Here is a 72,089-nt window from a genome sequence, read left to right on the forward strand (position 1 = left end):
CCATGAAGGAAAAGAAGTGTTCTCTCATCTCTGGTTTTCTTTCAAGATTGTGTCTTAGGGAAGTGAAGCGTTTATATACTTGCTCCCTGTTGTTAGGCAAACATTGTCTTTGTAGCCTGAAGGAAAGAGGTGCAACCCAGCTTTTAGATTCATCTTTCTCTATGCTCTTTTCCATAACTTCCATGAAGAGCCTATCCTCAACAGACATTGCTACCCGATTGTCCTCCTTTGTTCTTCTGAACACTGTGCAGCCTAAGTCGTCTTGGTCACTGTTACAGGTATTGCTGTCACAGAGAGAACTTAGGAAAGGAAGAGGTACAGGGTTGCTGTGTAGTAGCTCCTTTATGAGGATGTGATTTTGACCGGAAAAAGGAAGGACGACCATTCACCAGGGTACTAGTGAGCAAGGTATTGACAGATGTCAATTTGTGTGCTCCGCCCAGGCAAACATCACCTATAATAACCCACCCAAGATCTAGTTTTTGGGTATATGGGACGTTGTGAGGACCATTGATCTGCTTTCTTGCTTTGTGGGCTTGCAAGATATCTCGCCCTAGAAGCAAGGTTATCTAAGCCTGATCATTTAGTTCTGGTATGAGATGTGCCATGTGATTTAGGTGAGTCTTGTGAACTGCTGCATCTGGTGTTGATCTCAGATCTGTTGTCTGGGATCTGATTGCACTCTATTATGGTCTGGGGGGGGAGACATGCCTTACCATCCATGGATTCTATTTGTAGGCCGTCAGCCCTTCTCCCCGCCATCTCCACTGTACCTGCACAGGTCCTAAGGGAGTAAGGACTGCTGGGGCCCTTAATAATTAGAATGTCAAGAAACACAGATCTAGCTAGTAACTTATTACTCTGATCATCCAACATGGCATAGAGCTTGACTGCTTTGTCTCTGCGTCCTTTTGGGTAAACTCTTACTAGACAGAAGTGATTGCTATTGCGTCTGTACTAGAGTACTTGGCCTCCCGCCATGCTCATTGTCACTATGGGGAGGTTCTTGGAGCTGGCCCTGGGTGTGATTTGTGTTGCCACACTCTGTATACTTAACACTGACCTTACAGTCCTTGGCAAAGTGTGTTGATGAAGAGCAGCACTTGTAACAAATGTTGTTCTTTTTGAGGAAGGCCTTGCGGTCCCGCATGGTCTTTGCGCTGAAGGTTCTGCATTTCAGAAGAGGATGTGGCATCTTATGCAGAGGGCAGAACTTAGCAGGGTCACTGTCTTGATCCTCTGGCTAAGACTCTGCAGATCTGTGAGAAGATATGTTAGTTTTGTGCACTGCTACTGGAGCCCTGTGTAGCTTAGGGCCAGAAAGAAGTGACACAAGACCCTGTAAAAATGAAGCTGGGATCTTTTGTTCCTGCTTGTATGTCTACAAAGTCCACAAAGTCTCTAAAGGGTGGAAAAGGTACATTGTGTTTTCGTTTGTAGTTACAGCCATAAGTGATCCATCTCATAAAGAAGTTTTTGTGCTAAGGAGTTATTACCTTTAGTTGAGTCAAGAAAAGAAAGGCCAGGTAAGTCTCGTTCTGCTTTAGCAACTTGTAACTCCATACACAGGTCATTGAATTCTCTGAGTCTCTGGTAACTCCTGCTAGGTATTTTTGGGAAGTCCTCTATCCTTTTAAATCTATGCCTCTGGTGAGCCATAACATCTATCCAGCCTGTTCCAGATGTTTGTAAGGCCTATTTCAGGGTGGTTTATATTAATGTGTCCACAGGGGCTTCAGTAAGTACCCCTGAATACTAAAGCAGTGCTACTGTCATTGTTTATTATGACTGACTTTTATATAATGATAACCAGAGCCGGTACAAGGTGGGGCGGAAGGGGTGGATGCCCTGGGCGGTACAATTTTCTGGAGGAGGGGGGGCGCACTCGCAGTTGTCACTGTACACTTTAGCCAGCACCGCTGCCTTTTCCCAGAAAAACTGTCTGTAAGCGTGCCGAGTGTGCTCCTGCACAAGGCACAATAAAACCTAGCTTCACCTCCCTTCTTTGTCAGGTACAAGGCAGGGGAAGAAGGGGTGGATGCCCTGGGCGGTACAATTTTCTGGAGGAGGGGGGTGCACTCGCAGGTGTCACTGTACACTTTAGCCAGCACCGCTGCCTTTTCCCAGAAAAACTGTCTGTAAGCGTGCCAAGTGCGCTCCTGCACCCAGCACAATAAAACCTAGCTTCACCTCCCTTCCTTGTCAGCGCACTGTGCTTCACTGTTGTTATCTCCCCCTACAAAGAAGCCTCGTTAGTCCCGTCCCAGCGGCGTGATGTCACTCATGGCCAGAGGTGGGTAGGAGGACTCAGAGAAGTGCAGGGAGCTGTGTCGGCGCTGCAACCTAGATGAGCCTGGCTCTAGCTGGAAGTTGGAACTTGGAAGTGAAACCAAAGCAGTGTGTGACAGTGACACTGTGCTACAGTCAGTGCTTCTGTATTAAAGTAAGCAAAATAGCAGATACTTCTGACTGCATCTGCAGGCTGCAGCAGATTAATAAATGGCTGGATTGGGGGAGGGAAGGAGGCTGAGCAGAAGTTAATGATAAATGCTATTTAATTTGTGTAATATGCAGCATGGACAGGGATTGACAAGGTGTTCGCACACGGACACTGGTATCCATGAGAGGTCCTTGCAATGTCCACTTCCACCGCTGACTTTTTTTTGTTATAACTTTATTTTTGGTGACTCACTGCTCTCCTAATGTAATTGTGTACTGTCTGTGTCGTGTACTGTCTGTGTTGTGTACTGTCTGTGTTGTGTACTGGCTGTGATCTGGCTAGGGCCCATGGGGCATCCCACTACTCCTGCTGCGTGTGGAGTGATCGCTGTTGGAGAGAGGGACTGGGACACTCTGCAGCGACCGCCAAGGCAACACGGGAGAACAGGTGCAAACTTAATTTACATATACAGTATGGTAAAGTGACAATGCTTTTATGGACCTTAAATCAGCCCTCAAATTTTCCACTCGCTTACTCACATTTTGCGAGTGGAAAATGAGGGCTGGCGAGTGTGGGCTGCCTGGGAGCGGGGGGGGGGGGGCGAGCACCAGCAGGCAGGCTTGAATGGGAGTTCTTCTCCCAGCGAACGCACCAGAGGAAGAGAGAAGAGAGAGCCAGCCGGATCATCAGCAATCCTCTTCCTCTCCTCTCTTGCCCTGCACAGGGAGGCTGCATTGATGGACACAGGCTACATTGTTAGACAAAGGTCTCATTGGTGGACACAGGTTGCATTAGTGGACACAGGCTGCATTGTTAGACAAAGGTCTCATTGGTGGACACAGGCACACAGGCTGCATTGGTGGACACAGGCTACATTGTTAGACAAAGGTCTCATTGGTGGACACAGGCTGCATTGGTGGACACAGGCTGCATTGGTGGACACAGGCCGCATTGATGGACACAGGTCGCATTGGTGGACACAGGCCACATTGGTGGACACAGGCTGCATTGGTGGACACAGGCCACATTGGTGGACACAGGCCGCATTGGTGGATACAGGCTGCATTGTTGGACACAGGTAGGCTGCATTGATAGACACAGGTAGGCTGCATTGACGGACACAAGTATGCTGCATTTATGGACAAGGGTAGGCTGCATTGATGGACACAGGTAAACTACATTAATGGACACAGGTAGGCTGCATTTTTGGGCAGAGGTGAAGCAGTATTGATGGACACAGGACACAGGACAAAACTGAAAACTTTAGTATGTTCACATGGGCATTGACAGAAAAAACAGTTAACAGGCCTTTCTACAAGCACATTTGTTGCATTATTATTTCAAAGTGCCTCCGATAAAAATACATATAATTAAAATGTGTGAGTGAACTCTGTTTCTATCGCATTAAATCTAATTGAATTTGTATTGTTTTAAGTATATTCTTGTTTTGAAACGACAAGCGAAGTTTGCCATCTTCACCCTGGGCACCAAATGGCCTTGTCCCAGCAGTGATGATAACACATGAGAAAGATGAATGACAGATGGTGATAAAACACAGGCGGTGATCCTAATGTGGTATTGAAGATGTGCACCTCACACCAAAACCCTTAAGCCATGGGTCACACTCCCCTTAGGGGTTCTCACTCACTAGAAAGCAGAACACATCAAGCCTTTATATGTTTAAAACGACTGTCATCCACGTCATGGAAGGTGTCAGAGACATACAAGATCTTCCATAGGTACTCGGATAAAAAAAGAAGCTCCAGATAGCGTAATTCCGTTTTTTATCTTTTATTAATCCCAAATGACAGGCTCCATAAAATAAGAAAGTAAGATGGTTCTTATGTCATCAACACAAAAAAGTGTTAGGATAGGCTTGAGGCTCTCAACCATAAGGAAGACAACATCCACCGCTTACTTCCAGTTGTCTCTTCCTGGCTGTGGAATGCAAACGTCACTTCTGATCGCTGTAAGGTCACGCCTTGACACATTTCTTCATCACGACTTCCTCTAAGAGCGTGGCCTTATGGCGCCGCATCCTGTTTTTTATATCAGCAAACTGCATTGTGAAATTAACCATCCAAGTACCTAACCACCCCCATCTAAAGAGGTGCACACAGGCGGTCATCACTACTTAACTCGGAGGCAAATACACAGTCTGCACAAAGTCGTCACATAACTTATATACCTGAACACAGCGTGGGACATATCTATACTTAGGCTGATATATTACTCAGTTAAAAAATATACATACACAGGGGGCGTGGCGACCGGACTCCAAGGTGGACGCTTAACCTAGGAGCTCCGCTCATCCATCGGAGATAATCCACAGCAATCAGAGCCCACCGGCGCCATCCACGGCTTCAGGCACAGCCACACTATTGGCAAAACACCGCTAACCCAAAAAAGGATGCCAAGGCCCTGTAAAAACCCCCAACAGCCGCAGAAAATGACAAGCTATTATGCCTCTCGTGGGCCACAACAAAATGGCATTGGTGCCCGGGATCACAGGCCAGAACAAAGACCCGGACAGAGCAGCGGCAATAACTGGCTCTCATCGATCCCCACTCACTCGGATAACCCACCCAGTGAATCCTCTTCGGGCCCATCAAGCCCCACAATGAGGAGCCCAGCCAAATCGAAGCCATGGAAGGACTCTCCAGTCAGACAACAGGCCGATCCGGACATGGAGGTAAGCGGGCCTCACAGCAATGCCACAGGCCAGAGCGATCAGGGACGAGACCCTAATAAGGATTTTCCCACAGCAGACAGACCAGTGTCAGATACCTTAATGAAAGACATGCTGCTGTCCCTGCAATCCTCATTACAGGCAGATATGGTCAGAGGGATTAATGAGTGTCAGAGGGAAGTTCAAGCACTAGGCCACAGAGTGAATCAATTGGAGCACAAGATGGAGGAATATACCCCATCCTACAATGTCATGGTAGAAGCACACACAGCACAGGGGGAGGACATTTCATGGATAAAAGATAAGCTGGCTGACCTCGAGGACAGGTCCAGGAGGAACAACCTCAAGCTGAGGGGTATACCAGAAAATGTCCCCCCTTCACAGCTCCTGCAATATGCCCAGACCCTATTTTCCACATTAATACCTGAAGCAACTGCACAGGATCTCCTCATGGACAGGATACACAGGGTCCCCAAACCATCCTTCCTCCCTGCTGACACTCCCAGAGATGTATTACAGAGAGTGCATTATTACCACATAAAAGATCGTATACTACAAGCCTCACGTAAACCAGAAAACATTCCCCAGCAGTATACCAACATAAGATTGCTCCCTGACCTGTCTAGGCACACCTTACAATGTCGCAGAAACCTGATGACAATTACCAAGGCTCTGAGGAATCATAATATCCTCCATAAATGGAAGTGCCCTGCAACTCTCTCTATCACGCATGATGGAGCTACTATCTCAGTATCCACTTTAGAAGAAGGGCTCAATGCGCTATGGAATTGGGGCATACTTCCTGACCAGTCCGCCCAACACTTACCTCCAACAGGGCAGACTCTCCTACAAAACGAATGGCAAATTGTATCCCACAAACGCTCGAATAAGAAAAACGCCGGTGGAAGCTCATAAATGCAGTCCATAGTTACAAAAGTTTATCTCTAGGGACGAGTTTCAAGTGTGACTCTCTCCAAACCCCTATAACACCAGTAGCAGTTACACCTGCACTGGGATCAATTCTTGGATCCATTTATTATGCAACCCCTGTTGACTTTGACTTTTTCTTCTTCTTTTTTGTTCCTTTTACCCTTTTTTTTTTTTATATACACAGTTCCATTCGCAGCAGACTTAACTCATCCACGGAAACAGAAAAACCGAAGATGTCCTTCTCAAATGGCATACCTGCAGCATTTAACAAGCCATCTGAGCGCAGTGAGTACCTACAACACTTCACCTCACAAAATACCACACACTCCTTACAATGACGATTACCTGTCTATCACTTAATGCCTAAACCATCCGGCAAAAAGATTCTCCTTGTGGAAGGAAGCTAGCAAACAAAAAGCAGATATTCTATGCGTACAAGAAACGCACTTTCAATTACACAACACTCCACATTGTACGCATAAGGACTACCCGCACATTTATATGGCCAACACACCAAACAGCAAAAAAGGAGGTATCCTACTAGCCTTCAAAAGCTCTCTCTCAATCCAACCCAAAGATATCTTTCTTGACGTAGGAGGCAGATACATCATCTTCACAGGAGACATTAACTCTAAACCATATACAGTAGTCATGCTGTATGCCCCGAATTCGCACAAAATTTGATTCATTAAGAAGGTTCTATGCAAAGCAAATTCAATGAAATACGGCAATTTACTGATATGTGGCGATTTCAACGTGACATCGGACCCAATTCTGGACACTTCGTCAGGTCAATCCAAAGGTACTCTATCCCTTCAGGCACTTCTCCACAAGGAGGAGCTATTCAACACATGAAGGTACCTACATGCCACTGAAAGAGATTACACCTTTTTCTCCAACAGACACTCTTCATACTTCCGGATAGACATGTTCCTAATGGATAAATGGCTCTTGCAAAATGTGGAATCAACCAGAATTCAAGATATTACGTGGTCAGACCACGCTGCCATATCCATATCTATCGCGGAGAGGGGAGTCTCCTCCTCACCCCCCATCTGGCACTGTAACATCCGAATAATACAAGAACCAAACTATCACAAAATAATCTCCCAGCATCTAAAACACTTCTTCTTAGATAATAGCGGATCAGTGTGTGTGATCCATATACTTTATGGAATACACACAAGGCCTTCATGAGAGGTATCCTAATCCAATTAGGAGCAAGAAAAAAGAAAAGACGGGCTCAGAAGCTTAACACTATTCTCGCCGACATACACCTTACTGAAACCCAAAACAAGAAAACACCATCAACACCACTAATTAATAAACTAAACTCTCTCTAGAGAAATACTAACTCAACAATACAACAAACACCTTAGATGCCTACGACTAAATTATTATGTTAATGCCAATAGAGCAGGCAAATACTTAGCAAATGGATTAAAAGCGGTTCGCACAAAAAACAGAATAGCATACCTTCAACACCCCACACTACCACACAAAATTACAAACCCACAAGATATAGCAAACCATTTTGCAAAATACTATAGCTTATTATATAACCTGCATAACAATACCAGTACACCTCAACCGTCCATAGACAATATAAACTCATTTTTAAAGAGCATAAACCTCCCCTCCCTCTCTGAACAACAACTAGAGGCACTGAATGCCCCAATTGAGGTCCGAGAAATAGAAATGACCATAAACTCACTTCCTAATGGGAAATCTCCCGGACCCGATGGATTCTCTAATGAATACTTTAAAACGTTCACAAATATCCTCTCACCACACATGACAACAGTATTCAGCAAAGCTGCTGAGACTGCAACTCTTCCACAAGAAATGCTGAGAGCACATATAGTAACATTGCCAAAACAAGGCAAACAACCCACCACACCGGCTAACTTTCGGCCCATCTCCCTACTCAATTCTGATACCAAAATATACGCAAAATTATTGCCCAAAAGATTAACGAATATTATACCCACTCTTATACAGTGTGACCAGATGGGCTTTGTGAGGGGGATACAAACCTCTGATGCAACAAGGAGAATTGTTAACGTAATACATTATGCTGAGAAAACACGAACGCCTTCTCTGCTTTTGTCGATTGACGCAGAGAAGGCATTCGACAGGGTCCACTGGACCTATATGGAAATGACTCTAACCAAGTTTGGATTTAAAGGCACCATATTACAAGCTATTATGGCCCTGTACTCATGTCCATCAGCGCAAGTGTACTCTGCAGGTATCCTATCCACACCCTTCAATATCACCAACCGAACAAGACAGGGGTGCCCCTTATCCCCAACCATCTTCAATCTGATGATTGAACCTCTGGCTGAGTTGATAAGAGCACACCCCCTGATCACGGGCTTCCAGTTTGGCTCTAACACCCATACCATCAACCTATTCGCGGATGATCTTATTCTGCTCCTGACCAACCCCATCACTTCCCTAAAGCAAGCCCACAAAATCCTCACTTCCTTTGGGGAGGTATCCTATTATAAGGTTAACTTTACTAAATCATTAATATTGGATATAGGTGTTCCATCCAACACGCGTGATATCCTGCAAACACAACTACCATACATGTGGAGCAAAGGAGGTATCACATATCTAGGGATTACACTTACGAACAAAATCTCCACAATTATCAAAGCTAATATGATTTCACTGGTAGCCAAACTGGAGGCCCAAATCAGGGATATGGCAAAAACTGAAATATCATGGCTGGGCAGAATAACAGCTTACAAAATTATGATATTACAGCAAATATTATATATATTCCGCACTCTACCATTAAACATTCCTCACCATTACATCCAAAACATTGCTAATCTAGTCTGGAGATATATATGGAATGGGAAAAAAGCCAGATGTTCGCGAAACAACCTTACATCCCATAAGAAGGTGGGAGGGGCAAGACTAGTGGACATATATGATAACTTCTGGGCAGTACGCTTAGACCAAACCAAACACTGGTTTCAAACAAATGACGTACCATTATGGGTGGACATCGAAACAGCAATAGCGCCGATGAAAGATTTAACCTTACTACTTATGACTGACAGGTGGATACTATGGGACACGAAAAAATTGTCTTCTTCAATGCAGATATCATTAAAAGCGTGGAGATTCATACTGGGACAAACATATAGTGACACTCAGGACATAAATTACAAAATTCCCTTAACATTCCTAGAGACAAAGATTCAAATGCTGACAGTCAGAGACCTGACAAGCAAGGGCATAATACATATATCAGACCTTTATAACGGAACACAACCCAAATCTGTGGAACAAATCATGACACAATACCACCTTCCAAGTGATAAGCGGTTTACATGCTTGAGAATTACACACTTCATCAAATCTCAACCAAAACCAACTATATCCCTTCCAAGCAAATTATGGCAATTTTACTCAACAGCTAAACAACACACAAAAGACATATCTTTCTTTTATAACATCACAAGAGGTAAACTCACGCTTACAAAAACTATAGCAATGAAAAAATGGGAGGAGGAAATGGGTACCATCTTCTCAGTAGAACAATGGCAACAATCATTCAGGGCAATACATAAAGCCTCTCACTGTGTCAAACACTGGGAATTAGCAATTAAAATGGCAAACAGATGGCATTACACTCCATATAGAATAGCAAAATACTTCCCTGGAGCATCGCCATATTGCTGGAGGGCCTGTGGACAAATAGGAAACTTATTACACATGCTTTGGTATTGTCCCACAGGTAAAGGCATATGGAACCAAGTATTCCGAATGACATCTGCTATAACAGGAATGCTCACGCCCCCGGACCCCGCTCTGGCGATTCTCCATCTAAACATAGAGAAATTCCACACAGAACTTAGACCAGTTATAACACACATACTACTAGAGACACGTTTACTGATCCTACGAAACTTGAAATCCACAACAGCCATCAACGTGTGAGACATCACTAAAGCTGTACACAGAAATTACACTTTTGAACATCTCATAGCGATAAACTCTTTACAATGTGCAACATTTGACAAGTATTGGTCAAATATATGGTCTAAATGTTAATGATAATGTTAATTGTAACGATCTCACAGAGAATATTTGCTGCCCTTGAGGATAAAGTTGAGCTAAAATATTGCTTTGCAGAGTTGAATTTATTTGCTTATACTGATTTTTGCTGAAAACAAAAGCAATTTCCATACTTTCCAAGATGTACGTTAGTTGAATGTGTATATCATTATGACCTTTTCTGTTATGTACTATGTTTCTTTATGAAATAATCAATAAAAATCATTGAAACAAAAAAAAATATATTTCTCTTATGGTAAAATTCATAAATAAACATATGGTTTTGTTTCCAGTGCATTTAGTACTATTTAGTACTAGCAACAGTACTATCACCCCATACATGAAATACACATAATTCCAAAATTCATAAATGCTGCAGCACCGCAGAGACCTGAAACCCCTGCTAGACACCCTGCGCACTAAGGGAATACCTTATAGGTGGAAGTTCCCTTTCTGTCTGTCTGCACCACACAGGGCCGTACCGCATTGCTAAAGGTTCCCGAAGACCTGACACAATTCTGCAACACCCTAGGCATCCCGCTGACTGAGGTTCCAAACTGGTACGCAGAATTCCGCCGTACAGTTACCAGGAAGGAACCACAACCGGAGGAGCCCATGGATGCACAGGACACCCGATACCGTAGATGCCGGTCATCTTCAGGAAGCAGGAACCACGCAGGTACCCACAGATGATGCCAGCCCAACAGACTCGCCTAGACCAAGGAGAGCTTGACGGGACCGTTAACATCGCCTCTCGAATCCCCAGGTGATCTGTTGCACTCAGCCCTGTTTGGCATAGTTAAGTACTTAAGTTACATGTTAATCATACTCTTTTGACTCCCGAACTACCCTGTTGAGTTTGAATCCCTGCCCCCATAAGGCTCCTGCAACCGAAACTTGCCAATGTAATTACTGCAGAATGCCTAGCCTGTACATAATGCCACATGACCAGGATGTACAGTGCACTTGTTTGCTTGGCTTACACCCTCTCAGTGCCTGAGGGTCTCAAGACACAGCATGCCGCCTTCATCAACTTCACTCCATCACCTGCCTCGAAGCATTATACCCAACGCACTGAGAGACTAAGTTCCTTATGGTGCCGCCCGACAACAGGTCTCCCAAAGGAGATAGACACTTGCATCCACCTGCCTTCTTCCAAGCTGACCAAAAGCGAATACATACTCCAGTGGACTTTTGGGTAAATAATGCTAGTTGGTTATGCAGGGTGGGGGCATGGTGATGTGGACGCTGGGGTTTATTTCAACACTTTCAGAAACAAACAGCCCCACGTTGCCTATTGGGAACCATGGGGCAGTTTACCATACAGGGCTCCCCCACCCGCACCCCCACTGGTATGTTTCACTGCTATGCGTGGGAGGCCACAACCGAAACCTCAGTGTCCCCTCACTTCATGCTCCCATTGACTAGGGGTCAAGGATACAACCCGTTCATAATGGACGGATATCGTCATAACCAGTAATTTGATTCTCGCAATAGAGGGAACCACTTCAGAGCTTCCCGCTACCTCCTCCCCTTAGGGGGATTTCTATTATACCTATCTTAATGTTCCCATATTAAAAGACATAATTAGGCACCTGTGGGGATAGAGGAGAATGGAGAGGTGTCCTCCTTGATACACTGGTGTAAATATGAGATCTGAGGTCTTTTTGACCCCAGATCTCATATTTAAGAGGTCCTGTCATGCTTTTTTCTATTACAAGGGATGTTTACATTCCTTGTAATAGGAATAAAAGTGACACCATTTTTTTTAAACAGTGTAAAAATAAAAAGTAAAATAAATAAGAAAAAAAAAAATTATAAACGCGCCCCTCCCGCCGAGTTGGTGTGCAGAAGTGAACGCATACGTGAGTAGCACCCGCATATGAAAACGGTGTTCAAACCACAGATGTGAGGTATTTTCACGATCAGTAGAGTGAGAGCAATAATTCTAGCCCTAGACCTCCTTTGTAACTCAAAACATTCAACCTGTATCATTTTTTAAACATCACCTATGATGATTTTTAAGGGTAAAAGTTTGTCGCCATTCCACGAGCGGGTGCAATTTTGAGGCGTGACATGTTGGGTATCAATTTACTCAGCGTAACATTATCTTTCACAATATAAGAAAAAATTGGGCTAACTGTACTGTTGTCTTATTTTTTAATTCAAAGAAGTGTATTTTTTCCCAAAAGAATGCACTTGTAAGACCACTGTGCAAATATGGTGTGACAGAAAGTATTGCAACGACCACCATTTTATTCTGTAGGGTGTTAGAAAAAAATGTATAATGTTTGGGGATCTAAGTAATTTTCTAGCAAAAGTTAAACTTAAAAGTAAAACTTGGTTTCTAATTTGTCTTTAACCCTTTATATATTAACATCTAAGAAGTTTGTTTGGTCCTTACTCCACTGACTGGTTAATTTTATGTTATTCCTATTGCTGTTCAAAAATTCAAGATAGTCAATCAAAGATGATTTTATATATATATATATATATATATATATATATATATATATATATATATATATTGTATATATTGTGGTATTGGGGGTTATTTAGCTTCAGTGTAGAGCTTACCAGTGAGCTGAGTCTAAGCCAGATATGCAGTTTAAGGGCTTTTTTGGCCCATGTTTATTGAAGTAAAAGAAAAACAGTCCATCCAGGATTCCCACGCAGGTGTTTCTTCCACAAAGCAATAAGGAAATAAATGGAAAATACTGAGCCACCTGGCTCTCTGGTCAGCACTGCTGTTCAGGCATGGACCTCGGTCCTCTTGACCCTGTAACTGTGTCCCTGTTTGGTACCCACACTGTATCTGTGGTGACACTCTCTCTTACAGCTTCCTGGCTTATGTTATTGCCACACGGCTGCTTCAGGCCTGTAGCCTAGGCCTTAGGTCTGCTCCTTAGAACAAAAGGGTTTCCTTGAATTAAGCTCTCTCCTAGCTTACTCCTGATCAGCGCCCTGCTGCTCTGTCACAAAGTACATCTGCCTCCTGCAGACATGCATGCTCTGGCTGCACCCATGCAGTCTCTGACTCCTGCAGAGGAATGGAAGTCCACCTGACTCCCATGCACAGACTTCCTGTCTGTCAGGTGGGGCCCTGAGTCATAGCTAGGTCACAACTAAATAGCCCAGCACACAGCTGTGCAATCAGCGTGCCTTTTTCTCCAAAATCTGTTGTAAACCAGCAATATTCCAGGTAGCACAGGGTGCCAATGCCACTATATATATATATATATATATATATATATATATATATATATATATATATACATACAGTATCTAACAAAAATGAGTACACCCCTCACATACCTTCATTTCATCCATTTTCACACACTGTGTTTAACATAATTAAGAAGCATTGGAATTTATTGAGGGAAAGTTACCCCACTATAAAAGAATTTTGGAATCCACCATTATCCTCATATAGAAAAGGGAGGACTTTGAGGGATTGATTGGTAAGATCTGATCAATTTTCTCCTCTTATTCCCAGGATAACTTTTCTGGAGCCAAAAATCCTGGGATCATTTCCATGTCTATCACGTATCCAATGTAATTCTATGATACAGGGAAAAAGTATATCACACCCACATAAAGGCTTTGATATTCTTATCAAGGGCCACTATACCTGCCAATCATCATATGCGATTTATGCCATAAAATGTCCATGTGGATTATTATATATTGGAGAAACAACCCAAAAGGTTAAAGATCATATAGCCAGACATAAATATTCAATTAGAGATAAATTAATACAGTTACCACTAACTAGACATTTTATAGAGAAGGGGCATACAATTTCCCAGTTAAAATTCATGGTGCTGGAAGGCATTAATAAAAACAGTAGAGGAGGTGATCGTGAACTAATTTTAAGAAAAGGTGAGACTCATTGGATACATTTTCTTAATACTATCACTCCAAAAGTTTTGAATACCGATTTGGATCTTTATCTATTTGTATGATTTATAATACATTATTTCTAAAAGTATTTTATGGTATCCTTCTGAATATTTGGATTATGATGTTTTTTCTTTTCAAATATTTTTGTTGGTAATTAACAAGCAACTGTTCCATACATTTCAGTACAAGGTATCATGTAAACATTAAACAGTGCATATCACAGTCAAACATTATAACACTGGTATAATGGAGAATAGGGAATTATACAAAAGATAGATACTCAGTCAGATAACATGTTGGTATACTTTAGTTGAAATTGCGAACAGTAGAAGGGAACAGGGTCCCTTAATTAGATATGTTGGGGTGCCGGCGGTCCCCCAAGGGAGCGGACAAGAGAGCCGCTGGGACCATCTTATAAGACAGAGCTGTGTTTGTGCTTGGATACTTGAAAACGATTTTATAGTGTCACCATTGACTAGGTCACATATGCGAGTCAGACCCGCCTGTACCCAGGCCTGAAATGAGGCTGGTTCTGTGTAGGCTGGATAGAATTGAGGGTGGCCTAGAAAAGACAGAAGCGGCGAGTGCGGGGAGATCAATTTGAAGGGGGTCTTCAATCTATCCCTTAGTTTAAGTGTGTGTTGCATTAATGGATTGGTTATAAGGCCTCGTGTTGCTGGGGGGAGCCATAGCAAATTGGTTATAGTAATCGGGTGAAGGTCAATAGCCTCAAGGCAGACCCAGAGTGGTATTTCAGATTTAGAGTGGTAAAGAGTGGACTGGGCCAGCCGGGCCGCGTGATAATAATGTAAAAAATTGGGTATACCAAGGCCTCCGCTGAGCTTATTATGGAGTAGAACCGGTCTCGCAACTCTGGGTCTTATAGGGCCCCAAATTTATTTAAAGACTTTGTTTTGTATGATCCTATGGTAGTAAGGGGGGACTGTGATAGGGAGTACTCTGTATAAATACAACAGTTTTGGTAACAAGGACATTTTCACAGCAGCAATACGTCCGAGCCAGGAGACACATAGGGGTAGCCAGGTGTTAAGGAGAGAAGTTAGTTGGGTTAGCATTGGGGAGATAGTTGGATTGGAACAGGTTTATTGGATCACTTGTCAATTTAATCCCTAGGTAGGGAATAGATGTGGAGGACCAGTGAAAAGGGAAATTTTGGCGCAGCTTTTCGAGATCAGCATGTGGTAGTGACACATTGAGAGCTTTTGATTTAGTTTGGTTGACTTCTAACCACGAGACCTGAACAAACTTATCTAAGATGCACATTAGGTTTGCGAGGGTGGTATGGGGTGACATAATAAACAGGAGGGCATCATCAGCAAAGAGACACAGTTTGTGTGAGGTTGAAGCAACCTCTAAACCTCGGATGTCAGGGTTAGTTCTTATCAGGGTTCCATCACGAGCGCAAATAATAAGGGGGATAAGGGGCAGCCCTGTCGGGTTCCTCGTGAAATAGGGAAGGGTTCAGAACGAAATCCTGAATAGTGCACGTATGCCTGTGGGTGGTTGTACAATGCATTGATCCAGCCAAGAAAATGTGGGCCGAAGCCCCAACGTTGGAGGATATAAAATAAGTAGGGCCAAGAGACTGTGTCAAAAGCTTTCCGTATGTCTAGGGAGAGGAGGTGCATCGGAATTTTACGAGAACGGGCTAGGTGTTGTAGGAGGATCACACGCCAGATGTTATCGCTCGCTTGTCATTTAGGTATAAAACCTACTTGGTCTTTATGTATCAATCCCCCTATAATAGGATTGAGGCGTAGGGCTAAAATTTTGGCCAGGATCTTGATGTCCACGTTTAAGAGTGAAATTGGTCTATAGTTGGACCATAATGTGACATCCGTGTTTGGTTTCGGGATCATTAATATGAGCGCCGTCAATGTGTCTCTACCAAAGGAGTGCTGTCTAAGTATAGCGTTAAAAGAATTAGTGAGGAGGGGGGCTAGTTCAGTTGCAAATTTTTTGTAGTAGAGACTAGGGAGTCCGTCTGGGCCCGGACGCTTATGGGGTTTGAGCGACTTGATAGCCGATAAGACTTCCTCTGTTGTGATTGTGCTCTCCATTAGCTCACGACTGGTATCTGATAGTGTAGGGATAGGCAAATTACGGAAAAGCTTTTCTGCCTGACCCAACGGGAATGTTGTTTTAGACTCATAAAGATTTGCCAACTGTTTACCGAATTCCAAGAGAACTTTGGTCAGATTACTAGTAATCGTGTCTTTAGCCAATCTGAGTCTGATGGGAGCATGAACACGATCTGGTCTGCGAAGGCATAAAGCCAGGTACGTGTCTGGTTTGTTTGCTTTGGTATAGATCATGTGATTGGATCTGCGGATAGTCTTATCAGCCGCCTCAGCCAGAAGGCCAGAAGTAAGTCTAACTCAAGTTTAGTCTTTTCTAAAGTTGTTTTATGCGCTTCAGTTGGACTGGATTGGAATTGTAGGAAGTTATTGTGATATTCTGACTCAAGTTGGTGTAATCTGAGAATTTTATCTCTACTGAGATGTGACGCAGCTGAGATACATGTGCCTCGTATGACTGGTTTATGAGCCTCCCAGAGCAATACAGGGGAGATGTCAGGGGTGGCGTTATGTGTTAGGTAGTCTTTGAGGGCTACCTGGATATCTAGACAGTATGATTGGTTGGTTAGAAGAGAATCATTCATACACCATGACCTGTTTGTAGCCTGTGGTATTAAGGATGACACTGAGGTGATAACAGCACAGTGGTCTGTCCATGTGATTGGCTGGATATGCGAGTGAAGGAGGAGTGGGGCGGATGCTATAGAAATAAACATGTGGTCAATTCTTGAGAAGGATTTATGGGGGTGTGAGTAGAATGTGTAGTTTTTCTTTGTGGGGTTGGATTCCCTCCATGTATCTAAGAGAGAGGCCTTTTGTATTTGTTTACGGAATTGCGTTGAGGGGGTATGGTGCTCAGGGGCATAGGGTGATTTATTTGTGTGTGGTTGTAATACAGAATTAGAATCACCACACAGAAACAAAGTTACCTTACAGTGTGTTCTCATAACCTGTAACAAATGTGAGAAAAAGGGGTTTGGGTTAGTATTGGGAGCATAATAAGAAACAAAAGTTGTTGTTTCATCTTGCAACAGACCTACAAGAATTAAATAACGACCTTCTGGGTCTTTTATTTCAGACAAAGGGGTGAATGGCATGGTGCGATGGAAGGCCAGCAAGACCCCTCTATGTTTCGTGTCTGCTGAGGCGGTGAAAACTTGTGGATATTTAGAACTACAAAAGCTAGGGGTTTGGCGTTTAGAGAAGTGGGTTTCCTGGAGAGCCACTACGCTGGCTTTTAAAGATGCAAACGTTTGAAAGGCTTTCATCCGCTTGTGTGGGGAGTTAAGTCCCTTAACATTTAAAGTAAGTATATTAAGCGGGGCCATGGATGGGTGCATGGAGAGCTAATATCAGGGGGCACAGGGCCCATGCGAGCCGACCGACAATAGGGGAGAGAAAAAGTAGAAGTAGAGAGTAGGAGAAGGGAGAGAGAGAGGAGAAGAGAATGGAGTACATGAGGTGTAGGCCACGCCACTGAGATTTCCTCCTAATGGGGAGGCAATAGATCAGTAATGCCCGACCAGAAAGTGCACCAACCCTGCAACCAGAAAACCAGTCAGAGAGTGGGTGCACCATAGAGGGGGAGAGCAATGACTGCTCCCCGCCGCGAACGGGGATATTAGAATCAGTTTAGGATCGAGACCTTCAATACTGCAGATAACATTAGGGTATCAACCAAAGAAGGAGGGTAAAAACATACGGAATATTGCATGTAAATAACTGAAAGGTACATATACAAATGTTTCTCTGGTGTCATTCCCATACTATAAAAATTTGTAAATGTGGGGGGGTTAAAAGGGAACAGGGGAAGGGGGAGGGGGGGAGGGAGGGAAGGGAGAAAGGGAAGGTAGACATGGGGAAAAAGGATAGGGGGAGGGGAAAAGGACAAGGGGAGGGGCAAAGGGAGGGAGAGGGGCGAGGAGGAAGGGAGGAGGGGAGTAGGGGAAATTAGGAGAGAGGGATATAGAAAATAATCTAGTAAATTGCATCCGATATGAGCATTATACTAGGCTAAGTATAGAGGGAATGTGATTACTATATTACTATAGTGCCAGAGTGGGAATGGCAGAGTAATGAGGTTAATCTGGCTTACTAAGTGTGGGCCAGATTAAGCGTACTTAAGCGCATACAGCTTACGAGTACATTATTAAGGTAAGTAGCAAAACAGTATTAAAGTAAAACAATAAAACAATAAAACAACTGAACCTGAGCAGGCCCTAGGGGGCCTGGGGGCCCTGTAGAAAAGACATTCAGGACATAGAGTTAACACACAATCTGACAATTGTCATCCAGCAGGTCCCGGTCGCAGATAAGTCCTCTGGTTGCGATGCGAGGTCAGTCACTGCGGATGCAACCGAGAACCTGAATGCTGGAAAAAAAAGGGGAGATAAGAAAAGAAAAACATCTTCCTTATTGTCAGCGAAGGGCTTGAGATTTCGGGCTAGGGTGGTAGTTTCCAGATGATCGTGCTGGAGTTCCTTTCCGCATAGACGATGGATCAGGATTATTCCTCTTTGGGGTCGTGGTGTATGGCTGGGAGGCAGATCTAGCTGGCGTGCGTGGAAGCAATGTTTCCGACTGGCATCTCTGGGGCGACAGGTGAAGAGACTCCAGCAGACGTTGCAGCGAGTCCGGGGTGGTGCAGGTATGTTGCTGTCCTTGGAAAGAAAACTGCAGGGCAAATGGGAACCGCCATGTGTACTTAAGCTGATGTTGTTGCAATATCTGCAGCTGCGGTTTCATAGCACGACGTTTAGCAATGGTGAGGGGTGCTAAATCGGAGAACAGTTGGTAATCATGGCTCTGGAAGGGAGTTCTTGTTACGTGCTGCTGTTAGTAGTTGTTCCTTCATGTGGAAAAAATGCAGCTTGACAATGATGTCCCATGGCGGCCCATCAGTCTGGCGACGGGTGAGCGCCCTGTGGATTCTGTCAAACTCAAGGCGCTCAATAGGTATAGAGGGTGCCAGCTCCTGAAATAACGCCGTGGTAAACGATTGTAAATCATCTATCGTCTCCGGTATACCTCGGAGGCGCAAGTTGGACCTGCGAGAACGATTTTCAGCATCTTCAAGACGTGATAAAAGCATAGAGTTTTCTTCACGGAGGGCAACTTGTTCCTGGGCTTGTTCTTGTAAGGTTAGCTCCATATCGTCGACCCTAGTTTCTAGATCTGCTGTGCGCTGGCCTATCTCACGAATTTCTCGTGTCAGGCTATTGGTGATCTGGTCTGATGTTGTCTTTAGGGCCTTGTGGAGCATTGATTCCATTAGCCTTATAAAAGCAGATTGTGACATACCTGCCTGTGGAATAGAAGGGAAACCTCCTGGATTAGATTGCATGTCAGTCTCTTCCTCGCTGTCTAGCATGTCTGAGCGTACAGGAGAGGACACCGTTTGTTCAGCTAGGGCTCGAGCCTTCGCCGCCATCTTGGAGAAAGCGCGGGCCAGCGCTTCTTTATTGGGTTTTGGCTTCGTCTTGCCACGATGACCCGTTAACACCATACTGGAGGAGGCACTGGTGTGTAGAGAAGTGATCCCTGGAGAACGGGAGCTGAAATGCTGGTTCAGTGGAGCGTAATAGTCCCAAGTATGCGGCGGGGAGTGCGGAGCTTCACAGAGAGGCATCTGCCATGTAAAGCCGCACACATGCACCCCGTTGGATTATGATGTTTTTTACATATGTATATATATTTTTTCTACAGAAGGTTCCTGAGTGAATAGTGAGATGAGTCTCTACATGGTTAACCATTTGTATATCAGTGGTGTGGAATGATTATTGAATAAAGGAATATAATTGTACTAATGAGCAATTAACCATAGATTGATTCCAAATGTGATTTTTTTTTTTGGAAAAATGTTAAATCGCAATGTCTGTGATCAAAATGTTCTGATCTGAGGAAGGGCGTGAGCATGTGAGTCTGAAACGGAAATCTTTTTGAACAATTTCTGAGATGTAACTTTACAAATCTTTGAACGGATAAACAAAGTTTTTAAGTGCAGCAATCCTTTGGACTTTTTTGCTTATATACTGTATATGGTCAGTGGGAAGACTGGATTGTTCTGCACTAATTGTGGACTGGGTGCAACTTTCCTTAACCACATTTGAAGATATATATATATTCAATGTAAACCATTGTTCATTTCAGTGTTGAGCACATTACATCATTTATAAATTTTGGAATTATGTTTATTTCAAGTAGAGGGGTGATAGTACTGTTGTAACGGCCCTAAATGCAGTAGAAACAAAACCATATGATCATTTATGAATTTTACTATAAGAGAGATATGCTGTGTATGTATATTTTTTAACTGAGTAATATATCAACTTAAGTATAGATATGTCCTATGCTATGTTCAGGTATAGAAGTTATGTGACGACTTTGTGCAGACTGTGTATTTGCCTCCAAGTTAAGTAGTGATGACCGCCTGTTTGCACCTCCTTAGATGGGGACGGTTTGGTACTTGGATGGTTAATTTCACACTGCAGTTTGCTAATATAAAAACCAGGATGCAGCACCGTAAGGCCACACCCTCAGAGGAAGTCATGATGATGAAATGCATCAAGGCATGACTTTACAGCGACCGGAAGTGATGCTTGCGTTCCATGGCCAGGAAGAGACAACCGGAAGTAAGCGGTGGACGCTGTCTTCCTTAAGTTTGAGAGCTTCGAGCCTATCCTGTGCTGTGAATAATGCTTTTTTGTGTTGATGACATAAGAACCATCTTACTGTTGGATTTTACGGAGCCTGTCATTTGAGATTAATAAAGGATAAACAAAGTAATTACACTATTTGGAGCTTCTTTTTTTATCCGAGTACCTATGGGATCCTGTACAGCTCTGACACCCTCCATGACGTGGATGATAGTCGTTTTAAACATTTCAAGGCTTGATGTGCTCTGCTTTCTAGTGAGTGAGAACCCCTAAGGGGAGTGTAACGTACGGCTTGAGGATTTTGGTGTGATGTGCACATCTTCAATACCACATTAGGATCACCACCTGTGTCTCTCTGGACTTTTATCACCATCTGGCATTCATCTTTCTCATGTGTTATCATCATATGAAAGCCAGTCATTATAAGCAATGATGGTAGCACTGCTTTAGTATTCAGGGGTACTTATTGAAGCACCTGTGGACACTTTACTATTTTGTATGTACGTTTTTTTTGCATTTTAAGCGGCAGCTAACATTTTGAATCACTGTGGTTAATTGAATCACCGTGAGTATTGGATACTGAACGGTCTATATTATTTTAGGATTTATAAGCTCCATAGTGCTGAGATAGTGGAAGAAGGCCTGTGTTTTCACTCTATTGAGATATGGTGTATATTAATGTCTCTGATTCTCTTGGCATGCTCAGCAGAATCATTGCCAAGCAACTTTACAAGGAGATCTATCTGTTCCCTGCAGGATAGATCTAGACCTTTGATGGTACTCTGGAAAGAAGATTGATATGCTCTGTAATGTTGGGAGCGAACACTGAATTTGACAAGTCCTCGGGTAACTAACTCACATTTTGCAAGGAACCTGGCAAGGTCTACAGTGGCATGATTAGCATTAGGGTAGGCTGCTGGAGTATCATGGTGTGGTGTATAGGCACACCTGGTAGAAGTCTCTTCTTTAGGTGGGCTGGGGTCATACTTATATCAGCTTGTTTCATATTCCCTTGGAGTGAAAGCAGGTATTTGATGCTTGTATGAAGGCTGAGTACCTTGCTGAGTAGAAGGTTTGGTTGGAGCTGGGTAACCTGGATCTTGGTCAGATTTTTCTTGCTTGTAGCACTGGGGTTCAAGGTCGGCATCCTGTTGCTTTGCTTGATGTGACTCACTGACATCATATTTGATTTCTTGCTGTGGAGTACTGCTTGGGTACCACAGAGTTGAGTGCTGGTATACATAATCTGAAGTGTGCTGCATGGGATCTTGGTGGTCCTCTTCTGGACCCAGTATGCTGCTACCTGTTCTTGACTCACCGTAGGCAGCTGCTTCTGCAATGGTGGCAGCAGTGTCTCGGTCCACTTCCAGCCTCTCCATGTTAGCTTCAAGGATAGCCTGCTGCATTTTTAGAGGTGCCTCTTGCTGAGCTTGTTCAGCCTCCAGGTATAATTTTTGTCATTCTCTCTCTTGCTCCATGCGTATTCTCTCTTGCTCTCTCTCTTGCTCCATGCATACTCTCTCTTGCTTCATGGGTACTCTCTCCTGCTCTCTCTCTCTCTTGATCCTGTCTCACCTTTTCTGCATCAAGGTGAGCCTTTTCTCTTCTCATCTGCAACTCTTGGTCTGCGAATGCAATCCTGGCCCTTGCTGCTTCAGCTTTCGACCCAGCGATTGCTGCTGCATTTGTGACAGGTGACCTGGTTGCGCTTGCTTGCAATCGTGTACTGTAAGAAGATGCTTGACTGTGAGACATGGCTGCAGTGGAGAAGCTGTCCTGCTGTGTAGAAATCACTGTAGTGTCGAGGCTGCATGACAGGACGTGTCTCTGTGTAGCCTAACTGGTTGCTTCACCTGCTGAAGGCCTGTTTCATCTAAGGCATCTGACTCTATGGACACTCTGTAGCCCTAGGCTGTACGCTCTTCCGAAGTCAGCTTATCTTCACCTCAGAGGTCAGTAAAAAGTTCACTGTTCTGTCTCTAGGACAGAGATTTAAACCTTCTTGCTCTATAAACTTCAGATACCATATTTCTTTAAACAGATTTATTGGAACAAGACAGGTGAAGCTACAAATTAATAAAATAAACATCAATCAACACAATATTGCATATAACGAGGAAACAATGCTCTATAACACACAATGAGATAACAAGAACTTACTTTTTAATCTCGCTAAGAGGTGATGGCGAGAGATTGAAGAAACAGCCTTACTGTCTTGTTATGCATTCCTAAAATGGTGACTGACTCACTTCCTTCCTCTAGAGAATCTCCCAGAATACACTAGTTCCTAACAACTTCAGTAACACATTTTAAGAAATGACAATATGTAAATAAAACAAGCTGCTAAAGCTACACCAGAAAGGGACAGTAGGTGGTGCCTGCATTCTGCATATAACTAGCTTGGTGTACATCAAGGAAGTCAACATGTTATTTCATACACATAAACACAGTAACTGAATAAAGGCCCAATGGGCAGAACAGCGACGTCCTTAACCATTTATCTGTTACTCTGTACCTTTTTGAAAAGTCAATAAAAGTTATTGAAACAAAAAAAGTCAAAAACAGAGTGCGCAATAACCCCCCTCCCCCCAAAAAAAAAGTACTGTATATTTCTTTAAATTCTGTTTATGTTTAAAAAAATGCTATACTGAAAAATGGCCTTAGGAAATGGTCGGTTACAATTATTACAGTCATGAGCTGACTTTGCAACCTACCAACTAACAACAATTCAAGAGCACAAAAAAAATGTTTTCCTCCCACTATAAATTTGGATACAATAGTGTATGTTTGTACGTTTGGATACAGTTTAATACACCATAATGTGACAGCACTCTGGCTTGGGGATGGATCATTTGGGCAATAAGTGCTGAATTGCTTAAGTTTGGGGTGAAAGTGTTATCCAGAAGAACTGTTTTTTTTTTTTTTTTGAGACTCCAAAGGAGGTGTGATAAAGGTAACAGGAACGTTAGGGTTCCCCTTGCAAACTGTAAAATTTAGTAGGCAAAACTCCTAGTAAGTATGAGTTTACTTTAACGTCCAAAATGATAAGAGTCGAAACAGAATGTCATGAGGTGGATATTGAAGTAACAGGCAGTACAAAATAACTGATTTTCTCTATTTGTAGACAACTGCACAGGAAGCATCTGTAGTTAATACTGACTTTTCATTTCATTTAAGTCATGAATATCTTGCTTACATTTCTGTAAGGGCCTAATTTAGGCTGTATGCAGGAATTCCACATTTAAAAAGTAAATTAATATTAAAGATGACACTTATGAATAACTGAATATTTTCTGTTTTTACTGAGCCAAGATTTAAGTCAAATTTTCAATCACATATGTTATGAGGCTGTCACTGTAAATTGAATTTGGGTTTGAATGTTCATTATTTTGAGCATGTTACCACTACACTTTCTTGTTACATATATTTTTGTAATGAATTGTCACAACAAGATATTTTTTTTAATAATCTTTAAGAATTATGTGACTGGCAATGAGATTTATGTTCTTAGTGTGGATTTAAAATGTTTTTATATTTTTATGAATAAATGTCAAAATGATTAAATTGTGTTATACTAGAATAAAGTGCTTTTAATATCATGGCAGTAATGTCACCTTATCAGCTTAAAAAAATGCTTCTGCAGGTGTAACAATATTTTTCTTTAGAATTTTCTTCTAATTGGTTTCATTGAGAGTTTAAAAGTGGCATTGCAGTAATAAATGTAAGAATTTTAAAGAAGAGTATGGTAGAAAGGCTGTTTAATTTGCAACAAAAAGGTATATAGAAATGAGGAATAATATAGAATGCACATGGTTAGGGCCAAGATAAGTATAAGCAATAATAAGCATTTTGAGAATTGACACAATGATCATTATTAGGTGGTCACACAGGGTAAATATTTGTATGAGGAAGAGCAGTCACATGTATCATGAATATTGTGTGCGTTCAAAGGGAGCATGTTGAAATCTACTGTTGTAAATCTACTACTTGCGCCTTCTCTATTTCCCTCTGGTGGCTTGGTGATCTCCCTTGTGGGAGGATGAGTCCTGTTGCCATTAGACTGCCCTCTCCACTTGTGAGCATCCTGGCTTGGGCCAACGCCCTTTGGCTGTTTGACGAGCACACATGCGACTCCCTTGCACGTGCGGCGTGTGGGAGATCAGACCCGGCGACATCACAGCTGGCTTGTACCTGGGTCACCTGGTTGGGGATTTTATAAGCAGCTAGACTGCTTGGAAGTGCTGTGGACGTGGGTTTCGGGGGCTTGTGCCTTGTTGACATCTCCTAAGTAAGTATTTCACCTTTGCAAGCCATTATTCTGCTCTGTTATGCAGAGCCTGGTCTGTTCTTATGACCAAATTGTTGCCATTTGTTTACCTCATAGGATATACTAGCCTGGGTCTTTTTGTTGCTCTCTTGCATTGACCACCACCCCTGATAACTCCTTGTAGTGCCAAGGCATCTGTGCCGGGATTTGGCTCTCATGCCCTGAGATCCTTCTCCCCTTTCCGCGGACCCTAGCACAATTTATACTCCATTTAAGGTCAGTTATTCTACACACTTCTCTCCCTTCTTGTCCTCCCTTTTTGTCCTTTCTCTCTCTTCTCTTTTGTCCTTCCCCTCCCCTTTTTTCTTCTCCTCTCCTTTCCTTCCTTTCCCCCTTTTTCTTCCCTCTCTTCTCCCTGTTTCTTCACTTCCTTCTTTTCTTTCCCCTTTTCCTTTTTTCTTTTTCCTTACCTTTTGTCTTCCTTACTTTACTTCTTTTTTTTCTCCCCCCCTTTTCGTCCCCTTCTACTCCCCCTTTCCCTCTCTGCCTCCCTTCCTCCCCTCCCTTTCCACCACCCCCCATCCCCCCAACTCCTTCTACGTTTACCCACTTTTTTCTTCATAACTGTCTTTTTCTGTGTGTAATTCATCCAACTACTCATTTCCCTTATCCATTTAGATATACGTCCATTGTTTGCACGTCTCCCCTAGCCGCCACGGAGGAACATTCGGTGGCGCTCTTGCTCTGTCTGGACCTGGGTCATGGGTAAGCAACATCGCTCTCTCTTCTCCCCTCCATATGCATTTTTTTCTCATTGTTAACTAAAATTTTGCTTATTCTGTATGGGTTTTTAACATTGATTGCTTGCTAATCAAATTGCAGATATTCTCCTGAGGAAGTGGTTCTCAGGCCACAAAACTAGTTGAGACATGTTATCCGTGAACAACTGTCCCAATGTGATCCTCCCCCTCTGGGGACCATTATGCTATTGATATACATGGATTGTTATCATGCATTTTAATATGTATTTGATCATGTATTTATTTTATTCTAATTCAATTTTTTTAATAATACAATTATTTATTTATCCATTATATAATTTGAATTCATGCCAACCAAACCAGTACCATGATAGTCCATTTTTCTCTGTCTTGGGGGACTGGTTGGGGATCGGCCTCCTCATTTTCCCATTTTTCATATATTGGATGATGCTACACCCACTTTCCATTCCACTTAGCTTATGCTCTTAGAGGCTACATATTTCCTTCTTACTAAATTCCTATTAAATATGAAACCTAAAACTGGATTGAGTTAATAAATATGCCTATGCTATATATTTGGATGTTGGCTTCACACTTATGTGTTGTGGTAACATCCCATCTGCAGTGCTATGTGTGCGTTGTAATAAAATAATCCAGACATACTATATATACTCGAGTATAAGCCGACCCGAATATATAAGCCGAGGCACCTAATTTTACCACAAAAAACTGGGAAAACTTATTGACTCGAGTATAAGCCTAGGGTGAGAAATGCGCAGCTACTGTAAGTGGAAAAGAGGGTCAAAAATGCCCATTTGCAGCCTTACTGTGCCCATTTGCATGCCTCACTGTACCCATTTGCAGCCATAGGTCCCCCGAACTTCAAACTCGGTAGTTAAGAGTTCCTAGATGCCCACTAGCTGCAGCCAAAATTTGGGGTCTCTGGACCCAAAGGGTCCCGAAATGACATTGCTGCAGATGGACATAGTTGACCGAATCTGGGGCCCCGTATCTCGGGGCCACTTTGTGCTAGGAACCCCAAATTTGGTGTGCAAACCCAGTGGAACTAGCACTACAACATATCCAAAGCAGGGTTCCTAGCACCAAGTGGCCCCGAGATACGGGGCCCCAAAGTCGGTTCAGGAAATGTCATTCTTTGCACAAGAAAAGTGCTTGACTCGAGTATAAGCCAAGGGGGGCACTTTCAGCACAAAAAATGTGCTGAAAAACTCGGCTTATATTCGAGTATATACGGCACATTTTGTCAAAACGCAGTGCATTACATACACAGCAATGCATTGAAAAGTGTTACTGTGAAAAGCAGTAAATAAATGTAATTTAAAAATTAAAAAATGGAAAAAACACTGGGGTAAATTTACTAAAGGCAAATAGATTGTGGACTTTGCAAGTGCAGTTTCTCCAGAGCTTAGTAACTGAGGTAAAGCTACACTTTACAAAGAATACCCAATAACATGCAAGGAAAACAAAAAAACGCCCATAATTTTTGCTTGTACGTGATTGCATGATGGAAGTCAACAGAGCTCTTTAATTGTTAAAATGTCTCTTATATATATTGTAACAAGCCCCTTTGCTCGCTCAGTTCCACTCTCCTGACACTCCTCTGCAGCTATTGAATCAGATTGCAGATCGCACCATCTGATTGCTCGGTCATCCAATGCTCCGGGATTAGAATTACAGCTATGTGCCGTTCTAACCCAGTTGTGATAGCTCAGAACAAACACCAGGCAGGCTGTATGTAAGTTCAACCAGGAATCTATCTTTATTGACAAAATACAGGCTTTTATACACTCAAAGTGTAGGTGCAGACCTCCTGCTCATATTACTCTAACAATACAGCTGTAACTTAATTAACCTAATTAACATGAGCTAATTAACTAATCCCTTTAGACAGACTAGATGACTCAGACATGACCATTAGGCCAGACTGGCCGTCTTGTAGTTCAGAAAATCCAATCAACATTATCACAATCAACATAGACTCTTCTTCACACAATAGCAGAGTTAATTAACACAAATAACAATGGGGATCTAATGACTCTTAGATCCCATAGTAGACTTATTTACAATACACATTTTAGCAGACAATAGACAGACAGGTGTTGGAATTTACATCAGCATCTCCTAACAGTATCTGTCCCAGCATTTTGAATCAGCCACTATTCCAATATGGCAAATCCAGGGTCCCCAGACATACAGCTCACAAAGAGCACCGTTCCCCCAAATGCAAGGGCCCCCGATCGATCGGCAAGAGGCTAGCATACAGTCCCCTCCAAAAGTCTCTTTCCCGGCTAGGTCTGTCACACATATACTGTGTATATATAATATTTAACTACTGGGTGGGAACTTTGGTGAAATATCAGGTGTCTAATCTGAACAGACACCTGATATTTCACTTTTGAAATATAGGAAGAGATTTAAGGACACACAGTCCTCAATCTCTTTCTGTAGGATTCAAAGAAGAATAAGAGGGATTCATATACGTGTACTGTATATACACATGCACACATCAGATGGGTGCATGTGTATATACATATATGAATCTTTCTTTTCTGTATGCCATTGCCTTGTATATAGATAAAAAGTACTCATGTTTAACCATGTATCATATGTTCATGAGGTATACTTTGTTCATATGTCAATTAAACAATTTTATAATTTCTCCTACCACGTGTCTTGTGCCTCACTCAAAGTCTCAAAAACCCCTTTCTTCTTTCTGTAATGCAGTTGCCGCTGCACTCACACATTGAAGATGAAGTGCTCTGTAAAGTGTACTTCCTGTTCATTCACCGAAAAAGAGAGATAGTAAATATGAATGACCATTGATGTTTACTATCCCAATTTTTATGAATAAACATTGGGTGATCAACACTAGCGATGAGTTGGGAGAGCAAACATTTACTGTTCCACCTCTTTGGCTGAATACTGAACTTTTGGGATGTTTGACAGAAATTGCTCCAGGGAACATCCCATAATACATCACCAAAGTCATCATGGGCCAAGGTCTTACAATTGACCTGGGGTTGCACACACACTTAAAGTGGCTGTAAAGGCACAAGGTTTTTTTTACCTTACTGCATTCTATGCATGCAGCTTCTACCACAACCCCCATAAATATATACCTAATCCTGATCTCGATCCAGCAAAATATTATATTCTTTTCTTTTTTTTTCTGTTATATTCTTTTCTATTCGATTTTTTTTTCTATTCTATTCCTTTATTTTCTATTCTATGTTATTCTCTTTGAAATTCGAAAAACCATTTGAATTCAAAAACTATTTTAATTAAAAAACTATTTGAATTAGAAAACTATTTGAATCTGAAAATTATTCGAATTCAAAAACTAATCGAAATCAAAAACTATTATGCCCCGTACACACGGTCGGACTTTGTTCGGACATTCCGACAACAAAATCCTAGGATTTTTTCCGACGGACGTTTGCTCAAACTTGTCTTGCATACACACGGTCACACAAAGTTGTTGGAAAATCCGATCGTTCTGAACACGGTGATGTAAAACACGTATGTCTGGACTATAAACGGGGCAGTGGCCAATAGCTTTCATCTCTTTATTTATTCTGAGCATGCGTGGCACTTTGTCCGTCGGATTTGTGTACACACGATCGGAATTTCCAACAACGGATTTTGTTGTCGGAAAATTTTATATCCTGCTCTCAAACTTTGTGTGTCGGAAAATCCAATGGAAAATGTGTGATGTAGCCTACACACGGTCGGAATTTCCGACACCAAGGTCCTATCACACCTTTTCCCTCAGAAAATCCGACCGTGTGTACGGGGCATTAGTATTCGGAAACAATTAAAATAATACATTCAAATTTGAATTTCGTTTACATTTTTTTTTCATTATTTTGGATTTGTTTAAATTCAGTAACATTGTAATTTGGAAATTCAGATACATCTGAGTTTCCAAAAAACAAAAATTTGTCCGAATTTCAATTCAGAATGAAACGAACCACACATGTCTAATTATAAACAGTTGATAAAATCACAATGGACCTGCCATGGTCCTAAGATCAATTGCCCTATAAGCAATCCTCTTCATAATATGCAGTAACATACAACTGTTGATTATCATCCATAGTCTAGGACTATTTATTTCACAATTATATGTATAATGCTATGTGGCCATGTGTTGACGAATCCACCTAAGTAAATGCGTTTCTCAACTAGCTTCTTCAGGGCACATTGAAGACCAGCAAGATGGTAATTCTGGCTCATAACTGCAGCAACCACACAGGAGACTCCCTCGGGGTGAACAATGAGTCAGAAAGGAGGAGCGAAAGAGAGGTGGCACTCTAAGGCAGTTTATTTGGGGATACTGCCAAATCTGGACCACTTATATGGGACCAGCTTGGTTGAATCCTGGCGACACTATTGAAAACTAATTACCATCAGGAGGTTGTTAACACATATGTGCCATTATATAAATGGGGATGGTAAAGTCAGGCATAACCCTGAGTCCCTCATACCCTCACATAACTGACAAGAGAGCCGCCAACCCATCTACTTGTAGCACATGATCATCAACACTTTATCAATATACCTGTGACATGACAAAATGTGGCACAGGTATAAGGCCTCATCGAGGAACAAGTCATGCTCCCACTCCCCCAGGTACAGATTGGCATAGGAAGGACCATGACATGTGCTACACATTGTACCTGGAGGAAGTGGGATCCACAGAAGGAGATTACATTGATTTAAAGAATATGATTCAACAGTCACAAAATTAAGTTATCCATGATCCATGTAGACCTTTCCCATTTGTACAAATATTTTTTTTAATTAAATCATTACCCAATTGGTGAGGGATACTTGAATATAAAGTCTCATTGTTTATCACTACTAGTAAGGCCTCTTTATGTTTTATCAGTCCTTCTAAAACTCACAGAAGTTGTATTGTGTCTTCGATGTTTGATGGCAGACTTTCAACCGGAGTCCTCAAATACCTGTCCACAAATATATGAGCATTAGAAGTGGAACTCCTAACTCTTGAAATAATGGGTCACCTGGGTATAGGAGATATATTCTTATGCACCTTGGGAAATACATAAAACGTTGGTATATAATCAGTAAAAGTGCCATTGTTTCTTTATCGATAAGACCCTGTGTATTAGCTTTTTAGATGCAGGTCAAACTGATTAATCTTCTCTGTTTTTATCCTCTTATCTTTATTATTAAGAATTCTGTTACACATGTAGCAATAACTCTCGGTGCAGCTGCTGGTTTAAAGCGGGCCTGTCCTCTTGTCTCTTTACCCCTCTTAAATTGTTCAATCCCCTTGACAACTGTAGTGCAGTGTTGTAATGATATGAGTATTGACTTTAACCCACAATATACACTTATGTTTATGTTTACCTCTACCTGGGTGTCTGTAGCTCCACCTGCAGGAGAAATAACAACACTGCATGCAAATTTCAGTAATAACCAAAAATAACTTCTTTTTTTGAGTAAATAGTATATTTATATAAAAGGTTGTTACAATAACTACACTATCACACCAACATAGTGCCACAGTATAGTAAACAGTTATAACAGTCTGAGTAACATACACAAATATACTTAAGTATATGTATATATATCTATATTTATACCAGGGAGCTCCCCCTGCTCTAAACTGTAAAGTCACTATCCTCTGTAACTAAGTGCAGGGCCCTGCAGTAAAAGAGATAGTCTTGACGTCTTCAGTCTTCGCTAGCTTATGAATTTGTAATTGTAATCCACAAAAGGGGTTCCTCTTGGGTGTTGCGCAGTGTAAGGTAATACACTAAAGCAGTTATAATCCAAAACATCTAATATCAATTCTTGAATACTGAAGTCTATGCCGATGTAATGTTCTCCAACTTAACTTGTTCCGTGGGACTATCAGTCCCAGCGACACTCTGTAACAGTTCTAAGTGTGTGTAGTATTTAAACAAACTTCTGGGTGTTAACCCTCTCACCACACAGGATCCGGGCAGATGGATGCCTCTGTTTCAACAGTTCCCAGTCCGTACAGAACCACCGCCACTGCTCCGTTCAGTAACGACCAGGAGTCCTCGGTTACCTCCTCCACGGGTCTCCGGAACAATCACTTCTGCTCCTCCAGCACACTGTGATATGATGACAGGATCCCTGCTGCTGCTCCGCTCCCTCACAAAGTAGGCCGCAACCCTGTGGGACACACACACCCACAGAGCTCTGCAGGCAGCCCACGCATCCCAGGAACAAACAGATGGCTGCTCCCAGCCCTTTTATATCCTCCCACAATGCAGTTCAGTTCTTCTCTTGTCCAGGAGCATTGTGGGTAGGTCATAGTTAATGTTCAGAAGTAAACAATCAATCACTTCCATGTCACTTCTCTTAAGCATCAAACATAAAAGCGTTGTACCTTTTCAATTGTCCACAAGATGGCACTATAACAACTTATGTCCTGTATAACACACATATGGCTAAAAACAAAAGTTGTCAGCGCTACACACATATTCCCATATAGGCATAATGCATCAAAACAATTTTCCCTCTTTGTCAGAGGTCTTTATTGTGATGGAACTACTTTTAGATAAATTCTCCAATGCTCGCGATTCGAATCTCTTTAGGTTTCTTGGATAGCCTTTAAGAAATTACTGTTTAAATTCCTTTAGTGCCCTTTTAAATGAATGCAGAAATTTTTGGATTCTAGGATAGAGATATACAAGTTTAGCTCTGATTTAAGATCCTAAAGAGTCAGCATATGAGTCAACATCGTGGTCGGCCACACTTATGTGTTATGGTAACATCCTATCCACAGCAATGTATTGCAATGTGCTGCTGTGCATAGTGATAATGAATTAACTTATTTTTTTTATTAATGAAAAGCCATTGTATTGTAACAATTCACTGTAGCACATGTGCACAACACACATCAGTGAGTGCACATTATGTGCATTTTCACAGAGCATTAACATGCTCTGAGTTGGGGAAGTCCATTCAATTAAATGGGCAGCCCAATACACATAAATCACACAAAAAATGCATATAGGGTTCTTTTTTTTTTTTTAAATGCAGTGCACTACAACTCATGGTAATAAGTTACTATGTGTTGTGGCGCACTGAAATGCACATGTGTTAGCAAGGTACATTGGGGTGCCATTAACCTGTTTTTGTGCACTGTAGCAATGTGTGCAATGATGTGCGTGTTACCCCATCACATTGATGTGAAATTGGACTTGTTTATTTTTTGATTATTTCGAAAATGTTTTAATACTGTGTTATATTTATTTATTTACTACTGGGTGGGAGCTTTAGTGAAATATCTGATCTGAACAGACCCCTAATATTCCACTTTTAAAATATAGGAAGAGAGTTCACAATCTCTTTCTGTATTGCAGTTGCAGCTAAACTCACACATCACTAGTGAACCCACAGCTATCTATAGTGCGTCTGGGTGATTAAAACTAGAGAGGAGTTGAGAGAGTTGAGTGAACATTTGCTGTTACGCCCATTTTGCCAAATCCTAAATTTTTGGGACATTCAACAGGAATTGTTCCAGTGAACATTTCATATTCGTTGCCAAACCCATCATGGGCCAAATTGCACCTGACCAGAGACCAGGACTTTGGCCAATGATGGTTTTTACCTAAATTGCAGCCCACACACATAAAAAGGCTGCTTCCCCAGAATCCCTTTGTCAGTGTGATGAGAGTTTAATGAGGGACAAGTGACATTGCTTTTAAGGAGAGAGAGATGGTTACTGTAGTATAATGTGCCACTACTATTTGTGCTTTACAGCATCAATACTATATGCAGTACTGCATTCTGTACTGTATATTTGCTATTGATACTTCACAGTGAACCCAACAGTTCTTTTTAGAACAACTTTTTTTGTGTTTGTGAGAGCGGTTCTTTTGCTGTGTTGCTGCTGTCCCATTTTTTTGCTTGGGGAGGTTACTTTTTGCTTTTCTTTAATATTAGTTAGTTTTCTTTTATTATTATTTTTTCTTGAGCAAAAAAATGTATATTATAAAAAAAGGGTTTTATTCTTAATGTTTTTGGGTGGTTGTTTGGGGTTATTCTTATTATTTGTTTACATGCATTAACTTCTATAGTTGTTTTAATTACAGTTTAAGTGGACTGAACTATACGGGACAGCCATCAATGAGCCTTGGCCACCCATGATCTTGTCGCCTGTTTACCGGTATTCCTTTCTTGGACCACTTTTGGTAAGTCCCAACCACTGCAGAACAGGAACGACCCACAAGAGCTACAGTTTTGAAGTCGCTCTGTCCCAGTCATCTAGGCATTGGTCCTTGTCAGAGTTGCTTTAGTCCTTAAAGTGATTGTAAAGGTAGAAAGTTTTTATCTTAATGCATTCTATGCATTAAGATAAAAAGCCTCCTGTGTGCAGCAGCCCCCATCAGCCCCATCCATCTAGATCCATTGATTTGTAGGAATGTCCTGGCTGCCCAAAAAAAAGTTTCCTCATTGGCTGAGACAACAGCATGGTGCCATTGGCTCTCACTGCTCTTAATTAAAGTCAGTCAGTCAATGAGAAGAGAAAGGGGGCAGGCCGTGGCTCTGTGTCTGAATGGACACAGGGAGCTGTGGCTCGACTCAGGTGCCCCATAACAAGCTGCTTGCTGTGGGGGCACTCAACAAGAGGGAGGGGCCAGGAGCGCCGAAGACGGACCTGAGAAGAGGAGGATCTGGGTTGCTCTATGCAAATCCACTGAACAGAGCAGGTAATGTTAATGTTAATGTTATAATTTAATAGTTAGTTACTATTTCAGATTTTTGAATTTTCGGGTTTTTGGATTTTCAAATTTTGAATTTACAAATTTCCGAATTTTCTAATTTACAAATGTACGATTTTACGAATTTATGAATTTACGAATGTACGAATTTACGAATATACGAATGTAAGAATGTACGAATTCACGAATGTACGAATTTACGAATGTACGAATTTACGAATTGCGATCATAACGAATGACCTGAAAAACAAAAAAAAATAAACAAATGAAACGAAAATGAAAATGAACACATTTTTTGGCTGTGCACATGTCTACCGCCTATGGGTGTGATTGTCGGAACTAAAAACCCCCGCGCTCTGTGTACAATCACGGCAAGCTCAGCTCCCTAAATCTAGCAGGGCCTACTCATCTCTGACTACCGCTAAGCACAGCACCTCTGCCTTTATTTTAGACCTGTCTGTCATTGAAGTGTTTTTAGTAGCATAACAGAATGCTATGTTTTCTCTAAATGATGGTGATAGAAGGGTGAATGTGTGTTGCTTTTGATGCATGCTAGCTTATTGCACATTTATAGCAGCTCCAATGACTGCTCATGCTCAATAAATGTACATGTATATGCTGCACACTCAAAATCTAAACCTAAAAGCAAGACAAAATCAAATTGACTCTATCTATCTATCTATCTATCTATCTATCTATCTATCTATCTATCTATCTATCTATCTCTCTCTCTCTCTCTCTCTCTCTCTCTCTCTATCTCTCTCTCTCTCTCTCTCTCTCTCTATATATATATATATATTGTACATTGTGACATGGGAGTGTTAGCTCTTGTGGTAGATGAGTTTATACAATGAGTAAAGCCATGAAATGCACCAGAAGTGCATTTCAGGGCTTTTACTGCCCACTTTTATTTAAAAGAAAGCAAAATGTTAACAAATACATAACTTCCCATGCACGGGGTTCTCACCATCAATACAACAAAACAAAATTCAAGCCTCCTGGCTCTCTTTAACAGCCCTGTGGCTCAGGCCTCATGTCTTGGTCTTCCAGACCATCTAGCACCCATCCCCAGTGCTAGTACACAAATGCTGTACCTCTTTCAGCTCTGTGTCTTTTCTTTACAGCTCCCAACTGTTCTGTCTCTCATAGACTCTCTCTTCGACTCAGGCCTCTGGTGTGGGGCATCTCTGACCCCTGGATGAGACCATGTCTCTTTGCTTCTTTCAACCTAAGCCTCTGTTTTGGGGCACCTCTGACCCCTGGGTGCAGCAGACACACCTGTGCCATTAGTGGTTCTGTTTTCTCCAAAACCTGGCCCAGAGTTCCTTATCACATAGTGGCATGGCCTCATTCTGCCAATATATATATTGATTATCTCGTTACAACTGGAAAGTGGGTGAGCTATATTAGCCAGCAACTGAACAAGTTGTCCCTGAAGTTGATGTGTTGAAAGTAGGAATATAGGCACGCTTAAAGTGATTGAAAAGTCTTATTTTTTTAGCTAAAAATAACAAACATGTCATCATTTACTGTTTTTTAGTACAATGTGCCTTCACTTTTTGATGTTTTATTAACTTTATTGCGAAGGAGAACATTTGTGTACTTATTTTTTAACTGATTTGTTAACTCTTGGAGAAAGAGAAGGGGAAGGGAAAGAAAATTGAATAAAGTTTAAATGGGGGGGAAAAAAGAAAGAAAAGACAGAAGCTACTATGATGTGACAATGAGACGGGACAAAAATGAACTATAATGGTAAATTAAGTCTCTCAAAAGAACTCGCTGAAGTAGCTTTAAAAGGAAAAAAAAATTATAGGTATTGTAATTTCCTTTCAAATTTGACTGTCAGTGAACAAATACGAATTTATCCGAAGTTACAAATTATCCAAAAACGAATGCTGCATCTAAACGAATGGAACGGAACAAATTAATAATAAGTAATAATAATAAAACATTTTTATTATTATTATTGTTATTTATTATTATTAATTCATTACGTTCCATTCGTTTGGATACGGCATTCGTTATTTCGGATCATTCATAACTTCGGATAAATTTGTATGTGTTACGTTCACTAACAGCCAAATTTGAAAGGAAATTACAATACCTATAATTTAATAGTTACTAGTAATAGTTAAGTTATTATTAGTTAATGATTATTTCAGATTTCCGAATTTCCAAATTTAGGAATTCACTAATTTACTAATGTGCGAATGTACGAATTTACGAATGTACGAATTTACGAATGTATGAATTTACGAATGTACAAATTTTTTGAATTTACGAATATTCGGAAAAACTCGTTAAACAGGTTTTCATTAATTCGGATATTTCTGAATTAACAAATTTGTTGAAATTCGTTATAAAAAGAATTCGGAACAAAACAAATTGCACATGCCTAATAGGCGGGACTTTTGCTTCTCGAGACATCTTCCGCTCCTCAGTGTTCTGTCAGATCGCCGGACACTGGGCTCCCCTCCCCATCACACACCGAGGACAGCATGTTGGTGACCAGGATGAGGAAACAATTCCACAAAGCCAGCCAGGCACTGGGGTAACCACATAGGAGGCTGTATCCAGCAAAGGGAACTACTACCAGACCCATTGGAGAGGGACCCCATAGATGACCCCCGAAGGCCATCTGGAGTATTGTATTCAGATATATGCTGTTACCTTACAGCTTTAAGGTGAGAGGCTAGCGCACACTGAAGTACCATCAGATTGGAGTGGCTTGACACCAGCCGTTCATTCACTGTTTGGTGAAGGGAATCATCAGTCATTCATTCACTTTATACTGCCTGATGGACTCATAATTTTTATTTATTTGTACCTAGGTTGGCACATTGGCTATATATGTATTAGTACTTTGGCTGTCATTTGTGAACAGTTTGACACACGTGATATCCCTTCATTGCACTGTTCACTTTTATTGCATCTTTAGTGCACTTTTTTAAACAACTGTTTTTTGCACACCATCTTTTTCATCCATTCATTCACCATATCTATCTTATTTATTTACTGTGACTTTTTTACATCTAAGTCATTTGCACTTGCACTTTAAATTGAAGATATTTTGTCACTTAGTTTATTCATCAGCTATTCTACAGCGCAGCACCACCATATTTACATCTACCCTGCAGGATATAGCAGTGGTGTGTGCACACAAAGTGGAAGTAGGGAACATGTGCCTGTTTTTACCAATACATTCACAGCACACAGACTGACTGACTGGCAAACCTACAACTAAATCCTGTCAGACACAGAGCAGCCAGCTGTCTGCCAGTGTTAATAATGTGTCTTCTGCCCCCTCCTGCTTTCTAATGCCCTGTACGCACGATCGGACATTTCAACAACAAAATCCGTGGATTTTTTCCGATGGATGTGGGCTCAAATTTGTCTTGTATACACACGGTCACACAAATCTTGTCGGAAATTCCGAACGTCCAGAATGTGGTGACATACAACACGTACAATGGCACTAGAAAAGGGAAGTTCAGTAGGCAGTGTCCCAACTTTTGGGCTCCTTCTGCTAATTTCATGTTAGTAGAAGTTTGGTGAGAGACGATTCGCACTTTTCAGCCTCGTGCTTTTCCGATCGTTACTGCTCTTTAGTTTGTGCTTGTGGGTTCATATCTGGTTTTCAGTGCTTTCCCCCCCAAAGCGCACGCGAGGTCAGTATAAAATATATGGAGTACTTTGTGGGTAGGGGTGCCATTGATATGCCAGAAAATGTTTAATAAACATTTAAAAAAATTTTTTTTTTTATTTAAACTGAAATAATATTTCTTTGATTTACTGCTTGTGTTTCTTTTTGCTGTCTCCTAGGTTCTCCAATGGGCCTTTTTTTTTTTACGTTTTCTTCAATAGTGCAAACGTAATTTATTTGATACATGAGGTGACAATCTCTTCTACAGCAAACTATTATTATGTTGTGGGTCTGCTACACACACACCTTGTTTTTGTTGTTAACGTATGTAATGCATTACTGTTAAAAATATACATCATTTTCAGCACCATGAATGAATTTTGCAGAGTCATGAAAATGGCATGATTGTGGCAAATTATAAAGCACTGTGGGAGTTATTTACAAAAGGAAAATCCACTTTGCACTACAAGTGCACTGCAAAAGTGCACTTGAAACTGCACTGAAAGTGCACTTGTAGTGCAAAGTGGATTTGCCTTGAGTAAATAACCCCCATTTCAGTGTAAACACCAACTTACTCCAAAAAATGATATTGAGCATTGAAAGAAGAAGCAATACATTGTTGAGTTTTAAAAATTTTACTCTGTGCACATTCACATGTGCGCTAGAAAAGGGTTTTTGAACAAACCAACATATTTTAGGAATAACATTTTTGGTATAGACAGTACAAATAGCCATTTTTGTGTTAAATAGGCATGTTTAAAACCATAAAACAATACCCAACTCAAGAACTTACAAAGTTCAACCTTGAAAAAATGAAGGCAAGATCAGACATTAGTATGTCCAAACTGTGTTGATCTTGCCTTCATCAGATGGGGTGATGTCACCCCTGTGAAAGCCAAATTTTGAAGATGCAGAGAGTCAAAATAGGGATTTCCCTCCTGATCCCATGCCTAATGTCAACATGTGCTAGCTCACATCATGGGGGATCAATAGACGTGTTTTGGGGGTGCAACCCCTTCCTCTCAGCTACTTTAGTTGCGAGGAAGGGGTTCCACCCACCAATCGCGTACCTTGATATCCCATGATGGCAGATAGCACATGTTGACACACTGTGTGCATCTTCAAAATTCTTCAAGATACTTAAAAAATTGGTGAAAAATAGCAAAACAATGAAGACTTTAGGTGTTTTTTAGATGCGGACTAAAACATCAATTATGTTTTTGAGTCATTTTTCAATATCACTGATGTCTTCCTTGATCTTCTGTAAATCACGATTGCAGACCATGATCTCCCGGATGAGGATCCGTGCACTTGCACTTGTGAAATGAGTATCTTCTTCCACCACATCCACATCACCTTAAATTAAAAAAAAACACCATGTATTACAAATATGCAGGCATACATCTATTACCTGAAGCTGTGGTCTCAGACACTCACCTGTTTTGGTCACAATTTCGCCAACTTCCAAAACCTCTCCTTCCTCCACATCTTCTGGTTGTGTTGGTGGTATCTCCCCTTCTTTAGGAGATTGTAGGGCCCTGGTGTCCTCAGATGTCCCAAGTTTTTTCTCCCCTATGTGAATAAAACAAAGGTATACTTAGCACACAGATATTTGAGGCCAGAAATAGTAATATGAAACATTGCTTGGAAGTGTTGTACAATTGTCTATTTTGGCAGAGTTCCAAGCTGAAGACATTATTTTTTTCCCTTTCTAAAGCCGGAATACATACCTTTTTTGTACAATTTTCACACATGGAGACACCCCTAGTATCCACTGGAGCACCTGTGTGGGACACCCTTTGTTTGTTCTGGTGTCCCACACTAGTGCTCCTGTATCCAGATGTGTAAAAAGCTGCTGAGTGTCCTCTCCTTACACTGAATCAAGTTTACATTTCATTCTAGTTGCAAACCCATCTAGACAACAATGTACTAAACTTCTTTGAATACAAATAGGCCTGAATAAATGTACTTAACCTGTATCTGCCAAAAACATCATATTAGTGGGGCGAACAAATGATGTTTACTATGAATGATTACTGTGCCTACAAACCTGAAAGTTGCCATTTGAAACTGTACAACAGTAAAGAAAAGCACATGGAGCAGCATGCAAGTAATAATAATAAAATGAACACACAACAACTACTTACTTTTTTGAAGAACTCTCTTGATCTTTCTGTACTGATCCTGCTCCCTCAATTTCAGGTCTGACCAGCGGTTCCTCAATTGATCCTTGGATCGTCGTACCCCAAAATTCCTGTGCAGACTTTTCACAACTTTAGTCATGATCTTGGCCTTTCTCACATTTGAGTTTGGGTAAGATCCATGCTTCCCATCATAGTCGGCCCTCTTCAAGCTGTCCACCATCTCTATAAAGGACATATTTGAGGCCTTAAATCTCCTCCGGGATCGGAACGTTCGTGGCTTTCGTCGTTGCTGCTCTCCTCTGCATGCACTTGCTCTTTCTCTGCCATGTGCTCTGCCACTGTGCCGAAAGACAGGGGGTGGGGAATAGACTAGAAAGAATGGCAGGGGCGGGCAGAGTTGCACACATGCGCAGTGTATATAAAGCATAACACGCGTGCATCGTACGTACGATCTGTGAGAGGAAAAAGGAGTATCGGAAGCACCGAACAAAGGTACAACAAAGGTACAATTTTAACTTGGTGCATCAGTGGCCTATACTGCTTCTAGATTGAGGCTTATATTGGGACAAAATTAGGAGAGTTTAGCCTGACATTAGGGTTTGTCTTGTGTTGTGTCTTGCAGAGAAAATGGATCTATTGAATGATCAGGACTTTATCCCCTTATTCATTGATATGTACAGGGAGCTGCCCTGCCTGGCAGGTAAACCACTCCTTTTATAACAATAAAACAAAGAGGAAGGCAGCGCTGGATCAATTGGTGGAATTTGTGAAGCCGGTGATCCCCACGGCAGACATCCCCTATTTGAAGGCCCTAATTGGTGGCATGAGGAGCACTTATAATAGGGAGTGCAAGAAGGTCCAGGATTCCCAGAGATCAGGAGCTGCAGCAGATGACATTTATGTCCCCAGGCTGTAGTACTATGACAGACTGCATTTTCTGGCAGGCCAGACTGAACCCAGGCCAGCACTCTCCAGTCTTCCTTCAAGGCTTCCTTCCACCTCAGCTGAGACTTCCGACGTCCAACCTGGGCCTTCCAGCCAGGAAGAAGTGGAGGAGCCCAGCTTGAGCCAGGTATAGCATTGTTCAACATATTTCCAGTCAAATAATTAATGATGTTAACTAGATGTTATTATTGATCAGTAATTTCTGATTTTACAAAGTGTTTTACATATCAATAGACAGTAGTGGCCACAAATGATTGGGACAAGAGTGAAAAATGCTGGGGTCAGAATGACAGTCTTTTCTATTTATTAACATTCAATTTGCAATAGTCACGAGCTGAAAATTGTGTGTGATTGATGAACCAAAACTAAAACTATGTCCCTTTTTCATACACAGGAAAGTCTCAGCCAGGAGGAGGCTGTGGAAAGTGGCAGTCAGGAGGTGGCGGGGGTAAGAGGAAGCCGGGCCCAGTAGCCTGCCCGAATCCCAGGTCCCTCTCCTCCACCTTCCAAAAAGAAGGCCCAGGAAGAGAAGTAACCTGGAGGAGGCAGCACTTGGCCTATTTCGGAAAGCTACTGCGGCCCTCAGAATACCCCCAATATTCAAGAGGACTATGCCTACATGGCAGCCTGCAAAATACAGGAAATGGAGGAGGGCCAGTGCCTCTTATGTGAGGAAGTTATGTTACAAGCCCTAAATAAGGGGTTGAGGGGCGAACTCACAAGCCAAAGCCACGTTTGTGAGTTCAACCATGGTCCTCCTCCTCCTCCTCCACCTCCTGCCACAACTACAACACCAGAGCCACAACCTGGAAGCAAGCATGGAAGGAAGTGTGGAAGGAAGACAAGAAAGTGATGGCCTGGGTGCAGTCTGGTCAGACAAAAGACGCAGGCTGTGGTAAGACCACAACCTGGGGACAGATATGTCATCTGCTGCTGTTCCTGATCTCTTGTAGTCCTGAACTGGATTGTGCTCACTATTATAAGGACTCCTCAGGCCACCAATTTTGACTGTAAAATAATTGATGTGTGCCCTGGGGTACAAAGACTTCGCAAATTTCACCAGTTTCTCCAGCGTTGCCTTCCTCTTTATTTTGTTATGACCCATAATAAATGGCTATTTATTTTTCACAAATACTTGCCTATGTGTTTTAGTTCAAAAAGGACAGTTTATTTGTGAATAGGCAGGTACATTTCAAAAATACAATGTCAAATTAACAAGGGACACCAACACCAACCTCCTTGAGGTTAAAAAATACAAGATAATAATGGTGTTGTGGTAACTTGAAACACAATGAAAGAAAAAATTATGGAGATCACTATAAAAGAAAAAACAAAATAGGAGATCTGGATTAAAAAAAATGAACAAAAATTCTAAACATTATTATGGAGATCTGACAAAAAAAAAAAAAGATTATTCATGAGATCACGAAAAATAATAAAGAAATCAGTTTGTCAGAACTCTGTGTGAATATCTGCAGCAAAACAACTTCATTATTCTAGCATTATAAAGAAGAAGAGAATGCGCTGCATTAAAAGATTTTAAAATTTGCAGCGTGACAAATGTGCTATCTCCATTACAAATGCTAGTTTTACCAGAACGAGCGCTTCCATCACGTACTTGATTGAGAGCATGCGTGGAACTTTGTGCATCGGAATTGTGTACACACGATCGGAATTTACGAGAACAGATTTTGTTTTTGTAAAATTTGAGCTCCAGATCTTAAATTTTGTTTGTCAGAAATTCCAATAGAAAATGTCCAATGGCGCCTACACACGGTCAGAATTTCTGACAACAAGCTCCCATAGAACATTTGTTGTCGGAAAATCCAATCGTGTGTATGCGGCATATGACTGTCCATGAACAGCTTTAAAATATCATTCAAACCTGTAATTTAAAGGATTTCTGTATCTTCAATGTAGCTCTCAAAGCCACATTAAAAGGCCTTTTTCAGTTTTGCCATTGGTACATGTCCTACATGGCAGTGCTCAGATTCATATAATTCTTTTTGAAAATAGTTTGTTTATTACCCTCACAAAAGGAATACATTGAATATCAAGATTCTACCCCTATAAACTTCAATGGGCTTCAGGGAAAAGTTTACTTTGCAAAACTGTGATATTCATATAACAGATTTTATGAAAAATGCGTAATGCCCAGAGTCCCCACAATATAAACACAGGTTCTCTGAACATCTTCTCTCTTTCTCCTGAATAGAAATGGATCTCTCAATTGCATCAACCTGCATAGGTTCAGCTGTGTCAGAATCTGGAGAAACTCTTGGATCCTTCTGAACAAACTGACTAGCAGAGAAACGCACGCCACCATTACTTCGAAACATTCCCAGTCTCTCCTTTCTGTAAATCTCTGATCAATTCAGATACATAGTTGGATGAAAATATTATAAAATTACTGCGCTTCCCTCTAACTCCAAGCTGCAGTTCTAATTCTTAGGTGTAGAACAAAATAGATAAAGTGTATAAAAGAACCGCGCTAAACACAAACGATAATCAAAATAATTGAAAAATATATAAAGTGATCAGAAAATGCTAAACTCATATAGCAATATAATGTGAAAAAATTAAAAAATGCGCAATGAACCACATAAGGATACTAAATTATTAAGGCAAAAATTATGAAAATTAATTAATAAATATAGAAACTAATTAGTAAAAAATTGTTGTATAAAGATAAGGAAAACAAAAAACACAGTCCGTGAAAATAAAATGACTTCCGTTATCAACAGTCCTATTTAGATTTTCTTCCACCCAAAGTGACTGAAGACTTTAAAGACATCTTTGTGAAAAAAATCCACCACCTATAAAGGTATATGATTACCAGAGATAAGCTGTAATAAAGCCTTATGCCAGAGATCCACTCATTAGGGACATCACCATCTGTCTCTGCATGGAGGGGAGATCACCCGGGATTCATCAGTAGTGATTGGCTCGGTAATGGAGACCCAAGAAGATAAGAAATACATCTACCATAGTGTGAATCCGTTTGACCAATTTATTAAAGGATAAAGTAGCACACTTACCAAAAGAAACAGTTAAAACAGCATATACAAAATCAGCCGGCCGGCCTGCAAACACCCGTTCGTTATGGAGTGGAAACGATGACGTCAGCGCGTCTGCCTTCCGACGTACGTTTCGTCCTATTGGATGTTGTCATAATAGACATGACAACGTCCAATAGGACGAAACGTACGTCGGAAGGCAGACGCGCTGACGTCATCGTTTCCACTCCATAACGAACGGGTGTTTGCAGGCCGGCCGGCTGATTTTGTATATGCTGTTTTAACTGTTTCTTTTGGTAAGTGTGCTACTTTATCCTTTAATAAATTGGTCAAACGGATTCACACTATGGTAGATGTATTTCTTATCTTCTTGGGTCTCCATTACCGAGCCAATCACTACTGATGAATCCCGGGTGATCTCCCCTCCATGCAGAGACAGATGGTGATGTCCCTAATGAGTGGATCTCTGGCATAAGGCTTTATTACAGCTTACCTCTGGTAATCATATACCTTTATAGGTGGTGGATTTTTTTCACAAAGATGTCTTTAAAGTCTTCAGTCACTTTGGGTGGAAGAAAATCTAAATAGGACTGTTGATAACGGAAGTCATTTTATTTTCACGGACTGTGTTTTTTGTTTTCCTTATCTTTATACAACAATTTTTTACTAATTAGTTTCTATATTTATTAATTAATTTTCATAATTTTTGCCTTAATAATTTAGTATCCTTATGTGGTTCATTGCGCATTTTTTAATTTTTTCACATTATATTGCTATATGAGTTTAGCATTTTCTGATCACTTTATATATTTTTCAATTATTTTGATTATCGTTTGTGTTTAGCGCGGTTCTTTTATACACTTTATCATAGTTGGATGAAGGCCTCAAGATGATTAGGAGTCTCTACTCTGGCGAGCTCATCTTTTACCTGTTCAGAAAGCCCTTGGCGGAACTGACTTTTTTTGCTGCTGGACTTCAAGTGGTATCTGTGATCCAATGTCTGAATTCAACTATGCATGAAACTATGCAACTTTGCTTCAGCAGTAGTGCAGAGGTTGGGATCATCAAAAAGCTGATTCATTGCGGCCTCAAAAGTCTGGAAATTATTCAGCATGGCACTGTCTTGTCCTATATAAGGGGAGGCCCAGGCTAGAGCTTCCACAGTCAGGAGGTTAATAACAAACATTACCTTCTGTTTTTCAGAAGTGAATGCAGTGGGTCTCATTTGGAAATATATGCAACGTTGGTTAAGAAAACATATGTAATGGTGCGATCTCCATTAAACTTGGGTGGGTAAGGCATATGTGCGTAAGTATCATCTCGGGAACATAGGTCCAGCAATTGTTTTTGCAGGGCACGGATCTCTTTGCGTTGCCCTTGCACCACACTTTCCAGTCTGGCAAATTTTTCTTGGTAAGTGACACCAAACTCCTGCAGCTCTGCAATTTGCTGCCTGAAAGGAGCCACAGAATTTGCTATAGCGGCTTCCATGTTTTAGGCCAGGTCATACTGTCATGATCAGGCATCAATATGATATTCCAATCGCACACGTTCCCGGTACAAAAGGCACAAAAGTAATGGGTGCTGCAGCGATTACCAGTTGGGTTCTGGAAACATCAAGCAAACGTACATCGCTGTGTGCTTGGCTCTCTGGACCCTCAGCTGACGAGCAGTTGCTGGGTCCTAGCGAACACTGTGCCCCGAGCAGGCACACTCGGCATTCAAAGCCGATCGGTTACTAACATGCATTTTTGTAATTGGCGATCCGCACTACATGATTTTTTAACATTTTAGGCGGGATTCTGACGTCAATCTGACATCAGAGGGAAGGGGAGTGCACTTTTCTTCTCATTCTTCTCATTCTACACATTTTTTTTCCCTAATTAGTGACCACTGCATATATATTGTGTTTGACACTATGCACCCCATCACTTGCCTGACGAAGGGGTCCTGCGTGGCCCCGAAACGTTGCACCCCTTTTGTGATGTGACTCCTTTCCATTAAAAACCTTTTTGGACAACTTTTTTGCTTATCCTTGGTGTGCTGGCGAATATGTACGTTTGCATGATCAGGCATCAGGCGTGAAGACCAGTTGCTATAGCAGTTGCAGGACTACCACCAACCAGAATGATAGGTACACAGGCAGATGATGCAGACTCACCTGGGATGCGAAGTCTAAGTACTAACTGGTGTTCACCAGAGCTCCTGATGGTGGAGATGGATTTAGCTGCATGCTAGTACCAGGTCACAGTCCTCAGGATCACCTCACCAGGAGGTGAGCAAGCTGGGGATAAGCAGATAGCTCAGTGAGAAGAGTCAATGCCAGACACAGAAGAGGTCCCAGGTTTGAGCCCTTATCTGGACTTTCTCCAGTTCCAGCTTATGCTTCCTGGTGACCAGAACTGGCCAGCATACTCAAAATGTGGCTGAACCAGAGTTTTGTAAAGCAGTAGAATTATAGTTTTATCTCTTGAGTAAATACCCCTTCTTTCTCCTCATTGGCTCACTGGCTGTAATTGACAGCAGCGGGAGCCAATGGCTAATGAGGAGGGAGAGTCCAGGAAGAGCCGAGGATCTCATGCACATTGCTGGATTGAGATGGGGTTCTGGTAAGTATGGAAGGGGGACTGGGAGGGCTGCTGCACAGAGAAGGTTTTTTACCTTCATGCATAGAATGTATGAAGGAAAAAAGCCTTGAGCCTTTAGAACCACTTTAAAGATAACAGTCTAGCAGTGACCTGGCTAAGTTCTTTGAGAACTCTTAGGTGTAAACCATCTGGTCCTGGAGATTTGTTCACATTAAGTTTTTCAAGTATTTTCAGAACACTGGCTTCTGTTAGCCAAAAGAGTACAATCCATGCTGTGTTGCTAACAATACCATCTTGTCTATTATACCCTTCTTTTTCCATGGTAAAAACTGAGGAGAAGAATGTATTTAACACAGTTGCCTTTTCCCTGTCACTTGTAATGTACTCCCCCTGATTATCTCCTATCCTTATTTCAATATCCACTGTTCAGTTCCCATTAGACAATACTACCCCCATCAGCTGATAGATATTTATATCTACTGTATTTTATTGACAGAGAGTGTTAAAAAGATAGACAAAAATGTGAATCTCTTGAGATACTGTACATGGGTCAGCATAATAAAACCATTTAGGTCTATGTAAAATTGGCACGTGATTGTTTATGTCATGCAACAATCTCTGTGTATGCCTTATGAACTACAATATTTATATTTTAGTATTATTTGACTTTCGTTACTCTCTCTGCCTAAAACAATCAAAGATAGTGTAATCAAATGTAGGGATGTATTTTTCGATTTGCTTTCCATTGCAGCATATACTTTACTCAATGATTTGATTGCCTTTTAAATCTGTTGCTGTTGATGATGATGACCTATAATATTTTCTTCCTTCCAGTTCTTTGGGGATAGTTTGACACTCAACGGGACCTACATCTAGTATTTGTATGTAAATATTTTGTCTTCAACATCTTCAACGTCCATTTAGTGAATCCCTTTGCTCTGCCCACATCAGTTGGTGTATTCATTAAAGCAGTTTACAGAGCATTGAAGGTATGCAAAATCCATATTTACTGTTAATAGGATGTAATTCAATCTCTTAATACTCTACAGCACAGCTTTCTAAATAGATTTTCATCATCATTATCTTCTTTTTTTTTATTAAACTTAGTATTCACATTCCATTGAAGTTATTTAGCATGCAGATATACATACTAGATATACAATTGGGCTTGCTCAGAATGGGATATAAATATTTTGCCATACTCATATTACATATCTAAAGGAGAAGTACAGCCAAAGCTCATTTGGCTCTATTTCTCCTGTGGATCACAGGAGTCCAGTTCATTCTGTACTCCTGTGACCCATTTTCAGCAGACAGCAGGCTGAAGCCTGTTGTCGGCTGACGTCACAGTGGTTCCAGGTCCAGGATTGGGCAAGATCCATATGGTCAGGATTCGCCTACATTCTTGGACCGGTACCTGACTCAGCCTCTTAACGAGCCACTGAGATCCTGATCCGGCCGCTCCCGCCCCCTCCACAGCCCAGTGCTCCAGTGAGCACGGGGGGCAGAGCGGAGAGCCAGTGACTGTAAGAAAATGTCACTCTGCTCAGAGAGCTCTGAGAACCGAGCTATCGTAGTGTTTGATTGCTCGGTTCTCAGTGTTAGAGCCACACTGATGCTGCATCCACCTAGGTAAGTATGAATCTGAAAAAAAAACATACTTCTCTTTTAAATATCACATACCTGTGATATTTATAAAAAAATTGCATGAATAAATAAATATTATCATGGGTTGTAAAATATTGGTAATTGGGAGGTTTCTTAGTTAATTTCTTTCAAAAGTGTAATTCTAAAGTACCCCAAGGGAATGCAAAATGAATCTACTAGACATGTGCACCGTCAATAAATTTGTTTTGTTTCATTCTATTCTGTTTCGTATTAGCCTTTAATTTGTATTTTGTAATTTGTGTCCGAAATTCGATAGGTTTGTTAACTTTTCGTAACAATTACGAACGTTCATTATGATGAATTTAAAAAGCAAAAAATACCTTTCTCAATATGGCAGTCATCGACTCATTATGCTCGTTATGAGGGGCTCCCACCATCCCTGTGCTGTGCTGACCTCCTCCTGGGGCTGTACCCCTGCTGTGCTCATTATGAGGGGCTCCCACTATCCCTGTGCTGTGCTCATTATGAGGGGCTCCCACCATCCCTGTGCTGTGCTGACTTCCTGGGTTTTTAACCTTATCATAACGAATAATTGTAATTATTATGACAATAATAAAACGATATTAACGAACATACTTATTTTGTCCGATTCTAAATCTCCCATCGACTACCAGTAACAGTCTCCCGCTCCCATATTAAAAAAGGTAATTTTCCCAACCCTCACTCAGCAACAGAAGAAAACCTCTGATTGGTCAACAAAACACCAGCCACGTTTCCGTTGTAATGGAATTTGGATCCAAAATTCGTCAACGAAATTTCGTACTTCGTATACAATTCGGAAGCATAGAAATTCATATTTCGGATGCTTCCGAATGAACAAATTTTTGGAAAATACGAATTTTCGAATAGTAGGAAACGAATCGCACATGTCTAGAATCTACAGTATCTCACAAAGGTAAGTACGCCCCTTATATTTTTGTAAATATTTAATTATATCTTTTCATGTGACAACACTGAAGAAATTACATGTTGCAATGATGTAAAGCAGTGAGTGCAAAGCTTGTATAACAGTGTAAATTTGCTGTGCCCTTAAAATAACTCAACACACAGCCATTAATATCTAAACTGCTGGCAACAAAAGTGAGTACACCCCTAAGTAAAAATGTCCAAATTGGGCCCAAAATGTCAATATTTTGTGTGACCACAATTATTTTCCAGCACTGCCTTAAACCTCTTGGGCATGGAGTTCATCAGAGCTTCACAGGTTGCCACTGGAGTCCTCTTCCACTCCTCCATGATGACATCACGGAGCTGGTGGATGTTAGAGACTTTGCGCTCCCAAAGATGCTCAATAGGGTTTAGCTTTGGAGACATGCTTGGCCATTCCATCACCTCTACCCTCAGCTTCTTTAGCAAGGCAGTGGTCGTCTTGGAGGTTTGTGTGGGGTCGTTATCATGTTGGAATACTGCCCTGCAGCCCAGTCTCCAAAGGGAGGGGATCATGCTCTGCTTCAGTATGTCACAGTACATGTTGGCATTCAATGAACTGTAGCTCCCCAGTGCCAGCAGCATTCATGCAGCTCCAAACCATGATACTCCCACCACCATGCTTGACTGTAGGCAAGACACACCTGTCTTTGTACTCCTCACCTCTCATAAGCTTGTTGAGCAAGCATGGGCATTGGTCTGATGAAGGAGCTGAGCATGCTCTGAAATGCGTTACTGCCCACCACTTTCAAATGATGTCACATCGGCCGCATGCATTCCAGCTTGGTTCCGGTACCCGGGCCAACTTATCGCATCTTCACCTTCTCGCCAATCCATGTCACCAGGGACTCTGACAGCTGTAGGACAGCTCTCTCTCTCCCCCAGACAGATGAGGATTGCAGCAATCCGCATGAGGACAAATGACTATATGCCTATGACCTCTTACTATCTTGTAAGTGTTTTTAATCCCATTGTGCCTGTAATAAAGCTTTTAACCACTGCACTTAGAGGCACCTTTATTGTTGCTTTATGAGTTTTCAGATCTAAATGCCTATCAAGGAAATTACCCATTCTACCTGGTGGATTTAAAAGCACTGAGTATGGTCAATGCAGCAGAAAAAGTGAAAACATCTTGGAAAAAACCTTGCTTTGTGGTATGAGTAGGAGTGGAAAGTCCCTAAGGGAAACATAATAAAACTGACTTAACTTGGCAGATACTACATATAATTAACATCTCACATTTGTGCAGTCTACCATTTAATATAAGGAAATGGAAAAACTATAAATGAACACTCTTGGGTTAAAAATGTTATTGCACTTTTGGGAAATACTTCCTGATGCACTGTATTGGTTTAAAAAGACAAATTTACAACACAAATTCAAAAATGATTTACACTAGTTGGCAACCCAAATCATTTATGTTTTTGTTGCACTAGCTGAGTAGGAGGGACAGAGCAGTTGAAAGAGCAATGAACCATGGCTGAATGTAGTTGCTAGGAAACTGACTGTGTCAGCTAAAAAGAGTGATATCTAAAGTACTGAATGCTGTATGGGGAATTTTGTAGTAGCGACAAGCCGTAAGATGTCAGGAGAGCAAAGAGACTCTATGGAGAAAGGATGATGATACAAGATAAAAAATATTTTTGGCAGGGGATGTAATTCCAACTTACATAGTAAAATGTTTGCCACTGTTTATCTTTCTGCAGTGATTCCAAGGAAATATATGCAAACACAGATTCAAGATTTAAACCAAAGATACCTCTATTGGTCTTGGTTATGCTGCCCTTACAAAAATTACAAAAAGGAACAAAAACAGCACAAAATAAAAGAAATACATATATGCACCCTTCAATGCCTGTCCCAAAGTTTAATAATTGGTTATGATGTAAAGTCAAAAACAAAAATATATGATCAATCTACCTTCTCAATGGTGTAATAATTGCCTAAGGACATTGTCAGTGGAACATTTCACAGCTGATGTTTGATCTTTCCCAATGCTACTGATGTAAATATTCCTATTCTTCCTATTCAGTTCCTCAGGGGATCTTTCATATGACATCACAATTATTTCTTGCTAAATCGTTTAAATGTTATTGGAGTATTCAGAATTCTTTGTTTCAAATGTTTGTTTCAAATTACTCCAACAAAATCTTTATTATAAATGCTTGAAAAGTAAACTCTCAAGTATAAAAGGGTGCGGTTTCTGTATCTTCAATTATTAGCTTTCCATGGGTACATTTCTCCTCTGCTTTGTAGTAAAAGATAGACAAAAATTAACAATACAAAACTCTCTATTAATCCATTAAAAAATTATAGTAAAGAAACTCACCCAAATTTCCAAACTAGTGACTTTATTTCTCTGTACAGTACTTTAAACAGTTGTGTTGCAGAAGATAAAACGACACTACCTTCAAAGCGCTTGCAATAAGTTTTAGCTAATAACGTAGAGATTTCACTTCGTCCTACAAAGGTTATTGAACTGAATAATTAGATTATTGCAGAGCTAATATTTAACATTTAGAGCTGCAAACATATCCACAAAATGAATTATAGTATAGCCATAATCACAAAATCTTCTGTATCACCTTACTTTATGATTCTTACTTTTGCTTGATAGTCTGATCATACTACTTTCCCTCTCATTGCTTTTAGCATTAGTAAATAGATAGGAAAGTATGTCATATTTACTTGTTTTAAACTTTTTTTATATATATTTCTTCAGTTACTTCCTCATTTCTTGCCTAGGCAAATGATGTCATACATCCCAGGAGTCTTCAGGAGGGGAGGAGAGGAAGAGGGGTTTTCTCAGCTAAGCACACTCTCCTGCATGCAAGTCTGAAGTAAGGGCAGATTGATTCCAGGAAGTAAATGCTACATTTGCCCTTACTCAGGATGGCCATAGCCAGAAATGCTAGTAGAGTGTTTTTCAAAGTGATTTCTCAACAAAATAAAGCATGGAGACGTGGATGGATGGGGTCTTTTGCTTTGAATATTAAAAATGAATTAAATAGTGTTTTTGGTTTGTGGTGCTCAGATGCAGTAAGGATCTGCTTTAGAAAAAAACACACTTCAAATTTTACAGTATCTTCCTAGACCTTTAATACATATACACAAATACAAATATAAATAGCTCACTAATAACAATTATTATAATACTAGTTAAACCAGTATTTAAAGCAGTTTTGTAATTAAGTTTATTAAATAAATGTAGAGGTGAATTGCTGAAGTGTTAAATAGTATAGGTACATTTATGGAGTGTTAAATACATATAATTAGAAAATTGTACAAAAAATACCACTTTTGAATTGATGGTAGTGTAATCTGATCATTAGTACACAGCTTTCGAGAGCTGATTACAATAGTTCAACCAAAATTATCCGAAGGGAAAAACACGAAAAATGTTCTCGTACGATACCAGATTGTACAATTTTCATTTAATCAGTACAGTTTTCATCCAAAAATACAATACAAATACAATTTAATACATTAAATCACTTCTGAAGTTGTATTCTGTTGTACAAAAATTGTAATAAGTTGAGTAACCTCTTTATTTTCGATAAGGAGCCTAGCAAACAAAAAAAGTATGATCATTCCTCTGATATTCTCATCGTGTGTGTGTGAGGCTTTAAAAACACCTATTGTTCTTTATTCATCCTTACTTTAACTTAATTGAGAACCTCAGTCTGAGTAAAAATTGGTGGGAATAAACATACAAGTTCGGAAAGATTGAAAATCCTGGTAAGAGCAAGCATTTGCTTTGGGATCCAGAAAGTCTTACTAAAAAGTTAATATTAGGCTTGGGGTGTCCAGGTTTTCGTTGTGTTAGCCTTAGGTTATGGTTTGGTGTATTTTTTATGACTTTCAAAAACCTGAAGTTTTATAACCTGTAAATGTTTTTTAATTAGATTTTTTTTCTGTAATATACTTGCAGCATTCATCATACAATTTTTATTTTCCAAATTCAACAGTATTGCAAATACAGTGTTTGATCTAAACAATCTTGTTTTGGGAGAAAAGGGTTAACAAGTGTTAGCAAAAAAGAGTTGCATTAAAAATAGTTTTAAGTGATATTCTGTCTATGATTCCCAGAACCACTACTAGTAGAGCCATCCCCAGGGTCAGTGCAATAATCATATTAATAATGTCTACCACTCCCATCCAGAGTCTGGACCACGTGAGCGATGTGAGCTGACAGTGGATCTATTATTGGCTGATAATGGGCCACAGAAGTGCAGAATGAAGTACACTCCTGTGACCCACAGGCAAAGTAGGGCCAAAAGAGCTTTGGCTTTACTTCTCTTTTAACTGGGTTTTCCTCTTAACCCAGAACTTATTGTCAAAACCCATTGAAGTCTATAGGAGGAAATGTTGTTATTTTTTTAATGGCCATTTTCAAGGCTAATAGGCAAGCTTATTTTGAAAAAGGGGCATAAGTAATTGAGAACTGCAGTGGGGGACATACAGTATACAAATTAAAAAAACAAAATCCATTTAGTGGAGGGAAAAGGGTATTTTAATTCAGCTTAACCACTTGCCTACAGGGCACTTGCATCCCCTTCCTGCCCAGGCCATTTTTCAGCTTTCAGCGCTGTCGCATTTTGAATGACAATTGTGCGGTCATGCTATACTGTAACCATGTGAAATTTTTATCATTTTCTTCACACAAATAGAGCTTTCTTTTGGTGGTATTTAATAACTGCTGATATTTCTATTTTTTATAAAAACAAAAAAGACAGAAAATTTTGAAAAAAGAAGGTTTTTCTTAGTTTCTGTCAGTATATTTTGTAAATAAGTAATTTTTCTCCTTCACTAATGTTCGCTGATGAGGCGGCACTGATGGGCACTAATAGGCTTCACTGCTGGGCACTGATGAGGTGGCACTTATGGGCACTGATGAGGCGGCACTTATGGGCAGTGATGGAGGGGCAATGATGAGGATGCACTAATATTCTGCACCTATGGGCACGGATATGTGGCACTGATATGTGGCACTGACAAGTACTAATAGGCGGCACTGATGGGTGGCACTAGTGGGCACTGCTAGGTGGCACTGGTAGGCACTGATAGGTGGCCCTGATGGAAACTGATAGCTGGCACTGATGGGCACTGATAGCAGCACTAATTGGCACTGATGGGCATTGATGGGTGGGACTGATGGTCTGCACTGATGGGCATTGATGGTCTGCACTGATAGGCATTATTGGGCTGCACTGATAGGCGGCACTGATGGGCACTGAAAGCCAGCACTGACTGCCATCACTAATGGGCATGGATTGCTGGCACTGGTGAGCAGTGTTTGCTGGCATTGGTGGGCACTGATTAGTGGCACTTCTGGCGCTCTAACATAATCAGGGCACTGAACATCAGTGCCCTGATTACATCTCTTACTGTCCCCTGCGAGGAGATGCTGCTGATTGTCTCTCCTTGCCACACACTCTGTCAGTGTGAGGCGAGGAGTACCGATTACCGGCACTTCCTTATTTACAACTGATTGGACACAGCCGATCACATGATTAAAGAGCCGCGCTAGCAGTTTTTTACAGAGATCAGAGTCGTGCCGTGTCCTAGCAACATGGTGTGACCACGTAGGATTGGCTGTTCGTGTGCGTCGTTTTATGACATCCACCCAGAACGAGGGCTGCATCGTCCCTCTGTCATTTGATTGTGAGCGGGCGGCAAGAGGTTAAAGGGCAATATTAAAAATACTCACACCCATTAAAGTGGTTATAAACTCCTGAAATGAAAAATGAGCAAAGCATATCCTTGTATAGTGTGTATGTATCTCAATCCAAAGTACCTAGTGTGTAACTTGTCTGCTCTCTCCTTCATCTGCGATAATCTGCGAGTCACTTTTGACAGTGAATCTTGCAGCCCAAACAATCCCTGAAGATGACCTTGCCCCCTCTATCACACAGCAGGTGATATACTCAGCAGTACATGTTTCATTAAATGGCTGTTTTGGGGGGATGTGCCAATTCCTTCCTCTCAGGTCTCAGATTACACTTAGCTTTCTGCTCTATGCTCTGCGGTGTGTGACATCAGATCCCTGCCCGCTGACTTATGGAACAAAGAAATTACCTTTGCTGTATGAACTTTGTATGGCTGTAGAGAAGAGAGGGCAGAAGATAAACAGGTGCAACTGAAGGATTTGTTTCATCTCTATGTATCACCTGAGGCTAGTCAGTTCAGTTGGTATATGTAAGGGTTTACAGTCACTTTTAAAAACATCCAGAACATATCAGACCCTTCCACATGCCTTTCAACATTGTAAGGTACCTTGTAATAGGAGGGAGGGAAGAACTAGTGCACCAATGTTAAGGAACAAGGGCCTTTACCTCACATCATAGGCCCCCAATAATGAGGTGGGGTAATATGAGGTGATTTATAGTGCAATCTGGGTGCCCACTTTATAAGTAGGGAGACTCCAAATATCTGCCTATTCCCACAAAGAATTTAATAGAAATGGATGCACAGAATTTTTTGAATAAAAACACAAACAAATAGAAAAAAAAAGTTATATAATAAAATCTGCGCTTAGGAAAATAGGTTGCAGCCTCCCCTAATAGGTTCCCAAGGGAACTTTGTTTTTATACATTACACTTATGGGCATTATGTCTGCTGTGTCTTGTATTTACCTCTGTCTGTTATTGCATATAGATGAACGGGCTCTAGCTTATTTATCTATAAGGAGGCATTACCCTCTGACTGTCTGTGTTTTCAGCTGCCCCTAACCGCTTATTTGCTGTTTGCAAAGGAAGGGGACGTGCCGCTGGGCCTGCCCATCTATATGAGACATGGAGCGTGGAGTGATGGCACCGCCTTTGAGAACGTCCAGTGATGAAATGCGTAAGGCGGAGCCACGCTCTTACGTCTCACATTTGGAAGTATCCAGCTTGGAACGCAGATGGTACGCACGCCGCAGACCGGCTTCCTGCATACCTTTTTTATGTGTTTCCTCGCTCAGTTTACCATCGCTAGTTAGCGATTGTGCTTTTTATATTTTTTAATTTTTAAATAAATTCTTTTACTACACAATGGGAGCCCCTTGTTTTTTCCTGTGAGGAATGTGCCGCTTGTTGCTGCGGTGGAGATACAGATGATGTAACACAGCTACCCAAGAAGGAGTTCCGTATACAGCTGCCCACTCTATGCCTATTACTCCTGCAGGGATAACTACTTTCGGTGAGTGGGGACCCATTGGGGGAGCACCAAGTCACCATACCTGCTGTGCACCGAAGTCACCTGAACCTTTGGAATTTTGGATCACATTTCTTTGTTCACTTATTGTTTTTATTTATTTTATTTGTCCACGTTTGTCCAAGGACTTGGACTACACATTGAACATTCACCTGTATTATATAACTGTTGTGGACTGTATTTGCACGTCAATAGGGTGTGCATATATTATTAGTGTTCACATTAATCAGGTGTGGAGAGTTCTGTATTTTTAGATTATTCACGTTTTTATTGATGGTATTGGATTGGTTTATGTATGGTATAAATTTAGCCTTGGGTTGGATGAGTGAGGGTGAGTGTGCATCTTATTACTTATCTAGTTGAGCTGCATCCTAACCTTTCTCAGATACTGCCCCTTAACACTCATTCACTTAATAGGTATAATTCACACACCTAGTGGTTTTCAAGCATCCATATGGGTGTTACCTTTTCTACACGTTCACCTTTCCTTTAACCAATTAGGGCCATACAGGGTAGCGCCAGTTCCCCAATCTCTCTTATCCAGAAAATAAAAAATATGTCTTCATTATTACATCCTTGTTGAAGTTTCATGGCAATCACATAGCCCAGAGATATAATCCCATCAATCACAATGTCCAGTAATTTAACACCATATCAAAAGTGATGTCCATATATGGTCCTAACCATCTTTTGTGAATGACACCCCCAGGGATGCCCAGTATTGTGCTTACTATAGCACCATTTAGAGTTATTTACTATAGTAATGGAAGTGCATCAAGTAAACAGTGGGTAGCAGGTTGTTGAGGAATAAATTACTAGACATTGTGATTGATGTGGGTTACATTGCTGGATGGCATGACTGACATGAACCTACAATGAGGGACATTGATAAAAAATATTTTTTCTGTGTTTTAATTACATCAAAGGAATTATCAATGTGCCTGTGTGTTTACTTAAGGTTAACTATTTGTGGGAATGGGTAAGGGGTATTAGGATACCCCGTATGCATTCCTCTGAGAGAGTTCAGATATTAGGATGCCCCCTATTACCTCCACTTTCTTGGTTCATTGGAGGTGAGTAAGAGGCCCTTGTCTCTAAACATTTGGAAAAGGGGAATTTGTGTGTGCGGGGGATTCTGCCCCCCACCTTTCAAGGTACCAACACAGTGTTCAAAGGCATAGGCTTGATCACAGCTGTGAAGGGCTTCTTATATATCTTGGAGAAATAACATTGCCCAGTCATAAACCAGCCATGTACTGTATTGTATTATTATATCAATAACATTGGCCATACTGCTGATGAAAAACACATTTTGAAAAATAACAACCACAAAAAAAGCTAGAAGAACCCCACCCCAAAAGAAAAAAATACATTTTAAAGCACAGCAGGTTGATTCCCAAATGTGCATTGCTGTATGTTGGCTTAGAGAGTTCATAGCTACCACAACACAATAAAAATGAAAAGCACTGTGAACACAAAACAAACCACAACAAGATTGCCTGGTGATGTGAATATTGCAAGTGACTTGACTGGCTCACCTGAAAAGCCCAGATGAGAATAAACATATTTCGTATTTCATAAGCCTATATATATGAACCATGTGCATTTATTCAGATGAAATCACCTTACAACTGAGGCAGACACCTTTAGAGTGCTACTAGTCAAAGGCTTTAGACACAAAAGCATTTTACAAGCTTACCAAAAAGAATGTTTAAAACCAAGAAGGCATTTTGTATGAAAGAGAGTATAAAAAAATTTAGAAACAGTTAAATAAAAAAAAATACCAAATATACTTAACAACACAGAGGTAATACACATATCATTATTATTCATTATCTATTATTAAGGGATCCCTAGGTCAAGAAATGTATTAAAGAGATTAAAGAGTGTGCTATTATAGAGTGTGCTGGAGAGCAACCTTTCCAAAAGACAAGCTGGAATATACCTTTTACAAACGACTGATCCATTTAAGGTAAAAGTAATTTTCAAATGTATTAATTGTAGTTATTGCAAGTACATCAACAATTGTAAATTGATTCTTTTGCCAAATGGAAAGAAATTTAAACCACAACATTTTGTCAACAGTAGGATGGTGCATGTCATTTATATGATGATCTGCGTATGCAAAACCTACTACATAGACAAGAGTAAATGTTTCAGCTTTAGAACTACCGGTACTTTAATTCCTCCGGGTAAGTGTGGAAAACGTAACATGTGCTTGAAGTACATGTTTGTATGCCAGAGTATTGATCATTCATGATGGCAGACAGCTGCACATGTTACAAAAAATCAAAGTTACAATAGCATGGGCGAGCAGAAAAGCTGCTATAAGATTGCTGCCTTGCTACTATGCATGCACATAGCCACTATTCCTTCGTGCCTTCTGTCATTCATTTGGATTCAGGTCTGTTGGTCAAGTTTTCAGGCCGAAAAAGTACAGTAATTCATACACATAAAATATATACCACTTTGCTAATTCCATAGCTTTCAATCTCCTGTTTAAAAGGGAAACAATCCAAATACAAACTCAGTTTCAAGAAATTTACTGTCACTAAATAGTTGGTGGATTTTCAGAAGTAGCAGGCACACTCCAAACTGCTGCCATGAATCTGGTGTTTCCATGCTTGACTGCCATATAGCAAGCACTTCATAAATGCAATGACACACCCATTTAGATGTCTGCAAGGTAGTGCCTCCCGGGAGAATTTGGGAGTAAAACAAAGCCAGTATTTTGATGCAGCACTGCTTTATGTTTCATTTGAAGAACCCTTTTTTACAAAATGTTTCTATAGTTTCTAAGAAAAAATTGTTAACAATACATTTGTCTTGGTATATGAAATTGAACAGGCTGCTGAAATGAAGGTTAATTGATTTGCTTAAAGTGTATCTAATCCCAATCACTAACATATTATATAAATGTTGGCATGTTAAAGTAATTTCAAAAGGTGTTTTTTCAATCTGTTTAAATATGTAGTTTGTATTAAAAAAATAACTGCTGTTCCAACCATATTGGGTGGTGTCCCAATGATACTCCTGATTAGTCACCCTCTCGCATGCCTGCCTTACTGAGACTACAAGCAGGCGTGCCAACACACATTCTGCATGTATAGTTTACCACTATCACTATCATAGGCAACACTTTATTCAGCAAAAGTGTTGTAATTTTAATACGCTTGCATTAGATTGTTATGCAGTGAGTAAAGATCAAAATATATATAAAACACAAAGCGCTGTGATGCTAAATAGCTGATAATTACACATAAAACCAAGTGAGGCTGCTATCAAAAGAGAGTGTTTTCAGAGTCACTTAAAAAGAATAAATAATGATATTTGAAGCGCTTCACAATGTGCATGAAAATGAATATATAAGAATAAATATAAATAGTCAAATAAATCCAGCGGTGAGTAAAAATTCCTATAAAATCCAGCAATCAAAATAGTGTAAAATTATTAAAAATTAGTGACACCAAATGTGTAAAAAATTCACATAAAAAATAAATATATAGGGATGTATTCAGAAGGTTCAATTATACAGGTGTAGAATCCTGATTGGTATAGAGCTTTTGATCACTAGCAAAGCTGTTTAAAAACACTTGCTTAATTAAGGTGCTCATTGATAGTACCAATGTGTTTTTTGCTTCTATTCATAACCAATGTGGGAATCATAAACAGGCAGATAAGAGAAAAAAAAGAGAAAAAAAACAATCATTGTGCAATAGTTAGGATAACAAGGTACACAGGCAAACTTCAATCCACTCACGTGTGCCTTATAATGATAAGGCATATGCAGGTTTTACTATAGCAGTCAGCCGCCTTAGACAGGAGCAGATTCAGTGCAGTACACTGTGTGAAACTGCTGATCTGCACAGAGCTTCCTTGGCTCCTCCCACGCGTTACATCACAGTCACGTGACTTTTTCAAGGATAATACAAGCTCTGACGGACTCAGCTTTATAGCACAACAGCAGAGTGGTTGCCATGGTTACAGCATGAGTTTATCATCATTCTGCTTCCTGCATATACTTTAATCCTGTTAAAACCTACTTTTATTAGACATGTAATTCATATGAATATCGTTGGTTTATCAAAACCACGATTCCATGTGTAAAAAACGCAGTGTGTAAAAAGTAAAAAATATATATATTGATATCTCTAATCACGTTTACTTTTTCAACTCCCTCCAGTGGTCACAATTGGTATAACATCTCACAGAGGAAATAAATGGCAAAGCGTTGTCTCTAATGGTTTTGATAATTGACCAGTGCCCCATGATATCACAAAAATGGGGTATCCACATGCTCTGCTCATAAATGTATGGAAAACGAAGTAAACAAGATGACATGATATATATATATATATAAAATATACATATATAAAATTAAAATAAGATATGATATAAGAAATAGGGAAATAATATTAAAATGTAAAATTAAAATCTAAAAATTCCATGATAGAATATTGCAAACATGGATGATGACCAGTATTTATATGCTAGAACTGAACCAAATATTGCCACTCAGAAAAAACTAGTATTGGACAAATAATGAGAATATTGGACCAAAAAATAAATGAAAAAATAAAAAATAAAATATAAAAAATATAAAATTAAAATATATACCATAAAAATATATATATAAATCTGAAAAATCGCTAAAAATCAGAAATAAAACAATTCAGGTCGAATTCAATGTTCAAACCATGGGGTTCTAATGTACCCATCTGGAATATGCATTTGGATTCATTCTTGCTGAGTTCCCTCACTTTATGGGAACCCCTCCAATGAGCCTTATACTTTTGAATAGCCCAGAATTGGAGACCCCTAGGGTCTCTGTTATGATACCTATCAAAATGTTTTGAAACACTGTGTTTTGGATAGCCTTTTCTAATGTTCTGGATATGCTCTCTTATTCTCTTCCACATTGGTCGCTTCGTTCTGCCAATGTATTGGAGGGAGCAGGAGCACTGTAAAGCATATACCACCCCCTCAGTCCTGCAAGATATAAAATCCTTTATTTCAAATTCTTGTCCAGTATTTGTTGAAGAAAATTTCTGACATTTGTATCCATTTTGATTAGTATTTATGCAGGCATAACACCTTTTACAGGGATAGAATCCTTTACCCTGAAAAAAGGTTAAATCAGTTATTCTCTTGGGTGGGTTGGGTACATTTTTAGCTATGATGTCCCTTAGAGTTGGAGCTCGTCTATAAATGAATCTCGGTTTTTCTGGGAGTATATTTGCCAAAGTAGTGTCAGTTTTTAAAATAGACCAATGTCTTTTTATAATCCTCTCCATCCTCCTGTGTTGTATACTGAAGTCCATTATCAGAGGTATGTCATCTGTTTTGTCATTTACCTTGATTTTATCTTGGATCAGCGCTTCTCTTGAGGTTTGATTGACTTCTGTTATTTTTTCTTCTATAAAACATTTATTGTACCCTTTTTCTTCAAACCTCTTACCTATCCACTGAGCTTGTTTAAAATAGTCATTATTTTCTGAACAATTTCTCCGTAAGTGAATAAACTGGCCCCTCGGAATGTTGATTAACCATGGCTCATAGTGGCAACTCGTTACTGGTATATAGCTGTTCCTTTCCACCGGTTTGAAGAAAGTTTTTGTGCTGATGATATTGGCTGTTAGTTCTATTTCAAGATCAAGGAACTGGATTTTAGTCTCACTAATTTGATGTTCAAGTTTAATATTTTTTTGGTTCATATTCAAACGCTGGAAAAAGGATCTTAAACTCAGTTCATCACCCTTCCAAATAAAAATACAATCGTCTATGAATCTTTTATATAGAACCAGTTCCTTTGGAGTATTTAAAAAGATGGCATCCTCCTCCCATTTTGCCATGAATATGTTGGCTACACTTGGGGCATATTTAGCTCCCATCCCAATACCCGTTAGTTGTCGAAAATAATTGTCATTATACCAGAAGTAGTTATGTTGAATACCAAAGGCCAGGCTTCTAAGAAGAAATCTTTTCTGTTTAGAAATGAGATGGCTGAATGAATCCATAGCCCATTTAGATGCTTCTATTGCATCGCTATGTTCAATTATTGTGTACAGTGAAGCAACATCAGCAATTGCTAACAGATATCTTCCATTAGGGTCCAGGGTCAGAGATTTTAATATTTGTAATAAATGTTTGGTATCACGTAGATAAGCTTTAGTGTTAGGTACTAGGGGTTGCAAGAATTTGTCCACATATTCCCCTAGTCTTGCATTGATCGATTGAATCCCATTAATGATGGGTCTTCCTGGTGGTGCCTCAGCATTCTTATGGATCTTCGGGATGGTGTAAATGATTGGAACTCTACATGTATCCGGTACTAAATATCTAGATTCTTTTTTGGATAGAATATTTTTGTTGATTCCTTTTTGAATCAAAGAGGACAGATCTCGTTTGTATTCTCTAGTAGGATTGCTACTGAGTTTCAGATATGTGTTATTATCGTTAAGTTGTCCCATCAGTTCCTGGTGGTAGTATTCCTTTGTTAGTACTACAATGGCGCCCCCTTTGTCGGCCGGTCTAATTATAATATCTTTATTTGCTTCCAATTGTTTTATACCTTGTTGTATATGCTGGGATTCCGAGATTCTACTGAACTTGAGTTGTTCCAGGTCTTTGATCACCATTTTTTTAAAACACCAACACCATCTACATTGAACAAAGGAGTGGAACTTGGCAGAGGAGTACAGCATAGTGATTTAAGAAATAAGTCACTATTCAATCCACCCTCTACAAATAATGAACATATTGAGGTGTTTAAAAAAATGGTGATCAAAGACCTGGAACAACTCAAGTTCAGTAGAATCTCGGAATCCCAGCATATACAACAAGGTATAAAACAATTGGAAGCAAATAAAGATATTATAATTAGACCGGCCGACAAAGGGGGCGCCATTGTAGTACTAACAAAGGAATACTACCACCAGGAACTGATGGGACAACTTAACGATAATAACACATATCTGAAACTCAGTAGCAATCCTACTAGAGAATACAAACGAGATCTGTCCTCTTTGATTCAAAAAGGAATCAACAAAAATATTCTATCCAAAAAAGAATCTAGAAATTTAGTACCGGATACATGTAGAGTTCCAATCATTTACACCATCCCGAAGATCCATAAGAATGCTGAGGCACCACCAGGAAGACCCATCATTAATGGGATTCAATCGATCAATGCAAGACTAGGGGAATATGTGGACAAATTCTTGCAACCCCTAGTACCTAACACTAAAGCTTATCTACGTGATACCAAACATTTATTACAAATATTAAAATCTCTGACCCTGGACCCTAATGGAAGATATCTGTTAGCAACTGCTGATGTTGCTTCACTGTACACAATAATTGAACATAGCGATGCAATAGAAGCATCTAAATGGGCTATGGATTCATTCAGCCATCTCATTTCTAAACAGAAAAGATTTCTTCTTAGAAGCCTGGCCTTTGGTATTCAACATAACTACTTCTGGTATAATGACAATTATTTTCAACAACTAACGGGTATTGGGATGGGAGCTAAATATGCCCCAAGTGTAGCCAACATATTCATGGCAAAATGGGAGGAGGATGCCATCTTTTTAAATACTCCAAAGGAACTGGTTCTATATAAAAGATTCATAGACGATTGTATTTTTATTTGGAAGGGTGATGAACTGAGTTTAAGATCCTTTTTCCAACGTTTGAATATGAACCAAAAAAATATTAAACTTGAACATCAAATTAGTGAGACTAAAATCCAGTTCCTTGATCTTGAAATAGAACTAACAGCCAATATCATCAGCACAAAAACTTTCTTCAAACCGGTGGAAAGGAACAGCTATATACCAGTAACGAGTTGCCACTATGAGCCATGGTTAATCAACATTCCGAAGGGCCAGTTTATTCGCTTACGGAGAAATTGTTCAGAAAATAATGACTATTTTAAACAAGCTCAGTGGATAGGTAAGAGGTTTAAAGAAAAAGGGTACAATAAATGTTTTATAGAAGAAAAAATAACAGAAGTCAATCAAACCTCAAGAGAAGCGCTGATCCAAGATAAAATCAAGGTAAATGACAAAACAGATGACATACCTCTGATAATGGACTTCAGTATACAACACAGGAGGATGGAGAGGATTATAAAAAGACATTGGTCTATTTTAAAAACTGACACTACTTTGGCAAATATACTCCCAGAAAAACCGAGATTCATTTATAGACGAGCTCCAACTCTAAGGGACATCATAGCTAAAAATGTACCCAACCCACCCAAGAGAATAACTGATTTAACCTTTTTTCAGGGTAAAGGATTCTATCCCTGTAAAAGGTGTTATGCCTGCATAAATACTAATCAAAATGGATACAAATGTCAGAAATTTTCTTCAACAAATACTGGACAAGAATTTGAAATAAAGGATTTTATATCTTGCAGGACTGAGGGGGTGGTATATGCTTTACAGTGCTCCTGCTCCCTCCAATACATTGGCAGAACGAAGCGACCAATGTGGAAGAGAATAAGAGAGCATATCCAGAACATTAGAAAAGGCTATCCAAAACACAGTGTTTCAAAACATTTTGATAGGTATCATAACAGAGACCCTAGGGGTCTCCAATTCTGGGCTATTCAAAAGTATAAGGCTCATTGGAGGGGTTCCCATAAAGTGAGGGAACTCAGCAAGAATGAATCCAAATGGATATTCCAGATGGGTACATTAGAACCCCATGGTTTGAACATTGAATTCGACCTGAATTGTTTTATTTCTGATTTTTAGCGATTTTTCAGATTTATATATATATTTTTATGGTATATATTTTAATTTTATATTTTTTATATTTTATTTTTTATTTTTTCATTTATTTTTTGGTCCAATATTCTCATTATTTGTCCAATACTAGTTTTTTCTGAGTGGCATTATTTGGTTCAGTTCTAGCATATAAATACTGGTCATCATCCATGTTTGCAATATTCTATCATGGAATTTTTAGATTTTAATTTTACATTTTAATATTATTTCCCTATTTCTTATATCATATCTTATTTTAATTTTATATATGTATATTTTATATATATATATATATCATGTCATCTTGTTTACTTCGTTTTCCATACATTTATGAGCAGAGCATGTGGATACCCCATTTTTGTGATATCATGGGGCACTGGTCAATTATCAAAACCATTAGAGACAACGCTTTGCCATTTGTTTCCTCTGTGAGATGTTATACCAATTGTGACCACTGGAGGGAGTTGAAAAAGTAAACGTGATTAGAGATATCAATATATATATTTTTTACTTTTTACACACTGCGTTTTTTACACATGGAATCGTGGTTTTGATAAACCAACGATATTCATATGAATTACATGTCTAATAAAAGTAGGTTTTAACAGGATTAAAGTATATGCAGGAAGCAGAATGATGATAAACTCATGCTGTAACCATGGCAACCACTCTGCTGTTGTGCTATAAAGCTGAGTCCGTCAGAGCTTGTATTATCCTTGAAAAAGTCACGTGACTGTGATGTAACGCGTGGGAGGAGCCAAGGAAGCTCTGTGCAGATCAGCAGTTTCACACAGTGTACTGCACTGAATCTGCTCCTGTCTAAGGCGGCTGACTGCTATAGTAAAACCTGCATATGCCTTATCATTATAAGGCACACGTGAGTGGATTGAAGTTTGCCTGTGTACCTTGGTATCCTAACTATTGCACAATGATTGTTTTTTTTCTCTTATCTGCCTGTTTATGATTCCCACATTGGTTGTGAATAGAAGCAAAAAACACATTGGTACTATCAATGAGCACCTTAATTAAGCAAGTGTTTTTAAACAGCTTTGCTAGTGATCAAAAGCTCTATACCAATCAGGATTCTACACCTGTATAATTGAACCTTCTGAATACATCCCTATATATTTATTTTTTATGTGAATTTTTTACACATTTGGTGTCACTAATTTTTAATAATTTTACACTATTTTGATTGCTGGATTTTATAGGAATTTTTACTCACCGCTGGATTTATTTGACTATTTATATTTATTCTTATATATTCATTTTCATGCACATTGTGAAGCGCTTCAAATATCATTATTTATTAAAGATCAAAATAGTGTTTAACCGATTCCTTCTTTGAAGGTAACCTGTAAAGCTATAAAATGCAAAAGTAATACTGTGGAGCCCCCCACACCTGGATATATTCTTTAAACTTCAGTTGCAAATGAGAGCTCTAACATTCCCCCTGGCATCCCATGCAGCAATATGGGCTCTTAAATAGCCAATATATAAGCACCTGAATTAAACTGAGGGATATTCAGAGGTGTGTCAGCACTTATAGTTGGCACAAGTGGAAAATTGCACATAGATTTTTCCAGGTTTGGGGGTTTCTGAAGTGCAGAGACATTTTTCCAGTAGCTAAAAGGTAAGTTTAGCTTTTTTAAATATTTATTTTTTTCCTGGATTTTGTTTTCCCCTTTTTTTCACTTTGGTGTATCCATACAATGTTTCTTTTTAGATTTATACAATTTTCTTGCTTACATTTGATAGTTTGGCTCAGATTTTCTCATCACATAACGTTGATTTTACTTGACCTGCTCCAGTCTCAGTGTGTATCTTTTTGGGAAGTGACATCAATTGTTTAATTTTACTTTTATTTTGGCATGAAAGCTCCTAGAGGAGGGTTGGTGGTTCTCCTTGCGGTTTGAATGTGTTGATGTAGATACCTCAGGTATGATTCCCCAGGTGTAAAGCAATTGGAGGCCCTCTTCTACTGTGAAGATACTGTGTTTCACTACATTTTTGGTGACCATTAGTTTGGTGGGGAAGCCCCATTGGTATGGGATATTCTGGTTATTAAGGGGTTTAGTGTCATCTTTGCTGACAAGTATATTGAGAGAGGTCTGCATATAGTTGCGGCTGGGAGCTGACTGTCTTGACTTTGCCAGAAGTTGATCTTTGGTGTGAAAAAAGTGTATTCTCATTAGAACATCGTGTGGTACCTCTGCAGGAAGGTGAGGTGGTTTCAGAAAGCGATGTATATGAATAATAATGGTTTCCATGGGTGAGAGGACAGGTAACAGTGTTGAGATTAGTTTCCTGACATATGAGTTAAGATCTGGTGGGAAAATAAGTTCAGGTAGTCCCCTTATTTTCACATTGTTATGGCATGAACTATTCTCTAGGTCCGCCATCTTGGCTCTCACCCATTGCTGTTCCTCACAGAGGTGATCATGAGCATCTACAAGATCATTCACATTTTCTATCATTTACCTAGTTGGTTTTCAATATGGTAAACTTTCTGACCCTTGGAATGCATTTCTGAGGAGAATTTAGTGAACATGGAGGAAATGTCATTGTGAGGGGAGCTTTGTAGAGATATAAGCATCCCCTTCATAGTGGTGTCCAGCACCAATTGTTTAGAAGTAGGGAATGCTGCTATAGGTAATGGATGGGCTGTCTGCGTGGGTTTCACTTCTTTAATGCAGGGCTCATCTCATGTCCTTGAAGGCCAGAATCCAGGTGCATCCGTGACTTGGCTGGGCTGCTGCTGGCAGAGGAAGGTGGAGATGAAGGTCGGGCATTTGAGGATTCATTCTGGGTGGATATTTCAGGGTTATCCACATCAGGCAGATCCATATAAGAATCATCTGGTTCTTGTGTGATGTCGCAGTCACCATCTTGGATTCCTCTCCACCCGGCAGCTGGGAGAAGAATTCTGTCAGCTTCTTGAGATGACGGTATTCTTTCCTTTTGCGGCACATACTGGGATGGTTGTCTGGTGTGTAAGTATCCTTCATTGGCACAGGAGCCTCTCTGGAAAACAGCAATGCTGCTCGGTTCCCTGGTCGGTGCTGGAGCTATGGGATCAGACATCCATGCTGCTCAGCGGTTAGCCACATCCCCCATTTTAGTTTTATTGTGATTTCCTACTTTCCTTGGTTCCCCAGTGCTCAGCATCATAGCAGCCTCTTGTGTATCCCCCACTTCCAGCAGAGATGCTTATCTTCAGAGAAGTTAACCCTGCCAGGTTAGCTGAGGAAACACCTCCTGCAACTGTGCATGCTCCAGTGGTGATGTCTTCGGTGGGTTTGCACACCACTAGCATCCAGAACAACAGACATCTTGCTTGCCCCCATGCCTGGTTGATCAGCCTCCTAGTGTGATCAGCTTCATCCATACATCCATTTGCCCCTGGTGTTTACTCACCAAGGGCTCTTGGTCCTTGTGTTGCTCTTTACTCCCAGATGTCTTCCTTTGTGAGCAGGAATAATATTGTTTTTAATAAAAGTGAATACAGTGATGCTATGGTCACTGCACTGTCTCACCCCAGCCTTTTTTGTTTACACGTAAGTTTAGTGCATGTAGAATGTTTGCATGGCCACTCATTTGTATTGATTTGCTAAAAGCAAATAGACTGCACTTTGCGAGTGCAATTGCTCCAGAGCATGATTAGATGATGGATGTCAGTGGAGCTTTCCCTTATTTCCCTCATCTGGAGCAACTACATTCACAAAGTGAATAATAAAACAGATCTTGCGAGCCAACAATGGAACAGTACTATAAAAGTGAGCGCGTATCGTAACCAAGCTGCAAACGCTAAACACGTTTCATACTCGTGTAGGTACACTCATGAATTAAAATAAAGTTGCATTTGCGCTAGGAAAACAAAAAATAAATAAATAAATAAAAATAAAAATATATATATTAATATAAAGTGCTTAACTATCAAAAGGGAATATATTCAGAAATCTATTATAATCCGTGTAACATTAATGTTGTGATACAACTCATAAAGTGCAACATGTGAAAAATATTAAAAATACAGGTGCAAATTTAGGATAAAATGTCCACTCCTTCACCAGATTAATTAATAAAAACCATAAACGTTCATCAAAATTAAAGTTTCTAGTGCATAAATCCAGTGTTCATAAAAGGTGCTTTTCATCATGCTCCTTAAAACCAGTGCAGAACTTATAGCATGCTTCAGTGCTCTTCCAGTGTTCCCCTAAAGCCTATGCGCTCACCTAAGAGCGTGTGACACAGTACTTAAACTATGCCAAAACACGCTTGGGAGCCACTCCTGGGCTCTAACGATATGCAGGTGATGAAATCCAACTCCCTCAATCAGTAGTATTCCAGATCATGGATAAAAGAAAAAAAGCTCCATAGCGTGATTTTGTAAGGACTTTATTAAAAATAAATATTCCTTTCATAGGGGTACTCACATAATATAGGTGCGTGAGTGCACCATCCTATTCAGGGCTCTGTATGTATGAACCAAATCATTGGTACGGCGTGCGGTGCGGTGTGTCTATCTCGTCTCACTACCTCTGCTGACAGCTCCGTCCTGGCCCCTCCCCTGACGCGTCTTCGGCACAGGGATCACGTGCCTTCTTCAGTCCATGAACAGGGTGGGGAGGAGTTCATGGACCAAGAATTGGTTGCTTCAGCGTGACCAGTTCTGTCATATGCTTTTGCTCCGTGAGATCCGTGAGAATAATCCTGATGATTTCAGGAACTTTCTCAGGATGACGGACCCCGTATTTCACCATTTGTTGGCTTCGCTGACCCCCTATATTAGCAGGCAGGATACCTGCATGAGGCAAGCCATCACTCCGGAGCAGAGGCTGGTCGCTACCTTGCGGTATTTGGCCACAGGGAGAAGTCTGCAGGACTTGAAGTTCTCGACAGGCATCTCCCCCCGGGCTCTGGGTATCATCATCCCAGAGACCTGTTCTGCCATCATCCAGGTCCTGCAGAAGGAGTATATGAAGGTAAGATTTGTATCCTTTTATATCACATTTTATTGTCTTTAATGTTTGATAATATATTGTATTTCTTTCCTCATTCCCTAATTTCCATGCTTGGAATATGCTGTGAATGTCCCCTTTGTCCTCATGCATGCTGGATTTTTATGTAATTATTATTTTATGTCCTTCATACATATTTGCCCTTCAATAACCTCCCCAGCATGGTGTCTCCTGGCCTATATTCACCTCATGTAGTCACTTAACAATGTATTTTTTCTGCTCCATAGTAGTGCTTTACCCCAAACACCCCCTAAAATGTTTGGCAATGTTAGTGAGTGCCAGAGGCTTTTTTTGTGGTGTCCCAAAATAATTTTTAGTAACCCTCCCTCCCCCAACTGCTAAGTCAGCTGATCCCAATTCTCTATCCTCAATCATCTATCTGCTGACCTTGCCAAACCCATACACACTATACCCATCTCTTTTGTGGTCAGATTTATGGCTGAATTACCCAAAGCATGTAGTGCAAGGGCCTGCCTGTATACTTTCCAATGGTACTGTTTAAAGTTTTTGTATCCTATTATTATCTTGATAGGTAATAGCATAATGTCCAAATGTCCTCAAATGTGTACAGTGTGTATTTATATCTTTGTATTCAGACACTTCTTACCTGTCCAGTGGTCTGCCAATAGTGTAACTAAGGAGGGGCTGTTCCAAGTAAGACCCATTATTTAGGCATTCATCTCTCAATGAAGTGAAGAGGGTTACCTGTCCAAGATTTCCACACACCCCATAATGTTAGAAATGGCCCATGAGAGGGGGGGGGAATATGATAGGTGTACCTTATACTTTGGCCTTGTTAAATTCCCCTTAATAAATGCTATCTGGAGGTTGCCCCATAATGTTTGTGTCTAATCTGCTTGCCATGTTTCAGAGTAAAAATAGTAATGTTTATTGTTTTTTCCTCAACAGTTTCCTTCTACGCCACAGGAATGGCAGACTGTGGCCTCCCACTTTGCCCAGCGGTGGGACTTTCCTAACTGCGGAGGGGCAATTGATGGGAAACACGTCCACATCGTCCCACCACCCAATTTGGGGTCGTACTATTATTATTACAAGGGGTTTAATAGTATAGTGATGTTGGCGGTGGTGTCGGCTAATTACGACTTCTTGTATGTGGACGTGGGGAAGAATGGCCGGATGTCCGATGGTGGAGTCATCGCCCAGACGGAGTTCTACAGGCATCTCCAGAATGGCAGCTTGGACTTGCCAGCTCCAGAGGACAATGTGGAAGGACTCCCATTTGTGTTAGTTGCTGATGAAGCATTTGCGCTGGGGGACCACCTGATGCGGCCATTTCCGATAAGGACCCTCACCCCGGAACAGAGGGTTTTTAATTACCAGCTGGCCAGAGCCCGAAGAGTGGTGGAGAACACATTTGGAATCCTGGCCAACTGGTTCTGCCTATTTCTGACACCTATCCATATGGCAGAGTATAAACTGAACCATATAATACTTGCGTGCTGTGTTCTCCATAACTTTTTACGGAAACATTTGGCCAACTATGCTGGCTCAGTTGGGCCTGAGGCCGGAATCCTACATCAAACCACACTGACGGCGCTTGAAAGTGGCCGTCCTGGCTTGCCCTCCCTGA

This window comes from Aquarana catesbeiana, linkage group LG04 (assembly GCF_042186555.1).
Source record: "Aquarana catesbeiana isolate 2022-GZ linkage group LG04, ASM4218655v1, whole genome shotgun sequence".
Taxonomy (NCBI): Eukaryota; Metazoa; Chordata; class Amphibia; order Anura; family Ranidae; genus Aquarana; species Aquarana catesbeiana.